Below are 72,089 nucleotides of genomic sequence, written 5' to 3'. Positions count from 1 at the left end.
TGTTATATTTGCCAATAACATGATTTGTATGTTTAGAAAACCAAGGCAAATCAACATATTTAAATAGGCTCTCCTCCAAACAATCTAGGTTACACAAAAACATCAAATTCAATGTAACCCAAAGTATGTAAAGAAGACAACAGTTTGAACTTATAAGTTTTAGTAGCAATATGAATAACATGTTTATTTTCAGCACAAGTGACTAGTTCCAAAACATGTAAAACTAAGGCATCATCAACCAATTCATCTTTATCACAAGGAACTTCAAGCAAATTATTATGGGACGGAGATAAATCAAGAGAGGGTTCCACTAATAATTGCTCTATGATAGCATGGTTGGTGGAAGAATTTAGTACATTAAAATTATTCTCACCTTCTATGAGTGTAGCACCATGGGCATTACCTATGTTCTCAGCAGGAGTAATAGGTGCATTATGAAGTGATGGTTCTGAATTTGCATATGAGGTTGTGAGTTCCTCATTTTCTTCCATGTCATCCTCTCGCTTATGTACATTATCCTATAGAAGGTTAGTCATAGCAAGAAGAATAATAACAGACTCATCCTCTAAATGGTGCACCTTAACATATGAAATCAAAACAGGAGGTGGATTAACAAAGGTTTCTCACATAAGGAGTTTCATATCATTCCAAGTTTGAGGTTTATCAAAAGGATCTAAAGACTCCCACCAAGATAAAGCAGAATGTCATAAAACACTAGCTGCATTTGTTACCTTCCTCCTTGGACACATAAGGCGAGTAGCAAATATGTTATCTATGGCAATTTCCCACTCCATGTACTCATCAGCACCTATACCATCATAAGTCGGTGGATACGAATAACCTATCATTGTTAGAAGACAGCAAAAGACAACACAAAAGTATTATCCCTATCAACTACTTAGGTTGTGGACAAGGAAAAAACAAGACACTCAACTCTCAAGCGTCTTACCACAATCTTACAAGTGTTCTTACCAAAGCAACAGGCGGTGCAATCGGTCGGTGACTGTGATACCGTTGTAACTTGAGTGTGACAGTTGCAAGGTGAACCGGTACTTGGTTAGAAGAAAGTGGAGCTTGGATAGGCATAATATAGTAGCAAGGAATAGCAAAATTCACAACTAAATAGCAAAGCTGAATAAGTATCCCAAGTACTTGTCTTAGTTGCTGGCCTACTCACGTTCCAAGTACCAGATGTATTAAGTGATGTGAACAGTAGGAATATGATTAGGAACAAGGCAAAAATCAGCACATGCAAACACAACTCAAATGGTGCTCTCTATGTGCTCCTCTAGATATTGTTCCACTTTTGCCCCTCTCTTTTTTTTATTTTTGGGCTATCATTGTTTTTTTGGGATTCTTTGACTTTTTCTTTTTATTTTTTTGATATTTTTTCTTCACTTAGGAGCATAAAAGAAGTAACCACAAAAAATATGAGCTTAAACAAGTGAAAGACGTGGTCTGCGGGAATTTCAGAAGACGTGCTCAAAATCGACAAAAAAGCTTGTGACCATGAAAAGAGGATCTTTTGACCAGTTTTTGACCAAAATAAAAATCTTCGACTCCAACAACATAAGGGATGGATGGATCCAAAATTTTTTTGTAATCGATTTTGATATATGGAACGTCGAAATCCGAGTTCGTATGTGAAAACTAGACAAGTTTTACGAACTGACTCCGAATTAGAGGACAAAACAGGAACAATACGCGCAAAATTGGTCACGGCAGCAAGGATTTTATAGAAATAGTGAAGACAAGTATAACAAATTAGATGGCGTGGACTAGGGCTTGATGGATACAAAGGAAACACAGCAAGACTTGAAGGTGTTCATGGATTATGATGAAAAACAAAGGGAAAAACACAAACTAGACTAAAAACGATCTAAAACCAGCAACCAGAGCTTAACCTAGGGCACAAACTCAACCACGCGACACGGAGACGAAATTGCATGGCACAATGAGGCTATAGGACATGGAATATGTGGTGGTGTATATTTTTTTTGGCTTTTTGTGGACTATAGGTAATGCAAAAACAATAATAATCTAAAAGGAAAAACAAAGTTATACCCAACGGGCAACAAGGTCTTTGATACCACTTGATATAGACTAGGCCCGATCTTCCGAAAGGTATGATAGCGTTGATTGGTGGAGACTCGACGTTCATGATCTAGGCTTCAAACCAAGACTAATTTAGACCCCCGCAATCGTTACACCACTGCTCCGTTGGTTATCAACCACGCGGACACGATTGACCTCGCTGAGAAGGCTTTCCAGCAAGCAAATCGAGAATACAAGCAAGAACGGGATGAACACAATCTGAAATTGCAAATAAATATGAGGCTTATGATAACAAGAAGGAGTTCAAGTCTTTATTCGAAAGAACTAATCACCATAGGCGAACAAGATCAATAACTGGGGCCCTGGTTCACAGCAAGCAGCCTTGGCGGCACAGTTGCAGCAAAACATAGTCTGTTTCACGAGGAAATCAAGAACTAAACAAAACCCAAACCCTAAGGAGAGTGATGGCTGCTATTTATAGAGTCTTGGGCATCACCCCCTGGACGTGCCCCCTAATGGGCCCAAACACGATACACGGTCAAACGGATCAAAAGACAGTGTTGTAGCACCCTGGCAGATTCTGGACACTGACTTGTTTCAATGATTCCTATTGATTCCGAAGGTATTTTGATGTGAGACCACTTCGATTGGCTTCCTTATCAAATTATCTTTCCAACCATATGTGGATTGTTGAAAACGGAGTCCGGATACGTCCTGGGTGACCAGTTTAAGGCAAACTGGTCCTGGAGGCCGAGACAGACTCGAACTTGAGTTGCTTTGGGCCTCCACCTCGGGGACTCGAACCGAATTAGCCTCGGGCCTCCTTCTTGACTTGGACACCCTTGCTGGCCTCCTACCCCTCCATACCATGCACCAAATATGGTCATATGCATGGGTGTCATGTCCTCATCACAAGTCTCTAGTGGAAGGAGTGAACAGGTGCTGAGAGCTCGATTATCGCTCAGCCATGTGCTCATGTCATGCTCTTGTGTTTAGATGTCCCCTTCTTTAGCATGGGGAGCCCTGCTTCCCCTTTTATAGGAGAAGGGAAAGCACGGGTTATAGAGGAGAAAAGGAGAAGAACGAGAGAGAGAGAGAGTGAAGAAGGCTTCCAGGGTTGTCGGGTCCTTCTTCTCCTTCATACAGGTCAAGCTAATCATGTAGATGTCAATAGGGACGGCTCCATGTCGTGGCCCTATTCAACACTGGTGCCATGTGTAGGTGTCATCTACCGGTCATGGCGTTGCACTCTGTCTCGATGGACGTTGTGGTGAACTGACGCGTCTGTCAGCGTTCATACGAGGGTTAGGCAGAATAGCACCGGCACGTCCAACACTGTTCTTGATGTGAATCTCTAGGTATGGCCTATCATGGCCACAGGTTACATCAAGGCATGTCAACCTCTTCCCTAGCATTAGAGTTTTGGCCTAGGCCCATACGCTTGGACCTGGAATGGTTGGCGGTGGTATGGGTCCCCGTCAGACAAGACAAAACCTACGTCCTCGAGGTCGGGCGAGACGGAGCCCGTGACCTTAGGCGAGACAGAGCCTACACCCAAGATGTCGAGCGAGGTGGATCCTACGTCCTTGGGGTGGGGTGAGATGGATCCCACACCCAAGGGGTTGAGCGAGACGTAGGCGCCAAAAGCTTCACAATCTCCTCATTGTTGACCCTATGTTTCTCCTCATTGAAGCAACGCAAGCGCTGCTTCACCGGCTAGGAGCCTAGCCTGATCTTCAAGGCGTGCTCAATGACTTCTCTCAGAATGCCTCGCATGTCTGATGGTCTCCATGCAAAGATGTCTCTATTGGCATAGAGAAAGTCGGCGAGTGCGCTTTCCTATTCAGAGGACAACATGGTGCCGATGCGCACCACTTTGCCCTCAGAGCCGCTAGGGTCTATGAGGACCTCCTTGGCGCCCTCTATAGGCTCGAAAGACTCAGCGGACCACTTAGGGTTGGGCGCTTCTTTGATGACCTAATCCCTGATGGCCACAAGCTCTTTGGAGGTGACAATTGCCGTGACGTGTTCACAGCACTCGACCTCACACTCATAGGCGCGCTGGAAGGAGGTGCCGATGGTGATGACCCCGCATGGACCCGACATCTTCAACTTCAGATAGGTGTAGTTGGGAATGGCCATGAACTTTGCATAGCATGGATGTCCCAGGATGGCATGGTAGGTCCCGTGGAACTTGACCACCTCGAAGGTAAGGGTCTCCGTCCTATAATTGATTGGATTACCCAAGGTGATGGGCAGATCGATCTGCCCAAGTGGTATAGCCTGCTTTCTAGGCACGATGTCGTGGAAAGGTGCCCTGATCGGCCGGATGCATGATCGGTTGATGCCCATGGTGATGAGGATATCACTCCTTTAGATGTACCCGCTGATCCTCCATCCATCATGCAAGGTCCGATGACCCAAGCTCGAATGCGTCAACTCAATTTAGAGGTGAGCTCGTTCTTAAGCGATCTTTTTCATACTTTTGAGAATAGACTACTACCTAATGATGTTATCTTGCTTAGGAACATTGGAGAATGTCATGAGGGACTTAGAGGAAGTGGTGGAGGCGATGATGACCAGCAAGGACGTCCAACAGAAACCGGAGGCCCGGTCCAACATGATTTCAAGTCTACCTAGGCCTCTAGGACCAGTCTGCCTTAAACTGGTCACCCAGGACGCATCCGGACTCTGTTTTCAACGATCCACATATGGTTGGAAAGCTAATTTGATAAGGAAGCCAATACAAGTGGTCTCACATCAAAATCTCTTTGGAATCCATAGGAATTGTCAAAACAATTTATCATCCAGAATCTGTCTAGGTGCTGCGTCACCGTATTTGGTCCAATGGGCCGTGTATCGTCTTTGAGCCCGTTAGGGGGGCGCATCTAGGGTAGGCGATGACCCTAAGACCTTTATAATCATACACCACTGCCATCATTAGGTTTAGGGTTTTATTTAGATTAATCTGTCAAGAACAATTTCGTCATTCATCGGTTTGTGAGACCCCAACATCGTGAGATTAATCATTCATCTACAATTTGGTTGTTTTTCTTTCTTGTTCTTACTTGTGTTCATCATTGCACAGGCAGGGATTAGCCTTCTTGGTGAGGTCAACTAGATCCATGTCTCAATTGATAACCAAAGGAGTTGTGGTGCTAAGATTGCAGGGTTCGATCTTTCGATCTGAAGCCGGATCGGTGTGTCATTCTCCGCCACAACAATAGTTACCTCTACCTGATGAAAGATCGGGATCCCCGTTCCCATTAAGTGGTAATCAGAGCTAAGGTATACCATTAGGTTCACATTTATCCCCTAGTTTTGAGTGTTTCACATTCGTCCCATAGTCCAGTGCCATACTCATTTTATTCCTATCCTACAACCTTCCGCGCCATAGCCTTTGCATATTTCAGTTTCAGAGTCCGTCGTGTTGAGTTTGTATCCTGGTCAAGGTCTTGTTGCTAGTTAGGTTGTGTTAGAGTCTAGTTCGTGTGTTTTTTCCATCGTTTCCATCAAATCCTTGCTGCCGTGACCAATTTTGCGCGCATTGTTTACGTTTTGTCCTCTAATTCGGAGTCAGTTCGTAAAACTGGTCTAGTTTTCGCATACGAACTCGGATTTCAATGTTCCATATATCAAAATCAATTAGAAATTTTTTTTGGATCCATCTATCCCCTGCTTTGTTGGGTTTGGAAAATTTTATTTTGGCCAAAAACTGGTCACAAGATCCTCTTTTCATAGTCACAAGCTTTTTGTCAATTTTGAGCACGTCTTTTGAATTTTCCACAGGCCACACCTTTCACTTGTTTAAGCTCATATTTTTCGTGGTTACTTCCTTTGTGCTCCTAAGTGAAGAAAAAATAAAAAAAAAATAAAAAAAAGTCTCCCCAAAAAACAACGACAACCCAAAAATAAAGAAAAAAGAGGGGCAAAAGTGGAACAATATTTAGAGAAGGCCAAAGTGAGTTGTGTTAGCGTGTGATGTCTGGTTTCCTATTTGTGTTGCTCTTGCTATCCACCATACATGTTTTTCACACATCTGGCACCCTGCTATCCACCATACTTGTTTGTCACACACCTAGCACTTGGAACATTTTAGACCAGCAACGAGAACAAGTACTTTGGACTATAATTCAGCATTACTTTCTGTTACTGACTTGTGTGCCAAATATACATATTATTCTTTATGTGCCTTCCAAGCTCCACAAACTCTTTAGATTAGTACAGAAAAAGGGCCTTGCAATCTTGGTACCACTGCCTCATAGGTGTCATGAACCAGCCGCCGGTTGTACCGCCCACTACTTGTGTTGGTAAGAACTTTGTAAGAGCTTGGTAAGATGATTCCACTTACTGTGAAAAGTGACACCACTGCAACCACGTAGTCATTTGGTAGGAATAACTTTCACCATTTGTTCCTATTTTTGTGTTTACAATGGTAGGAGGTTGAAAGGATCAAGATGCCCAAGAGGGGGAGGTAAATTGGACTAATTCTAAATTTCTTTGCAATAATTAAGTCCTATGGTTAGCCTAATTAACCCCTTGTGCCTAGAAAATGTATCTATTGATCTACCGTACAAAAGTTTAGCAACCTATGTTCCAATCCTACTCTAGCATGGTAATTCTATGAATGTAAATGACAAGAATTGAATTGCTCAAAGTAAATAGAGAAGGAGAAATGCGGCGATGTTTTGCCGAGGTATTGGAGAGTCGCCACTCCCCACTAGTCCTCGTTGGAGCACCCGCGCAAGGGTGTAGCTCCCCCTTGATCCGCGCAAGGATCAAGTGCTCTCTACGGGTTGATTCTTTGACACTCTGTCGCGGTGAATAGCCACAACCGCTCACAACTTGAGTTGGGTCATCCACAAGCTCCGTTGGATGATCACCAAACTCCCAATCACGACCAAGACATTTAGGTGATGGTGATCACCAAGAGTAACAAGCATGAACTCTCACTTGACCATGACAAGCCTAATGAGAAGGGTGGATGCACACTTTGCTACTCTTGATCTCACTAATGAGGGCTCTCTTTGGGATTCTCAAATCTTAATCACCTCACTAGGACCTTGCTCTTCTTGGCACACACAAAGGTGTTTCTCAGCTGTTGGAATGACCAAAAGTACCCCCACACATGAATGGAGGAAGTATTTATAACCATGGCTGAAAAATGAACCGTTATGTGCTTCTACGGGGTGACCGGACGCTCCGGTCAGTTCTCCCCGAACTCGAGTGTTTAAAATGTGATCGGACGTTGGACAGCGTCCAATCAACACTGACCGGACGCATCCGGTCTTGATTTTCCCTCTCTAGAACCTTACTAGAGTTGACCGGACGCTGGGACTCAGCATCCGGTCAACACTAACCGGACGCATCCGGTCGTAATTTTCCCTCTCTGGAACCTTATTGTAGTTGACTGGACGTTGGGACTCAGCGTTCGGTCACTTCACCTCTCAGCGTCCGGTCGCACCAGACGATTTCACCTTGATCAAATGAACTGATCGGACTCTGCGCCAGTGTCCGATCACCCCGGAGCCAGCGTCCGGTCAGCATTTGACCCTCCATTCACTTCCAACTCTCGATCATACATGAATGAAGTTTGCTCCAATGGATCTAAGGGCTTTTTAGGAGCTACCTAGTGCTAGATTTAGCAAGTGTGCACCACACCTAACCCACTAGACCCACCTAGGTCAAGCTACCCATCCATACCCCCCCTTAATAGTATGGCCAAAGGAAAAACAAAGTCCTAAACTACTCTAAGTGTCTCTTCAACTCCAATCGACACTTAGAACTAGTCCATCCTTAACTTTGTCGTCCATCCTTTGAAAACCGAAATGATTTCCATCATAGGGGCATGACCACCATGATAGCCTAATCAATCTCCACTACCATAACCTAACTTAATTGCCTCTACAAAACACGCATTAGTCATAGTAATCATGTATTGTCATTAATCACCGAAATCCAACTAGGGGCTAGATGCTTTCAGAGGTGATCAGACTGAAGATAACAGTCTCAAGGATTTCAACGAGTGTGTCAGCCAAGAGCAACTACAAGCTGCTGTAGAGAATGCCCAAAAAAGGATGAATGAGGCCATTAGGAAGGCCGTCACTAACGTACTCATTGAACTCAACATTGGCAACGGCATGGAGAGATTGAACAAACGAATTTCCATGTTAACCGACATGGTTACTAAGTTGGAAACCTTGGTGGCAGTCAACAACGATGTCTCCAGTAGCAACACTGATGGTCTCTTGCTAGAAGACATGGTACATGATGCCACTGGGAACATAGATCAAGTAGCCTTCCGATAAGCAAGATTACGACGACGCCTTCGCCGCAACACGACAGGTATGGGTGGTGTCCACCACCATCAAGGTAATAATCATCGTGTGCCCGATGATCCTTATGCTAAGATTAAGTTCACAATACCATCTTTTTCAGGTCATTATGATGCTGAGGGATATCTTGATTGGGAGATGACGATAGAACAAAAGTTTAGTGCCCACCTTATGCCTGAGCATCATAGAGTTCGATAAGCTACTAGTGAGTTTAAGGATTTTGCCATTATTTGGTGGAATGGGCTAGCTACACAGGATGCTTTACCTGGTACGTGGGAACAACTTAAGATAGCTATGCGTGATCATTTTGTTCCCCCTTCCTATCATAGAGACTTGCATAAGAAATTGATGCGTTTAGAATAAGGAGAGAAATTTGTATAGGATTACTATGGTGAGCTTCAAAAGGGATTGATGTATTGTAGTGTTGTGGAGGGGAACAAAGATTCCATTTGTCATTTTTATTCGGGTTTGAGACGCGAGATTCAGGACATTGTTGATTATAAAGAATTTAACACTGTCAACTAGTTGTTTCAGTTCGCTATGCTTGCAGAAAAGGAATTGCAGGGGCATGAATAGCAGAGCAAGAGCAAGGTCAGCACCACATACACACCACGCTCGGCTCCATCTTTGGGGCTAGCCAAGCCAACCACTTTTCGGGTGCCTCCACCAGTGAGCAAGCGACCAACAGTCTCTGGAGTTACCGCTACACCTAAGGCACCTCTCGCACAACCTTCAGATTCAGGTAAAACTTCTTTGCAGGTGCCTGCCAAGAGTGTCTCATCCATTGCATTGACAGGACACACTTCGGACATTCAGTGCCACCGCTGCCATGGCATTGGCCATGTGCAGAAGGACTGCCCATGTCAGCGGGCATACATTGCTACAGAATATGGTTACATCAGCACCTCTGACTTTGAAGATGATGAAGACCAAGATATAGATGAGGAGGATGGTGAAGTCCTTGGTGACAAGGCCACAATGGCCTATAGGAGCATCATTGTACATCGGGTGCTTAGCTCGCAAGTATAGCAATATGAGAAGCTACAACGCCATAACTTGTTCTAGATTTTCTTCGTCATCAACAACCGTCGAGCACGTGCCATTATTGTGGAGGTAGCTGCAATAATTTGGTGAGTTCTGATTTGGTCAAGAAGCTTGGCTTGACCACACGGCCGCACCCATGTCCATACCATATTCAGTGGCTAAATGATTCTAGAAAAGCAAAGGTAACACAAACTTGCAGAGTTTCATTTTTCATTGGTTCTTATACTGATTCTATTGATTGTGATGTGGTACCTATGCAAGCCTATTCACTCTTATTGGGTCATCCTTGGGAACATGACAATGATGCTATACACCATGGTAGAAGTAATAAATACACTTTTGTGCATAAAGGAAAGAAAATTACTTTGGTACCTTTAACCCCTGCTCAAATTGTACAAGCTGATAGAGAACGCGCTGCTAGTTTCAATGATGTTCAATCTAAAAATTAGCAAGTTGCTAATTCTATTCTCCCACCTAAAAAGGATAAGTCTACATCTATTTCTAAGGCCAAGGGGATTAAATTGAAGGGTGGTGTTATGCTTGCAACAAAATGTGACTTTGCTGAAATTTCTAATGATGATATTTGCTATGCTTTGGTATGCAAACGAGCTATGTTTTTGCTTGATGATATTTTTAGCTCAGTGCCTCCTGCTGTCACTAACCTTTTGCAGGAGTACGAGAAAATTTTTCTAGCTGAGATGCCCTCGGGGCTGCCACCTATGAGAGGGATAGAGCATCCAATCGATTTGATTTCGGGAGCAACCTTGCCCAACCGTGCTGCCTATCGAACCAATCCTGAGGAGACTAAGGAAATTCAGCAGCAAGTACAAGACCTTTTAGACCGTGGGTATGTACATGAAAGCCTTAGTCCCTGTGTCATTCCTATACTTTTGGTTCCTAAGAAAGATGGAACTTGGTGTTTGTGTGTTGATTGTAGAGCCATCAATAATATTACTATTCGGTATCGTCATCCTATTCCTAGGCTAGACAACATGCTTGATGAGTTGTGTGGCTCTATAATTTTCACCAATATTGACTTGTGAAGTGGCTACCACCAAATTAGAATGAAACTTGGAGATGAATGAAAAACCACGTTTAAAACCAAATTCGGGTTGTATGAGTGGTTAATAATACCTTTTGGTTTAACAAATGCACCTAGCACTTTCATGTGCTTAATGAATGAGGTTTTAAGAGCTTTTATTGGTCATTTTGTGGTAGTTTACTTTGATGATATATTGATTTACAACAAGTCTTTTGTTGAACATATGGATCACTTACGTGTTATTTTGAATGCTTTACGTGATGCACGTTTATTTGGTAACCTTGAGAAGTGCATCTTTTGCATGAATCGAGTTTCTTTTCTTGGCTATGTTGTAACTCCACAGGAAATTGAGGTGGACGAGATGAAAATTGAAGCCATAAAAAGCTAGCCGATTCCCCAAATCATCACACGGGTGAGGAGTTTTCTTGGTCTTGTAGGATTCTACCGTCGCTTCGTCAAAGATTTCAGCACCATTGCTGCCCCGTTGCATGAGTTGACGAAGAAAGGGGTGGTGTTTCATTGGGAAAAGGCACATGAGGAGTCCTTTGACACTTTGAAGGACAAGCTCACACACGCACCATTGCTGTAACTTCCAAACTTTGGTAAGACTTTTGAGCTAGAATATGATGCTAGTGGAGTTGGCATTGGGGGTGTTTTGATGCAAGATAGTAAACCCATTACTTACTTTAGTGAAAAGTTGCATGGCCCTATTCTAAATTATTCCACAAATGATAAGGAATTATATGCACGTGTCCGTTCTTTAGAGACATGGCGTCATTATTTGTGGCCTAAAGAATTTATCATTCATTCTGATCATGAATCGCTTAAGTATCTTCGCTCTCAACATAATCTGAATCGTACGCATACTAAATGGGTTGAATTTATTGAATTTTTTCCTTATATTATCAAACACAGGAAAGGGAAGGATAATGTGATTGCTGATGCTTTGTCTAGACGATATACATTGCTGTCCCAACTTGATTGTCAGATTTTTGGGCTTGAATCAGTAAAAGAACAATATGTGCTTGATCCTAATTTTAAGGACGTGTTGCTGAATTGTAGAGAGGGACATACATGTAATAAGTTTATGATCAATGATGGGTTTTTGTTTAGAGCTAACCGTCTATGCATTCAAGTTGGCTCCGTTCGTCTTTTATTGTTGCAGGAGGCACATGGAGGCGGATTGATGGGATATTTTGGAGCCAAGAAGATGAAGGAGGTGCTGTCCACACATTTCTTTTGGCCTAGGATGAGGCGAGATGTAGAATGGTACATGGCTCGGTGCACCACATGTCAAAAAGCTAAGTCACAGTTGAACCCACATTGTTTGTATATGTCTCTTCCTGTTCCTTCTACTCCTTGGGCTGATATATCTATGGATTTTGTGTTGGGTTTGCCAAGGACTTAGAGGGGGAGGGATAGTATTTTTGTGGTGGTTGATCATTTTTCTAAGATGGCACATTTTATTCCTTGTCATAAAAGCGACGATGTTTTGCTGACCTTTTCTTTCAAAAAATCGTTCGCTTGCATGGTATGCCTTCTACTACTGTTTCAGATCGTAATACAAAATTCTTGAGTCATTTTTGGCGCACTTTGTGGAATAAATTGGGGACCAAGCTATTGTTTTCTACAACATATCATCCCCAAACTGATGGGCAAACTGAGGTAGTGAATCAAACATTGTCCACCATGTTGAGAGCAATTTTGAAGCACAATTTAAAGATGTGGGAAGAGTGTTTGCCGCTTGTGGAGTTTGCATATAACAGGGCAGAACATTCCACCACCAAGGTAAGTCCTTTTCAGGTAGTGTATGGTTTTAACCCCCGCGCTCCTATTGATCTTTTGCCTTTACCTACCACTAAGAGAACACATAATGATGCTAGAGAGCATGCTGATTTCATTCGTAAGTTGCATGAAATAACTAAAGCAAATATTGAAAGAATGAATGAAAAGTATAGAATTGCTGGTAGTAAAGGTAGGAAAGAAATTAAACTTAAACTGGGTGATTTGGTTTGGTTACATTTGAGAAAAGCTAGATTTCCTGAGCTACGTAAGTCTAAATTAATACCAAGAGCAGCTGGTCCTTATAAGATAATTGAGAAAATAAATGATAATGCCTACAAACTTGAGTTGCCACCCAAGTTCGGGGTTAGTCCCACCTTTAACATTGTAGATTTGAAGCCTTATTTGGGAGAAGAAGATGAGCTTGAGTCAAGGATGACTTAGTTTCAAGAGGGGGAGGATGACGAGGACATCACTCCTTCAGATGTACCCACTAATCCTCCAACCGTCATGCAAGGTCCGATGACCCGAGCTCAAATGCGTCAACTCAATTTAGAGGTGAGCTCGTTCTTAAGCGATCCTTTTCATACTTTTGAGAATAGACTACTACCTAATGATGTTATCTTGCTTAGGAACATTGGAGAGGGTCATGAGAGACTTAGAGGAAGTGGTGGAGGCGATGATGACCAGCAAGGACGCCCAACAAAAACCAGAGGCCCGGTTCAACATGATTTCGAGTTTACCTCAGCCTCTAGGACTAGTCTACCTTAAACTGGTCACCCAGGACGCATCCTGACTCCATTTTCAACGATCCACATATGGTTGGAAAGCTAAGTTGATAAGGAATCTAATACAAGTGGTCTTACATAAAAAGCTCTTTGGAATCCACAGGAATTGTCAAAACAAGTCAGCGTCTAGAATCTATCTAGGTGCTGCATCACCGTATTTGGTCCAATGGGCCGTGTATCATCTTTGAGCCCGTTAGGGGGGTGTGTCTAGGGTAGGCGACGATCCTAAGACCTTTATAATCATACGCCGCCACAATCATTAGGTTTTGGGTTTTTGCTTAGATTAATCTATCAATAATAGTTTCGCTGTTCATCGGTTTATGAGACCCCAATATCATGAGATTAATCATTCATCTGTAATTTGGTTGTTTTTCTTTCTTGTTCTTGCTTGTGTTCTTCGTTGCACAGGTAGGGATTAGCCTTCTTGGCGAGGTCAACTGGATCTGTGTCTCAGTTTATAACCAGAGGAGTTGTGGTGCTAAGATTGTAGGGTTCAATCTTTTGATCTGAAGCCGGATCGGTGTGTCATTCTCCGCCACAACAATAGTTACCTCTACCCGATGGAAGATCAGGATCCCCGTTCCCATTACATGGTGTCGAGCATTTTAGCATACATGATGTTGAGGCTACTACCTCCATCCATCAGCACCTTGGTGAGCCGCTTTGTGCTAATGATCGGGTTGACCACGAGCGGGTAACTTCCCGGCTGCAAGACGCTTTCTAGGTGGTCGGTCCGATCAAAGGTTATGATGGACTTCGACCATCGAAGGAAGAAAGGCATGGTCGGCTTGGCCGTATAAACCTCGTGACGTGCAAGCTTCTGGCAGCACTTAGAGTCATAGGCCGCCGACCCTCTGAAGATCATGAGGCAGCCATCCAGCGCTGGAAATCCGCCATCCTTCCCCTCGACGTCGTCTGTGTTGTGCTTGGGCTCCTTCCTATGCTCCCCCTTGTTGGAGCCTCCAAACAAGAACCGCTTCATGAGGACACAGTCCTTGTATAGGTGCTTGACGGGGAAAGCATGGTTCGGGCATGGCCCTTCGAGCAGCTTCTCGAAGTGGTCCCGGGTACCCTCGGTGGGCTTCCGACCCCCTTGTGGTCGGTAGTGGCCATGAGTGAGCCCTCACGCCATTGCTTGTTCTTCTTCTTGTTGGGATGGTTGGAGGCACCTTTGCCGACGTCCTCGCCCTGCTTTGCCTTGCCTTTAGGGCGGTCAAAAATTGCCCCGACCGCCTCCTCGCCCAAGGCGTAGCTGGTGGCAATGTCGAGGAGCTCCTTGGTGATTCACGGGCCCTTATGTCCTAGCTTGTGAACCAGGGACTCGCAGGTGGTCCTAGACAGGAAAGCTCCTATGACATCGGCGTCGGTGACATTGGGCAGCTCGTTGCACTATCGACAAAAGCACTGGATGTACCCACGAAGAGTTTCACTAGACTTTAGTCGGCAGGTTTTGAGATCCCATGGGTTCCTAGGACGCGCATATGTGCCCTAGAAGTTTCCCACGAAGATCTCTTTTAATTTCGCCCAACTTTGGATTCGGTTGGGTGGAGATGTTCCAACCATGTTCACACCGAATCGACCAGGAACAATGAAAGATTGTGGATAATGAAATTGTCACTATCCGCTCCACCGGCTTGGCAAGCAAGCCGATGATCCTTGAGCCATAGTCCGAGGTTTGTTTCTCTGAAGTTTTTTGGGATGTTGGTCAGCGGTCGGTACCACGGTGGGAAGAAGACGTTGAGGATGTGTCGGCCAAAGGCCTGAGGTCCTGGCAAGTTGGGGCTTGGGCTTTGGTCCTCGTCGCTGTCATAGTGTCTGCCATGACGAGGGTAGTAGCCATGGCTAGCCTCCTCCCTCTCATCGCTGCTGGCACGCCTATGGGCATCCAGGGTGTTGCACGCATCACGGTGGAGTCCAAGACGCTCATGAACTGGGGCCATGGCATGTGGCCTGCCGCCTTGCTATGCCTGGTGGACTAACACGTCCCTGTCGGGTCACTCTAAGGGCATGTGCTGGCTAGCATTGAGCTCGTGTCGTCGGGACAACAAGCTTTTGGCCTACTACACCGCCGCACGCTCGAGTAGCGTGCGAATCTCGCAATGGGCCCAACGATCCTCTGGTGTCATGGGCTCTAGAAGCCCTCGGAGCAAGGCCACTGTGGCAGCGACATTCTAGCTTGCCCTGGTGAAGTGTGGGAGGGCTTCGTCATCCTCGATGATCCTTCAGTTCACGTCATGGGCCACGATGCACGCACGCCCACTGTCTCTATGGCGCTTGATCTCTCGCTTGAGCTCTGTGCGTTCCTACTCGAGCTGGAGTCATGCTTCTTCGAGCTCTTGGTGTCACGCCCTCAGCTGCTCTACCCATAGGTGAGGTGGGGCCCCTACATCCCCTTCGACCTCATCGTCAAGGTCATCTGTTGGGGTAGCCCCTCCCTTATGGATGCTTTCGATGTATCCCTTGGGGGTACTTGACATGAAACATTCTCGTGAGGGGTGATGGCTCCCCCTATTGGAGTCAAAGTCAGAGGGTGACTCCGATTCTATTACGAGAAGGTCATGGAAAGATTTCGTGACGTATTCAGTCATCCCCACTAACTCGTCATTCATAGGGAATGGGGGCGTGCGTTGCGCCACAAGGTGGCCAATGGTCTCTGTGGTGTTGCGCAGACCGAATGGGAGCGCTATTGGGGCGCTCCAGATGAGGTATTCTAGGGAGAGCGGCTCTCCTCCGGCAAGCTACGTCATGACATTGGTGAACAAGAAGGTGAGGCGGCGTAGGTCCTCCCTTGACGGTCAGGGTCCTAGGAAGGCACCGAGCTAGTGCTCTAGCCTCCCGTAATCAAAGCCGAGGAGCTAGTCGCTCCTAGGGGCATGGGCCTCCAGTGTGTGCAGCTGTAGCTCCCCAAGCATCTCGGCGATTGCGTCGAGGCCGGTGGAGTGGAGAGGTTGGACGATGGCAGGAACCTGTGCCAGCTCTCCCTCTGTCATAACGATGAAGTCTAGGTTCTCGAAGCGCATGTGCATGCCTAGGACCCAGCTGACATCGTGACTAGCCATCTAAGGCCTGATGTGGACGTCAAGACACACAAAAAGCCCCTACCGAGCATGCCAACTATCAGTGTTTTTGGACCACTGATGAGTAAATTTGTATTTGCGTGTCTGTCTTGGATGGTGTGCTCGGAGGACACAAGGTGTCGGTGCAGAAAGTGACCAACTAATGAATATTTATAGTTTTGCCGTGCGTTGTGATTGGAGGTGGCCTAGCACTCAATGACACATGGTTTATACTGGTTCAGGCAATGTGCCCTATGTCTAGTTTGGGTCGGTTAGTGACTTTATTCCTGAGCCTAGGTGCTCGAAGTTTGCTATAGGGTAACAAACGAGAAGGAGGAAGAAGGGGTGTACATGAGGTTTTGTCGGCTTCAGTCAGACGGGCTAGGAGCGACAGGAGCTATGCTATGAGTAAGTGTTCAAGCGTGTGCTTAGAGTCTGAACTTAGCGGTTCTGTGGTCGTGAGCTAGTGAACTTGATCGGTGCTTGTTATCTTCAAGAAGGGCTCTCCTTTGTTGGAGGGGGCGCGTCCCCTTTTATAGATAAAGGGGATGGCCTTACAAGCGAGAGGGTGAGGGTACATATGCTATCGAGCCTTGTTGCCCACTCCTACCGACCCTTGTTGCCCACGCCGGCGGATATAAGATAATGGTAGGCGCCTACAACACTGTTGATGTCACTGTAGAATGTTAGGGAGGTCGTGCTGCCTTTTTCAGGGATGGTAGATGTCGGTACCTATAAATACTATTTGATGTCTAGAGGCATGTGAGGAGTCTCGCTATGTTCACCTGGTATGGTAAATCCTGGCAGCCATACCGCTATCGATGCCCAGAGGCACGTGGGGGCCTTATCGTATGGGAGTTTTAGCGGCTCCTACAATACTGTAGAGGGAGATGTCGGTGCCTACAATATTATTTGTGTCAGGGTGGCTACAGAGTACTATTCTATGCAAGGTATGGTCCTTGGTATAGTGGTTTTGACTTGTGAGCCTTGCCTTGCTTTTCTTCGCACGTCTTCTAGTTCCCACCGAGCAGGCGTCCTTGGTCGAATGGCTCCAGTCGGCTCTGAGTGTGCCAGTCGGAGAAGAGCGATGAGCAGGATTCCTATGAACCTGGGTCGGAGACGCGGGGTCAGAGTCAAAAGTAGTGTTTTGGGCTAGGCCTTTTGATCAGAGAGGCCATCCGGAGGTGGCTAGAGTAGAAGCAAACGCTCCTATCGAAGAGGTGGGCCAAAGTAGCCGACGAGTGGGCGTTGTTCCTCTTCGGCCAGACCTTTCGGTCGGTGACTAGGTCGCCCTTCCGGCCTATTGTTTTAGACTCTTGGGCCAAGCCTTGGCGTGGAAGCCGGTCCCCGAGGGACCCTGGGTTTTATGAACCCGACAGGAGCCCCCGAGCCCCTGGGTGATTCGAGTAGAATTATCTGGGGGATTTTTGTCTTGCCGACAGGTGCGCGCGAGCGCACCCGCAGGTGTAGCCCTTGAGCCCCCGGGCGGTTTGGGCAGAACCATCTGGGGAGTTTCCTATGTTGTTAGTGGGGAGTTTTTTCTTTTGAGATGGAGTTTTGTCGACCAAGGCCTCGTTGTGCAGCCGAGGTGGTTTTTTAGTCGTTTTGAGAGATTGGGTGAGAGGGAGCTCATGGATCCTGGCGTCGATGAGCGCCGTGGATCGGGTGAGGCAATTAGACTTGGATGAGACAGAGCTCACTGATCCTAGTGTCGATGTGCACTGTGGGATCAGGTGAGGTAGTTAGTTTTGGACGAGACAGAGCTCACTGATCCTGGCGTCGATGCGTGCCATGGGATCGGGTGAGGCAGTTAGACTTGGACGAGATAGAGCTCACTGATCCTGGTGTCGATGCATGCCATGGGATCGGGTGAGGCATTAGTTTGGATGAGACAGAGCTCACTAATCCTGGCATCGATGCGCGCCGTGGGATCCGGTGAGGCAGTTAGTTTTGGACGAGACAGGGCTCACTGATCCTGGCATCGATGCACGACGTGGGATTGGGTGAGGCAGTTAGTTTTGGACGAGACAGGGCTCATTGATCCTGGTGTCAATATGTGCTGTGGGATCGAACGAGGGAGTCAGTCAAGGGATTTGGACGAGATAGAACTCACTGATCCTAGCGTCGATGCGCGCCATGGGATCGAGCGAGGGAGTCAGTCATGGGATTTGGATAAGACAGAACTCACTGATCCTAGCATTGATGCGTGCCATGGGATCGAGCGAGGGAGTCAGTCTTGGATGAGATAGAGCTCACTGATCCTAGCGTCGATGCACATCGTGGGATCAGGTGAGTCAGAGTCGTGGGGCGAGATCAGGGTCGTAGACCCGGGTTTTTGGAGCGCAGTCGGAAGCGTAGCCAGATGGGGCGAGATCGGGGTCGCAAACCTAGGTTTTTGGAGCATAGTTGGAAGCGTAGCCGGATGGGGCGAGATCAGGGTGGCAAACCTCGGTTTTGGAGCATAGTCGGAAGCGTAGTCGGATGGGGCAAGATCAGGGTCGCAAACCTAGGTTTTTAGAGCATAGTCGGAAGCATAGCCGGATGGGGTGAGATTGGGGTCGCAAACCTAGATTTTTGGAGCGCAGTCGGAAGGGGCGAGTTCGGGGTCACAGTCCCAAACTTTTTGTCTTGAGCCCCCGAGCCCTATTGGGCCTTAGTAGGGGTCGATGTGAGTTGTGTGCGTTACCCCATCCTCGGTTCCTCACAACTGGAGGGGCTAAGTTTTATTGCTTGTCCCGATCGCTCGGGCTCAAGTGATGCACTCGGTGAGTTCGCTAACAGGTGTGATCGAGTGGAATCCGGGTCCGTTGTTTGTGATAGGGTCGGCATAGCCCTCTTGTGACATTCTACTACTCCTTTACCTACAACCCAGCAGATGCCTAGGTTGTTCTAGAGATCAACCCGGGTGGCCTAATGGCCTCTCCTTGATGGAGATTCTATGGGTTTGGCGAGATGTTCAGGATTGAATGAGAAGTTTGAGATGACCCGGTCTGCCAGACCGGGCGAGGGCCGCACGGGGCTCATCCACGTTTTTCTCCCCTAGCTCTGTTGGTTGCTCATGTTGAATGAGGCAACCTCCGCTTCATGACGCAACACAAAACATTGTGATGCATTTCGCTGCACATGTGATGCTTAGTTCCCGAGCCCTCGGGCGGTTTAGGGCCCAAATCGTCTAGGAGGTTCAGGCGTATAGAATGAATGCACGTATGGATGTATGAAATGATTGTAAGGAAATAGAGGGGGTTGGTAGTGCTCACCTTGATGTCTTGAGTGACGGGGTTCGGAGAGCTTCAGTCAAAAATGTCTGACTGGGACCTATGCTCGTCGTTCGTGGGTGAGCCCTTGTGTGAACAGTTTTGTATTAATGAACACATGCTCACCTTGATGGCTTGAGTGACGAGGTTCAGAGAGCTTCAATTGGAAATGTTCGACCGGGACCCATGCTCGTCGTTCGTGGGTGAGACTCTTGACGACCTGAGTGACAGGGTTCAGAGGGCTTCAGTCGAAAATGTCTGACTGGGGCCCGCGCTCGTCATTCGTGACGGAGTCGACATGGCCTACATGGGGTGCCCTTCACTTCCTTACCTGTCTCTTGGTGTCTATCCCGAGTGATTCGATCGACTTAGGGGGGGGCCAGTGATCTCCCCCGGTGGAGATCTTGTTTGGGTTTCTCGAGGCCTGGCCTGGGGAAGCGGGGTGCCACCCGCGTGCGGTGGCACTTTGGTTTTCGTGTTTGGTGTGCGGTAGTGGTGGGCCTGGTCCAAGCCACATCCTATTTGATTATGAGCCATTCCATTGGGCAGGGCTCATCTCATCAGTCAGGGTGCGTCTTATCTGCATTAAATGGGAAAGAGAGAGAGTTCCTCGCTCCGCAATTTTGCCTTCTCCTGATCGACACGCCCTTCCCTAACTACTGTTCCCTTTTCCTTAAGTAGGAGAGGGAAAGGGTTTTTGACCCATTCTTTTACCTGTTCCTCATTTGCCGCCGTCTTTCCTCTTCCTTCTTATTGTGAGCGTTCCTGAGAGCCATGGTGGTTTCTAGGAAAGAAAGGGGCGAGAGCGAGGGAGAAGAAGAAGAACTCACCGATCCTTCTGCTATCCCAGAGCAAAATGTCGGACTAGAAGTCATCCACCATGAGGGACTCGGTGTTAAAGGCCTTTGTTGCAAAGGGATTTCTGCCACCAAAGGAGGTGGCGCACTAGAGGGTTCCCGAGCGGGAGGAGTTCCCACAACCTCGGCCCGATGAGGTGGTTTCCTTCCTTGCCTTCCACGAGCGTGGGCTGGGATACCCCACGCACTGGTTCCTACATGGCCTCCTCAACGAGTGGGGTCTAGAGCTACAGCATCTTAATCCGACGAGGGTGCTGCACATCGCCGGTTTCATCACCGTTTGCGAGGCTTTCCTTGGGATGGAGCCACACATGGATTTCTTCCGGTGACTCTTCTCCCTGAGAGCCTTGATGGTGGGGGACCTGGCCGAGGTCACGCCGGTGGGGGGTTTCGCCCTATAGAGAAAATCGGGCGTGGGAGATTCGTATCCTGCATACCTCCCCTGTGACTCCAACCGGGGGTGGCATGGGGAGTGGTTCTACATTAGGAATTTGGCGGCGGTGCCGTTCCCGACGTTCATCGGTGGGAGGCCAGAGAAGTAGGATAGTTGGACGTGGGGTTGTGCCAAAAAGGAGAAGCATAAGGTGGGGGTCATCGAGGAGGAGCTCTGGAAGCTCATTAAGCATGGCCTTAATGGGGTGCGGGTGTTCCATACCCTGTACCATCACCGGGTTGCGCCGTTGGCGGATAGGACGCGGCCAATGTGGTTGTACAGCGGCCCATTGGACCCAGACCGCGCGTCACCAGAGGATCTGCCGGACAACAAGGTCTGGAGTCTCCTTGGCTGGGTGCTATAGCTGAAGCCCAGAGAGAGGGTCGAAGGGAGGCCCATGTCTTTTAACTCCTCAATCGTGTCCACCCTGGTATGCCCCCTTCTCTTTAGCCCACATGTCTTCCTCTGCTTTTCCTATGTGTATTTTTCATTTTTGATTGGGAGTCACACGTTCCACAGGGGCTTGGAAATTACAAGTCCCGACCGCACCTTCCCAAGGGTCCAGAGGGCATGGCCAAGCAGGCCATTCAGAAGGAGGCAGCGGATGCTAGGAAGAAGAAGAAGGCCGAGGTCGCCCACCAAAAGCACAAGAAGGAGAAGGAGGTTGCCCAGCACGTGAAGGCCGAGGAGAGGAAGAGCGACGTCGAGGCCGAGCTCGAGTCGGAGGACCCCATGGATATGGACGACATGGTTTTCTCCGAGGAGGGAAGTCGGGAGGTCATTGTGATCTCGGCGGAGCGTCGTGACCCTACGGCGACATCTGCCGGTGATGAGTAGGAGGCCGCGCGGTGCATGGCAGCTTCCATGCCAAGGAAGCATGTGACCAGCGTGGACGCTGTTAGTGAATGGGTGGTAAAGCGGACATGGTCACTGCGCCCTTTGGTGGCGTCGTTGGTCCCATCGCCGCCTGTGGCGGACGCGGCCGAGCAAGCTGGGCGGTCCACAGAGTGGACTGGCACTTGTGTGTCGCCGGGACCGACGACGGCACATGACTCACAGCCGGGGGTGGCCCCGCCTATTGTGGACACGGTCGAGCAAGCCAAGACGCCTGAGGAGCAGACTGGCACCCGCGCGTCGCGTGACTCGTGGCCAGAGGATGCCCCGCCCCTTGCTCTAGTCGGGGAGTCCTGAGCGTAGGGCCGGGGTGACCTACAGGTCGGGAAGGAGCCGGTTGGGACGACTCCACCCTCGGCCGAAAAGCGAGGGGGCGCGGGTCACAGCCCGGGAGTGGCCCATGCCCTACAGGCATGTCGATGCCGGGTCTTGCCTTCAGAGTCATACCGCTCACCACCCGGTATGTTCTCTTTTGTTTCTTTCCAATCTTACGCCATTGAGTTTTTCTCTGGAGTGTGATTTACCTGCGCCCTCCGTGATGACGGGGTTGAGCATCGCCCCAACTCCCGTGCAAGAGGCATAGAGGCCCACCCTGCAGCATGTTGTGACGAGCGGTGGGGGGAGCAGGATGGCAGCGGCGTTGGAATGTCTGGTGGCGGTCCATGCAACCGAGGTGGTGGATATCCCGTCCAATGATGAAGCGGATGATACGGTAGAGCCACCGGTGTCGTCGTGGAAGCTGGCAGTGGCCCGGTCGGAGGCTGGGCCCTTCAGTGTGCTACCGGAGGGTGACCTAGAGTGGCCCTGCCCTAAGGACCTAGCGAAGGTGTGGTTTGTCCTCCGTGATTCTCAAAAGTGTCAGCTCTAGGACATCCTCGGGGAGCAGGGGGACGCCGCGGTGTCTAAACTCACCAATCTGTCCACGAAGCTTGGAGACGCCCAGGAGTAGGTTAAGTCCGCTTAGCAATTGATTGAGGTTGACCTACAGCTTGTTGTGGAGGTGAGTTTTGGGGACTTGTTTTTGACCTCTGAATCTTTTGTTGGTTGCCTTAGCATATTTGTTTTTTGTAGAGACTAAAGGGGACATTGTCCCGCAAGTCTCGCTTTCTCTAAATGGAGCACGCCCGGATGGCCAAGCTCGAGCATCAGCTAGCGTCCACCCATCGCGAGTCCTAGGACCAGGCGGCCGAGGTGACCACGACGCAAGCGGAGGGGCAGCGTGCAGTCGAGCGGGCGACTACCGCCGAGCAAGGGCTCGAGGTGGCGAAGGCCCATCAGACGGAGACCGAGGCAGGGTTGCGGACATCCCTGGTGAACACAGAGGTGGCGTTGCGAGAGTCCTTGGCGGCCCTTGAGCTAGAGTGAGCCACTTTGGTGTTGGCGCAAAACGCCTTAGAGTCGGCATGGAAGGCCCTAGAGGCGGAGCGGAAGGCCCAGTCGGAGGCGGACCAGGAGGTGCTCGTGCTCCAAGGCCAGGTGATGGGGATGGAGGACGCGAGTGCCTGGCTATGCGAGCAGGCAGCCCGGCAGGTAGAGGATCTCTCCATCCTTGAGAACTTCCGCGTCGGTACGTGCCTTTTCTGTTCTTCGTCGTTGGTTTTTTCCTTCAGCCTATTTCTGAGCTTGTCGCTCCTCTCTCAGAGCTGGGTGGAAAGGTGAAGACGCTGGAGTGGGACCTAGAGATGATCAAGGTGACCCTTAGCCAAAATGCAGAGGAATTAGCCAAGTCCCATGAAGAGGGACGTGCTCTCGAGGGGATCTTGACCAAATCCACAACGTTGCACAGCTTGTCATCTCAGACGTCTTTGGGTCGGCGCCCAACACTAGCGCGCCTGTGGTCCAGCTAGCAGAGGTCCCAGATGTGGTTTGGGACCTTATCAGGAGCGGGCTGTTCTATGAAGCGTCGGGGGTGCTAACTTCGGTGGCGATGCACCATCCAAACCTAGACTTTGTAGCCATCTACAGTGTATGCTGAAGGCTTGAGCATGGAGGACATCCAATCGATCGAGGAGAGCTTGCTGCCGCACGCAAGGTTGGTGGCGGAGCAAGTCTCTGCCTAGTGGATGATGGACGTTCGTCATGAAGACATGGCCAAAAGCATGCATGGGGAGGACGCTGCCTAGTCTATAGACGGCGCGGAGCCTAGGTCGGAGGTGAACGTCGCCCTAGCCCCAACCGAGCTGAATGTCGTGCCGCCGAGGAGTGAGCAGCTTGCGCCCTCGTCGGTCGCTCTGGTAGCAGATGCCACTGGGCCGGTCCAATAGCTTGCAAAATATAAGTAATTTAGTGAAGGTAGAAGTTTAAGTTTGTGGGGGAGCCCCCGTGTAAATATTACTATGTGCTTAATGACTACCATCGGTTTTATTTTTTGTGATGGAATTGCTCCGTTCAGGGGAGCATGTTCCCTTTCGTTCCTCAGTTTTCCCTTAGCATAATTTTGTTTTTTATTCTTTCTTTCTCGTACCTGCCCATTTATCCCATAGGCTGCGATCTTGGGAGCCCGGGGCATGGCCAATGAGGCTCGGCTGCTTGTAACCGTAGGGAAAGGCGGGGTGCGATTGGTTGGAATGTTTTTAAAGCAAAGCTACGTAAAGCAAAACTAAGGAACAAACTATCCCATTGGTTGGGTAGGAAGGAATTTCACCATATGTAAACAAAACAAGGAGGTAGTCATTAAGTATAATGATAGTAGTGTACCCTAGTGGAGCCCTCGAGCGCCTCGGGCTGAAAAGTGTTTGGGTCGGGGTGCTTTTACAGGAGCATATACTAAGTAAACAATGGTAAGATTGAAGCTTTAGGAAAAAAACAACATAGCTGTTCTAGTCATTCAGAGAGATCAGCGTCGTTGTCGTCCTTCGGTCGGTACGCATCTGGTCGGATCACTTTGTCCTTCAGTCGTCCGGATCTTGGCCTGCTACGCCCCCTTTCTTGGTTGCTGCTTTCTTGCCTTTTTCTTCCTTTGGCCTACCGGTCTACCGTAGAAGGTGCTTGAGGAGCTAGTAGTCCTTGTAGAGGTGTTTTATGGGGTAGTCATGGTTGGTGCATGGGCTCTCCGTGAGCTCGTGGAAGTGGCTGAAAGGGCCCTGCTGGGGCTACGTGCCCACATGATCAGCCATGGCGATCAACGCGGAGTTGGCCGATCGACGGTGATTCTTTCTGTTCTTTTTCCCCCTCTACGTGGAGGGGCCTTCGTCTTGATCCTGGCGCTTGGCCTTGCCCTTGCCCTGGCCTCCGTCGGAGCGCGGTGGGTGCGGCGTTTGTTGGGGGGTTTTGGACAAAGGTCCGTGGTCTCGGGCCATCAGGGCTAGGACTCCGGTCACTACTGCGTGTGTCTCGGTTTGGTCTGAGCCGCGTGAATACAGGCGGTCGGTGCGGAGCGGTTGCTGAGTCAAGACGAGGTGCCAGTGTGGCCTCCTATGCCGCACTCGGCAATTGTAGCGGCGATCGGGTGGAGCGACCCATCTGCCGCGTCCTCGTTCCCCTGGCGGAGAGCGAGGACATGAGTCAGCGTTGTGATATGGAGCACTCCACTTGTTGAACGGTGGTGGTCTCCACTAGTGCCCAGAGGTTCCGGTGGTTCGCCTGTTCACGAGGGTCGTTTAGCTCGGACAGGCCGCACAGAAGCATTGCCGCGGCAGCGATGTTCTGACAGGCTCGAGCAAACTATGGGGGATCAGTCCCCCCTGTCCATGGTGTTGTGCTGGACCTAATGGGTGCGCCCCCGGGCGCCGCTCGCTGGTCTATGCGTGTGGGGCGCAGTGTGGTGCGCCAGGCGTGCCGACGCAGTTGGTGGCTGGTGCAGCCACTGTTGTCGTAGTGCCTCGCCGTGCTCCCGTGTGAGCTCAGGGTCTCCGTACGAGAGCACGGTGAGGTGCGAGTCTGTGAGGACTCTGCTTCCACCAGCGAGTGTCCCAGAGCGTCCACCATGGCACACTCTTGGGACGGACGATGGCTAGGCGCCATGTCACCGATGCTGGAGCCGTCACTCTCGCCATCGTCATCCATGAGGTCGAGGAAACATGTGGGAGCATAGCTCACCATTCCCATGAATTCGGATGCGAGAGGGGGTGGTGCTGGCATCCTTCGGAGCCCCTGGGCATATGTGTCCGTGGAAGACGCGAGGCCGTAGGGGTACCGGTCGTACGACGGTTGCATCGAGGACAACGGGGTTCCTTCAGGTAATCGGCGGAAGATAGAGAATAGTAAGTAAATAACAACATGTACATTACTCACAACAGGGTTTGACAGAGAGTTTGATCGAAAAGAAGCGCAGATGCCACGTCGTCGAAGCCATATGTCCCGGAGTTGATGGAGGGCGCTCCTCCAACGAGTGCCGGGACGCGAGCCTCCTTGCGGAGGTGTAGCACGCCAAGCCAGTCAGCGACAAAGTCTAGGCTTCTGAAGAGGAAGGCCTAGGATGGCTCAAAGACGGGTGGAACCCGCATCTCAGCGGGTGAGAGTGCGGGAAACTCCAGCGAGCCGAAGCGAATCGTATCGCCTGAGCCCGCCACAGCGAGGGTGGCAGAAAAGTGGGTCATCCAATGACCAAAAAGTGTTGAACGTACAGCGTCTTCCCCACGGACGGCGCTAACTGTCGGTGCTGAAAGTGACCAACTAGTGAATATTTGTAGTTTTGCCATATGTTATTATCGGAGGTGGCCTAGCACTCAATGACACAAGGTTTATACTAGTTTAGGCAACGTGCCCTATGTCTAGTTTGGGTCGATTAGTGACTTTATTCCTGAGCCCAGGTGCTCAAAGTTTGCTGTGGGTTACAAACGAGAAGGAGGAAGAAGGGGTGTATAGGAGGTCCGGTTGGCTCCGGTCAGAAGGGCCGGGAGTGACGGGAGCTGTGCTATGAGTAAGTGTTCAAGCGTGTGCTTGGAGTCTGAACCCGGCGGTTCTGTGGTCGTGAGCTAGTGAACTTGATCGGTACTTGTTATCTTCAAGAAGGGCTCTCCTTTGTTGGAGGGGGTGTGTCCCCTTTTATAGATAAAGGGGATGGCCTTACAAGTGAGAGGGTATGGGTACATATGCTACCGAGCCTTGTTTCCCGGGGATTTTTCACTTTTACCATTATTACGGATGGCGCTTTCCGGTTTGGCACTCTTAGGGCTGGTCTTTCAAGTTCATCACTCTTAAGATTGGCCTCTTGCCGTTTTACCACTTTTTCCGACGTGGCAGTCCAGACCGCCCTGACACGCTGGATCCGTGGCCGGGCCCACACAGGAAAAGACGACGCTGCCCCTGCCCTGGTTTCACTTGGCCTAGAACGGGCCGGCCAGGCTGCTCGGCCCACTCATTCTCTCCTCGCCTCGCCCCTTCTCCCCCAGCGCGTGAGCCGCCGCCGCCGCCATCGTCTTCTTCCTCCGCCCGCTGCCGGCTGCCTCGCTTCCCAGCAACGGCGACCTGGTACCATTGTCCTTGGTGGCCTCCGGTTCAACCCGCCCCGACGGATCAAGGTATGTGCCCTTACTCTTCTTTGCCACCCCGGCACCGCGTGGTTAAGGTCGCTGACCTCGTCTTCCTCGTAGGCCTTTGATGTAGTACGTCGTCATCTCCCCCCGTCCGCAATGGCCGATTCTGACTGCCCTCCTTGGTATGCACTGGCACTCCCGTCCCCGTCCATCGTAGGCCTTTGAATGTATTTGCTTATCTGTTTTGATTGTTTATCATGATGCTAGGATCGATCCTGGCAGTGCGTTTAGGCTAGTTGTTAAGGTTTCTCGATATGTTGCTGATGGCGAATATGGGCTAGTGGACATGTCAGAGCAGCACCATCACATCTGGTTTGATAGGGACAGTTCTTACTCTCTGGCTCAGTTCCATGAGGATTTAAGCTCAAAGATCATTTGGGGGCCTCTTCAAACACTTTCAGTGTGGGTTGTAGATCAGGATACTGGCTCTGAGTGGCGACTTAGGAGGGATGAGCATGTGCAGCAAATGGTCAAGGATAGATGGGCTGACAGATTGGCTTTTCTTAATGTGGAAGTTGTGAACAAAAATCTGTGCAATGACAATGATAGCTCTGCTGCATCTAAGGGAGGTAGGTGTGTCTCTGGTGTGACTAGTGGCAATGAACCAAACACAGAACCTGTAGATGTTGAGGGTTTTGGTGATACCTGCAGCACCCCAACTCCTCCTCCTGAAGTGCCAGTAGCAATTGATTGGACTACTCTAGTCATACAAGAGAAGCCTGATGATGATGGTACTGCTACACAGCTTGTTGATGAGGAACAGATATATGAGGCTATGGGGTTCCAGCAGGCTGAGGCAACACAAGAACAAGGTGGTACAGAAGAGGTACCAATTCCAGCAATCCCTCCTGAAGTGCAGCAAGAAATGAATGAAGCTGCTGTGGATGTTGATGATACAGCTGATGAGGAGCCTTTGTATGAATGGGACAGGGACAATCCTGATATGAGTGTTGGCATTTGCTATCCTAATATTGATGAATTGAGGCTAGCTGTTAGGCAACATGCTATAAAAAAAGAGTTTGAGCTGCAAACTGAACACTCAGATAGAGATAGATACAGGGTTAGATGTGGTGCTCGTGGCTGTCCATGGAGACTTGTGGGTAAAACCCAGCATGATGGAAGTTGCAGGGTACATTTTCTGCAGTGACTTGCTTACTGATATGGTTATTATTGCTGGTTTCTTACTGATCTTAGTTCATTATGGTCTGTCCAACAGTTCCTAACTATAATGTACCATGTTTTCTGTTTTTTGCAGATTCAAATAAATACTGGGGGGCACAAGTGTGCATCTACAACAAGGGTTGAGGACATAACAATGGCCAATATCAAATGGGTAGCAGAAAGGGCAGTTCAATTCTTGAAGAAGAAGCCAGGAATGGGGGCTACAGAAATGAAGAAAGAGTTGAAGTTCAAGTATGGGATTGATGTCAACTACCACACAGTGTACAAAGGGACAAAGAGAGCATCTGACAAGTTATTTGGTAAGATCAGTGATTCTTTTGATTGGTTGTATAGGTTTAAGGCTGAAATTGAATTGAGATCACCTGGTAGTGTGGTAGAGATAGACACTACAACTGATGAAGAAGGCAAAGTTAGGTTCAGTAGATTTTTCTGTGCATTCAAAGCATGTATAGATGGATTTGTGAATGGCTGCAGGCCTTATATTAGTATGGACTCAACAGCCTTGAATGGCATGTGGAATGGCCACATGCCAGCAGCCTTAGCTTTAGATGGACACAATTGGATGTTTCCTCTTGCATTTGGGTTCTTTGAATCAGAAACAAAGGACAATTGGGTTTGGTTCATGCAACAACTTAGAAAAGCAATTGGACCAATGGATCCTCTAGCCATCTGTACAGATGCATGCAAGGGGTTAGAGTCTGCTGTAAAGCTGGTTTTTCCTCAAGCAGAGATGAGAGAGTGTTTCAGGCATTTAATGGAGAACATGAAGAAGTACTATAGTGGTGATGTATATGGCAAGAACATGTGGCCTGCAGCTAGAGCATACTCTCCACACAAGCACAAGTATTTTTTTGACAAGGTGTTGGCAGCAAGCCAAGGAGTGCAGAAGTGGTTGGATGAGCACCATCCATTTCTTTGGGCAAGAAGTAAGTTTTCACCTGACATCAAGTGTGACTACATAAACAACAATCTAGCTGAAAGTTGGAATTCTTGGATCAAGGAGCATAAGGACCTGCCTCTGCATTGCATGGCAGATGCTATAAGGGAGAAGATAATGGTGTTGTTTGGCAAAAGAAGGAAGATTTCTCTAGCCTTGCCTCAGGGTATATTACCTGCTGTCATTCTTCAGCTGAATGCTGCCTCTAGGGGACTGGGACACATGAACATTACAAAAGGTCACCCAACTGAAGCTGAAGTGACAGAGGTTTACAAAGATGAAGATGTAAGGAGACATGTTGTATACTTACCTCAGAAAATTTGCACTTGTAGGCAGTGGCAGCTAACTGGTAAACCATGTCCACATGCACTGACTGTAATTACAAGCATGAGGCAGCCTGACATGGGCTCATATGTGGACAATTGCTACTCAGTGGCTAAGTTCCAAGCAGCTTATGCTGGAATAATACCAAGCATAACTGATAGGAATCAGTGGCCTGAAGATAAGAAGGGCTACAAAGTGCATGCTCCAGTACAGAAAGAGAAGAAGAAAAAGCCTGGAAGGTTGAGGATAAATAGGATTAAACCAGCAAGTGAGACAGGAGGCAGAGCTACTAGGCAAGTGCAGTGCCCAAACTGTAAGGAGTATGGTCACAGGGCTACTAGCTCCAAGTGTCCCCTCAATGGGACTAAGAAAAGGTGCCCTCTCACTGTAAGATGTAACATGCATTAACCTTTTATTTTCTGTCTAAACTAACAAGTGCTTATTAACTTATGCAGGAAAAGAACTAAGAAGAAGATTGCCAAGGTTGGGAGGAAGAAGACCAAGACAAGTGCAGATGGTGATGATGCACCCACTCCAAGGACAAGGGGAGCACTGGCTAGGGAGGCAGCAGAAAGAGCAAGGAGGGATGCAGAAGAAGCTGAACTACTTGCAGCAGCAACAAGGGAAAAGGCAGAAGCAGCAGCTAGGGAATTAGCTGAGGCTACTACAAATGAATATGAAGCAGCATTTGAAGAAGAAGCAGGGCTGTCACTGATCCCTTTAGCCACTGTTGCCCCAGATCCATCTATAGCTGCAGCAACAGCAAGAAGGTGATCATGCAATCTTGTTTAGGCTACTGGATTGGAACTATTCCTGACCATAAATCTTACTGTGAGTTTTGTTCCATGACAGGGCACTTTTCCTAGAAGAAGAGCTACATGCTGGACCTGTGAAGAAAATGACACCCAAGAAGAAGAAGTTGGCAACCAAAGCTGAAGAAAACTCTACCAGCTAAGAAGAAAGGAGGCAATTGGAATGGCAAGGGCAAGGGCAGGGCCAAGTGACCAATCCTGTTATTTTGAACTTTGTGTGAAGTACTTTGTCATGTAATCTGTGTTATGGGCACAAAATTGATAGCATTTGGCCCTATTTGGATGTGAAAAACATCAAAATCATGAACTTATGTAATGGCTCTTAGTTAGCCACTATCTAATGCCAGGATCATGAACTTATGTAATGCCTATGTGCATTATTGCTCTAGTCTGTTTATTTGTTGTTGTTTCAATGATCCTTGACTGTCATTCATAATATGCTAATTTTGCCATCTCCAAATTGTTGCTGTCATTAACCAAGAACAATCACAAAATGATAAAGGACTGCAACTGATCATTCACATATTATGAATGAGTGGGCCGAGCAGCCTGGCCGGCCCGTTCTGGCCAAGTGAAACCAGGGCAGGGGCAGCGTCGTCTTTTCCTGTGTGGGCCCGGCCACGGATCCAGCGTGTCAGGGCGGTCTGGACTGCCACGTCGGAAAAAGTGGTAAAACGGCAAGAGGCCAATCTTAAGAGTGATGAACTTGAAAGACCAGCCCTAAGAGTGCCAAACCGGAAAGCGCCATCCGTAATAATGGTAAAAGTGAAAAATCCCCTTGTTTCCCACGCCTAACGAGCCTTGTTGTCCACACCGACGGGTACAAGATAATGGTAGGCGCCTACAACACTGTTGATGTCACTGTAGAATGTCAGGGAGGTCATGCTGCCTTTTTTAGGAATGGTAGACGTTGGTACCTGTAAATACTGTTTGATGCCTAGAGAAATGTGAGGAGTCTCGCTATGTTCACCCGGTATGGTAAATCCTAGCGCCCATACCGCTATCGATGCCCAGAGGTACGTGGGGGGCCTTACCGTATGGGAGTTTTAACGGCCCCTACAATACTATAGAGGGAGATGTCGATGCCTACAATATTGTTTGTGTCAGGGTGGCTGTAGAGTACTGTTTCGTGTAGGGTATGGTCCCTGGTATAGTGGTTTTGACTTATGAGCCTTGCCTTGCTTTTCTCTGCACATCTTCTAGTTCCCACTGAGCGGGCATCCCCGGTTGGATGGCTCCAGTCGGCTCTGAGTGTGCTGATCGGAGAAGAGCGGTGAGCAGGGTTCCTGCGAACCCGGGTTGGAGTCGGAAGTAGTGTTTTGGGCTAGGCCTTCTGATCGAAGAGGCCGTCCGGAGGTGGCTGGAGTCGAAGCAAATGCTCCGGACGGAGAGGTGGGCCGAAGTAGTCGACGAGCGGGCGCTGTCCTCTTTGGCTAGACCTTCTAGTCAGTGACTGGACCGCCCTTCTAGCCTATCATTTTAGACTCTTGGGCCAAGCCTTGGCGTGGAAGCCAGTCCCCGAGGGACCCCGGGTTTTATGAACCCGACACAAGGGTTTATACTGGTTCGGGCGGAATGTCCCTAAGTCTAGTTCGCTGCTGCTCGTGTTACCAGCACTTGGTTTGCAGTAGGGGTTATAAACAGGTGAGAGAGGAAAAGGATCCCAAGTCTCTAGTGGAAGGAGTGAACGGGTGTTGAGAGCTCGATTGCCGTTCAGCCGTGTGCTCATGTCGTGCTCTTGTGTTTAGATGTTCCCCACTTTAGCATGGGGCGCCCTGCTTCCCCTTTTATAGGCGAAGGGAAAGCGTGGGTTATAGAGGAGAAAAAGGAGAAGAACCAGAGAGAGAGAAGAAGGCTTCTAGGGTTGCCAGGTCCTTCTTCTCCTTTATGCGGGTCCCACTGATCCTGTAGATGTCAACAGGGATGGCTCCATGTCGTGGCCCTGTTCAACACTGGAGCCATTCGTAGACGTCATCTGTCGGTCATGGCGTTCCACTCTGTCTCGGCGGATGTCGTGGTGAACTGACGCGCCTATCAGCGTTTGTACGAGGGTTAGACAGAACAGCACTGTCACGTCCGACATTGTTCTTGATGTGAATCTCCAGGTATGGCCCGTCATGGCCACGGGTTACATCAAGGCATGCCAGCCTCTTCCTTGGCGTTAGAGTTTTGACCTAGGCCCATACACTTGGACCTATAGTGGTTGGCGGCGGTTTGGGTCCCCGTCGGACAAGACGGAACCCGCGTCCTCGAGGTTGGGCGAGACGAAGCCTGCGACCTTGGACGAGACGGAGCCCGCTCCCAAGGTGTCAGGCGAGACGGAACCTGCATCCTTGGGGTTGGGCGAGACGGAGCCCGCACCCAAGGGGTCCGGCGATACGGAGCCCGCGGCCTTGAGGTCGGGCGAGACGGAGCCCGCATCCTCGAGGTCGGGCGAGACAGAACCCGCATCCTTGGGGTCAGACGAGACGGAGACCGCACCCAAGGGGTCGGGTGAGACGGAGCCCGTGACCTTAAGGTCGGGCAAGACGGAGACCATGTCCTTAGGATCGGGCGAGACGGAGCCCGCACCCAAGGGTCGAGCGAGATGGAGGCCGCGACCTTGAGGTCGGACGAGACGGAGCCCACGGCCTTGGGGTCGGGCGAGACATTTTAATACGTCTTGAGCCATCCGGGAAAGTCAGCGTGGGCGCTAACTTCCTTGCTTTGGGTATCCCTAATATCGATACCCGACAGGAGGAGACGGTGGAGAAAGAGAGGAGAGAGCGCAGCTCCCTTACTGGCCGCCGCCGCCGATGTGAAGGAGGCCAAGGTGGCGCGGCGGTGGCGGCCGGGCTAGCGAGGAGGAGCGCCGAACTTCTACAACCCGCCGGGGGCCCTCGAGTCGCCCCCGCCAGGAGACGATGCGAGGGAGAGCTATCTAAGCCGTCCAATACTTGTAGATTGGGACGTATTACTAGGTAGCATATTCCTAGTCAAACAAAAAGGCCAAACACACCATGGATTTTCAATTTTAAGAGATTCATGCACGTCCTATGTGTTCCATGCATTTCCAATTTTCCATCCTTATTCCTGAGTGCTGAGTGACTGTGCACATAACCTACATCATACAGCGGATTATTTACATATTTACCATCATTATAATGTGAGTGGTATAAAAAGTACCATGTCAATGACACAGTGTAAGATATCATCCATTAATGGTAAATATGTAAATGCCCCTGACAGGTGGGACCTGCTTATCAGATCAGATTCAAACATCCTCCTCGTCGGAGCCGTCTCGGCGGCGGCGGAACAAGCCGGGGAACCTATCGAAAGGGGCGCCACCGATGCTAAAACCGCAGACGTCGTGGGCAGCTTCCCTCCCTCTCCTCCTCGTCCGCCGCTGCTCGAGATCCGCGGCCAGCCCATCTCCTGCCGGTGACCGGCGGTTCTCCTTTCTCCCGTGAGAGCATTCCCGCCCCTAAGCCTGCCCCTTCTTTCCTCTCTTGCGGTCTTGCCCTCTTCGTTCTAACGTTTCCAGCGGATCCGCAAAATTAGGGTTTGCAAGCGGCGGATGAGCACGCTGGCGCAGCCGAGGTTCGCCCCTCTCCCTACGGAGCAAATTGAATCCCAAACAGATGCCGGTCAGTCCTCGTCAGCCCTGAAATCTTAAAGATGTAATCACTGACACTTGCAACTGTGGAATTCCTGTGCGATCGATGCTAATATTCATTTCGGGTTTTGGCTTCCAGTGGCTGCAGGGTACCAGTTCCGGCTGGTCTCTTACAACATCTTGGCCCAGGTGTGTCTGTTTTTGCTTAGCTTTCTGGCATAGGTGGATGATGGTGGGTTGCCAACCGTGCCTAATAGTCTGCTCTGTGTTGCAGGTTTATGTTAAGAGTACGTTTTTTCCTCATTCTCCATCTGCAGTGCCTCAAGTAAGCCCTTCATTGACCAGCTGTTTGTGCTATTTATTGGATTTTCATTACAGTCATGGTACTTATGGTTCTAATGCTGTATAGTCATGGTGTCTGAAAGGAAGAAATCTATGGCATTTCCTTATCTAACTATTTGCATGTGGCTTACTTGAACTAGGCTTCATAAGTCGAACAAAGTGATATTGAAATATACAAATTTGGTTCCATGAAGGGTTACCCAGCAGATCTTTATCAAACTGGACGACGTGTTTGCTAAGCAATACAACATTTAGACTTTGCTCATAAACATATATATACTCCCTCTGTTCTAGATTGTAGCTTTTCTAGGTGCGTAGTCTTTTGCTATGTACCTAGATATATGCTTATGTCTAGATGCATTGTAAAATCTATGTGTCTAAGAAAGCCAAAATGACTTACAATTTTGAATGAAGGGAGTACTATTATACTATTAATTGTCACAACAGATATTGACAACATGACCCCTAACTTATGTTCCTCTTTCTTGTTTGCAAAATAGGTGGAAATCTCGATCGAAAGCTATTCTTACAGAACTGAAGAGCTTTGATGCTGACCTCATGTGCATACAGGTTGTCTTTCATATGTGAAGTTTTAACATATAATAACACCCTTTATGTATGTCATCATTGTGTGGTCATACAAAGTTCTGCAGTGTTTACTGTTACTTTGGTTACTTTGCACAATATGTTGGCTTTTCAGTTCAAAGTTGTACTAATTACCGGGGAATTAAGTTGATGAGACATACTATGAAGCTATGAGAGAGAGTTATCGAGCATCGCTTGAGAGCAATAACGCGGGTCTCTATGAACCAATTTGGTTTCATGTCCTGGAAGGTCAACCATGGAAGCCATTTTCTTAATAAGACAAGTTATGGAGCGGTATAGGGAGAAGAAGAAGGATCTACACATGGTTTTTATTGACTTGGAGAAAGGCTTATGATAAAATACCAAGGAATATTATGTGGTGGGCTTTGGACAAACATAAAGTCCCAACGAAATACGTCGGGCTCATTAAGGACATGTACAACAATGTTGTGACTAGAGTTCGAACAAGTGAATGGAGACACTGGATGACTTCCCGATTAGGATTGGACTACATCAAGGATCAGCTTTGAGCCCTTATTTGTTTGCCTTAGTGATGGATGAGGTCACAAGAGACATACAGGAGGACTTCCCTTGGTGTATGCTTTTCGCTGGACGATGTAGTGCTAGTTGATGAAAGCCGGACAAGAGTGAATCAGAAACTAGAGTTATGGCAGGGAGACTTTGGAGTCCAAAGGTTTTAGACTCAGTAGAACTAAAACTGAGTATATGAGATGTGACTTCAGCACTACTACTCGAGAGGAGGAAGATATTAGTTTGCAAGGTCAAGTAGTGTCCTAAGAAGGATACCTTTCGATATTTAGGATCAATGCTACAGAGAGACGGAGATATTGATGAAGGTGTTAGCCATAGAACCAAAACAGGGTGGATGAAGTGGCGGCAAGCATCTGGTGTCCTATGTGATAAAAGGGTACTACAGAAGCTAAAAGGCAAGTTTTATAGGACGACGATTAGATCTTGCTATGTTGTATGGTGTAGAATGTTGGCCTACGAAAAGACGACATGTTCAACAGATAAGTGTCGCGAAAATGCGGATGTTGCGTTGGATTTGCGGTCATACAAAAAGCGATCGAGTTCGGAACGATGATATACGTGATAGATTAAGGGTAGCACTAATTGAAGAAAAGCTTGTCCAATACCGGTTCAGATGATTGGGACATGTCCAACGGAGACCTCCAGAGGCACTGGTGCGTAGTGGAATCCTAAGCTAGGATAGTAACGTGAAGAGAGGCAGAGGAAGACCGAAGTTGACTTGGGTAGAGGCAATAAAATGAGACTTGAAAGGATGGAATATACCAAAAAACTTAGTCTTAAATAGGAGTGCTTGGAAGACTAGCTATTCACGTGCCTGAACCTTGATTGCTTCTGCTGGGTTTCAACTCTAGCCTATCCCAACTTGTTTGGGACTTAAAGACTTTGTTGTTGTTGTTGATGATTATCTAGGGTTTTGTTTTACCCCAAAATTTTGCCAATGAATATGAAGAATTCCAACAGATTGTGCTGTTGTGGCATTGTTGGCCAAGTATAGAGGAAGTCAGCATCCTACCTTGTGTGTGCCATCTTGTCCAAAAAAAAAAGGAGAATCCGCTTCTTTTCTTCCTGTCCTCTGAGTCCTCTCTATATTCCTGGCTTTCCTGTCTTTGTCGTCTGTCCACAGCTGCTCCTTCTGTTCCTTGGCACCCTAGGACCAGTAGCAAACTTCATTTGCTTATGATACGATACCTGTGCTTATGCTGAGAATGAGGCAAGGGGTTGCAAGATGTAGTAATGGTGTTTATTTCTTTTTCTTATGAATTGGTGTTTATTTCTTTTTCTTATGAAACAATTCCACCCTCTCACTAGATGGCATCAATGACATGGCCCAGTAGGGTTTGTAATGTAATGTTAGGCTAGCATGTCTTAATTTTACTTTCCTCTCAGAAACTGAATTTGGGTTTTGCCCAACTAGATTCCAGCTATCACATGTGGTTCAAAATTATCCTTGTCCTATTTGTTCACAAATAAGTTTTTTGGGATGCTGGCATTCCTACTATCAATGTTCAGTCTCTTTTGTGTGGAATGATTCTCTTCTGGTTCATACTTGTAAGCAATATATAATTCATGTGACTTGCGCAGGAGTTGGATGAGTATGATACCTTCTACAAGAAAAATATGGAAAACTCTGGATATTCAAGTATTTACATTCAGCGATCTGGAGACAAAAGAGATGGCTGTGGTATATTCTATAAACCTAAAAGGTATTAATATTTTTCCTTAAACATGTCACAACAGCTACTGATCCGAGGGAAAAAAAAGTAACATTTAACCTCACCCATCAAAATATGTGTTCTCTTGCATCCAATTTACTATGGACGATTTCATGGAAACTGATCACTAATAGCTACGTGTCTTCAGTTTGGGAACAATTTCTTCTAAATAAATGATCAGTGATCTAGAAAGTTGAACATGGAACATGTTGGGTCTTCTGGGACTTAACGTCTTTATGTGCATTGCAAAAGTATTTTAACCTCATCATTTTTCTTTGACTCTCTCTTACCTTTGCAGTGCAGAACTGGTGCAGAAAGAAGGAATACATTACAATGATTTAGTGGAAAAATACGTTCCTAGTGATCATGTAAATAGTGCCCTGGAAAATAATTCTTCAACGGAAGAAGGTAATTGGACTTGTATCCTACTATAATAATCTCATGTGAATCACAGTAGGGTGCTCCGCCATGAATCTTTAAAGTTGTAATCTGAGCTAATAATGCTACTTACAAGTTACAAGCTATATATTAGAACGGGCTGTTTTTTGTTCTGTTCTTAACGCTTAATAAATCTGTCATTGGAGATGCATTATATATCAGTGTCTAACAAGTTAACAGACTCCTCTAACCTCATACTGTAGCTATTTCCTGTACTTTGGATTTATCTCTTGCCTGGTCTGATGCTTGACGTTAATACTCCATGATGTTTTTCTCTCTCTTTTTCCAGACAAGAATGCAAAACCAGATAATAGCAAGCGCGGAGATCCAAATGATCCACGCGTAAGATTGAAGCGTGACTGTGTTGGTCTGCTCGCAGCTTTCAAGCTTAGTGATCCTTGTGATCACATTTTAATTGTGGCAAACACACATATTTATTGGCAAGTGAAACAGAAAATTTTACTCTCTTTCGAATATGCTTTCACAAACTGGATATTTTTGTTGTGTTTGGTCTAGCTATATTGGTTGACAGCCGTCCAGCAAATGTATAAGTTTCTGGTTGATGCATAATTCTGTAGGGACCCAGAATGGATCGATGTAAAGTTAGCTCAGGCAAAATATCTTCTTTCGAGAGTATCTCAGTTTGAGCAACTCATCTCAAATAAATATGATTGTAAACCTTCAGTGATCATCGCTGGTGACTTCAATTCGACCCCTGGTGACAAGGTATGCCTTGCATTTATTTCATTGCTTCCTGAAGCTGATTGTAAAAACGTCATGTCGTGCTTTTGCTATTATTTCTATCTAGTGTAATACGAAGTATAATTAGAACATCATAGATGTGATTCTGAGAGGTCCTTTTTTATATATAAAAAATCCCATTGGGTGTCTTACGTTTTCTTGGACATGTATGGACCACGTGGGACGCAAAAATATCTTATAATGAATGGACTTATGGACATAATTGTAGATCCATGCTCAATTGGACTATATTAGAAAGGGAACTTTGTGCACAGCAACTCACATATTGGTTTCATGATATAACATAATCTGTTAACCAGTGTTGATTTTGGGTTCAATACAACTTTGTCCCACCCCATCTGATTAAATACTACAATTTTCAGGTATACAATTACCTTGTATCTGCCAACCTAGAATCTACAGATGAAGCTCCAATCAAGCTACGCAGCCTTTATGCTGCGAATGGAGGGGAGCCAGAGTACACAAATTACACTCCTGGTTTTACTGGAACACTGGACTACATATTCTTGTCGGATGGTAGTTCAATAAAACCTACTAGCCTACTTTGTTTGCCGCGAGAGGATTCTGACGATGTGAAAGGAGGCTTGCCTAACTTTCAACATCCTAGCGATCATCTACCAATTGGTGCTGATTTTCTTGTAGTTAACAGCTAGTGCAGGTGTTGATTGCATTTTCAACAGAAATAGTAAATGCCATTGAATAATTTGTGTTGTTAGTTCAAGTTTCAGAGTTTAAATGTAATATCGCAAGGAACAGGCGTTTCTTTTCTTGTAGAGCCAATAGCAATGAACAATGTGAATTTTATTCATCAATATTAATATGATAGTTTGTATGGGCATTGCGGATTTTGTTCTTCCTTAATTTTTAAAATGATTCTTCTTCCTTCCATTTTCTCGTACTGAGTATAGAGGGATTGGCAGAGCTCGGCGTGCAGCAAAAATTCAGTTAGGTAGGTATATGATGTCAGCTGGAGTAGCATCATCTTCAGTTTTAAGTTTTAGGGTTGAACGCAGTCCAACTTGTTAACTGAATAAGTTCAACGCTAGGAAATGAACCTCGTGGAGTCGTGGTGTTATCCCTGGATTTGAAGCACGTGTATTCAATATTTTTATAAATGTGCTGATGCTGTTGTCTCAGATTTTGAAGAACGTGTATACAATATTTTATACTCCCTCCGTTCCAATCGGAGGGAGTATAAGATAAAGAAAATCGACTGCTTCAACCTGTTATGTGACATTTATAATCGATTAATACACTTGTATACCATTGATTAGCAAAAATAATGGAGACTGAATACCCCCGGGCCTGCCCCTGGTATTATGCTAAGTGAGCTTTAGAAAGAACATATGTGCTGATCATTCTTTCTTCAAAGTACCAAAAAAGTCAGCATACCTCGAATGACATTTTACAATGGCTACAGAAATAACGCAGCAAGCTGATAAGATCATTGCAGTCGAATCTGGCCTTTTTCCTTCGCATATCTACCCTACGCCCTACGATCTCCATGATACTTACGATGTGTAAAACCCACCTCTGTGATGTTATTTCAGGCTACATTGTAGGCATGACAATGGTTCGATATACATCATCAAACAGTATGCCACTATAATACGTAGTACATTTTTTGGGGGAAGAGAGGTAAGCATTGGCAATGAGGCAACATAAGCAAATTGAACTGTTCATATAAAACACATGTAACAGGCAAACCATTACATAAAACGACGTAACTAGTTACATAAAGTAATACTAAATCTGTAGAAGAATGGTAGTGGCACGGATGTATGTACATATATGCTCGTTGTTTGACGACAGTTCTTGAGAAGCCTTACAGGTGTTAACACCAGATGTCATGTGCATGGCTGCATGTAGGGGTGCTCCCAAGGCAGCGCATGGCCTGGCACAGCCCGGGGAGGTTGGTGGCTGAAAGGGCCAATGTCATTAAGGCTATTAATAGCAATTAAGGAGCAGCTGAAGAGGCCTCAAGTATGAAAGGGTCAGAGTGTGTGCGCCTAGCAGGGAGCTTAGCTCCTATATATTGTAACCAGCATCATTGGAATGAAAGAAATGAAGAAACAAGTTATCTCCTACCTCTCATCTACTTTGTCTTCAATCTCACCTTTGCTACGGTAGCCAGGCAAAAACCCTGGCACCATTTCCTGGCCTTGGGAAACCCCCAAATACTCTAGTCTCCCTCCACGCCGACTTTGCCCGGCCTTCCTCTTGGCAATGATTATCCACCCTATCCCTCGTATGAACTAAGGTTCACAACATCTGGTATCAGATAGCTTTGGTTTCGATCCATATCCATGGCTTCTGCTGTCAACGATGCCATCGGTGCCCTTGCTGATGGGATGCGCCGTCTCACAGAGGACATGGATCGCTTCGTCGTGATGTGCAACCGCTACGTGGAGAAGTTAGAGCGTGAACGCCTTGCTGCGGTGCTGCTTCAGGCGGCAGCACGAGGGCTCCTGGCACGCCGGTGGGTGCGGTCTCTCCGTGAGGAGGCTGTAGTCCGCCTACAAGCGGTGGCGCGAGGATTCATGGTGAGGCTCACCACAAGGAAGATGCGGGCAGCGATCAGAACTGTACTTTCAATAGGGTGTCCCTCCTCTGTTCATACGCCACCACCTGCCACCATCACACCTCCCACCGCTGTTCCATCCTCGCCACCACTCTTTGCTGCCTCCATCTCGTCACCCTTGCTGCTCCCAATCTCATCACCAAGGGCAAAATCCACCACGGCTGATTTGGCCAAGCTCATCCACTTCCTCACCACCTCCTCCAGTGTCTTGCAAGGGCGGGCCGCTGCCCTACAGCAAGAGCATCCAGCGGCGGCATCCTTCCCTGGTTCACGGGGATCAGGCCAGGGTGAACTCCAGGGCGACCGGCCTCCCCGTTTCCAGAAGCTAGTTGCTGGGCTCCTTCCATGGGATCTAGGAGGACGCCATCGGGTTCGACGATAGCTCTCCATGCTTCCAACTCGAGGACGAGCTGGTCTTCAAGGGCAGGGGAGATGTCATGTGCATGGCTGCATGCAGGGGTGCTCCCAAGGCAGCGCATGGCCTGGCACAGCCCGGGGAGGCTGGTGGCTGAAAGGGCCAATGTCATTAAGGCTATTAATAGCAATTAAGGAGCAGCTGAAGGGGCCTCAAGTATGAAAGGGCCAGAGTCTGTGCGCCTAGCAGGGAGCTTAGCTCCTATATATTGTAACCAGCATCATTGGAATGAAAGAAATGAAGAAACAAGTTATCTCCTACCTCTCATCTACTTTGTCTTCAATCTCACCTTTGCTGCGGTAGCCAGGCAAAAACCCTGGCACCATTTCCTGGCCTTGGGAAACCCCCAAATACTCTAGTCTCCCTCCACGCCGACTTTGCCTGGCCTTCCTCTTGGCAATGGTTATCCACCCTATCCCTCGTATGAACTAAGGTTCACAACAATGTTCTTGTAGTTTCCATCCTTATATCTCATTATGTACAGAAGCGTATGAAAACCACAATCATCACTGCAGAAATAAGAACGTGAGCACGAATTGAGGTATGAAATTAGCAAATAACTTGATAAAGTATGACATTAGGAAATAGCTGAAAATTTATAGGTTCTTTTGCTTCCAAACACTTGGTGTTGAAGATAAGAAGTCAGTACAATTTAGGCCTATTGAAGAAAGAAAGCGTCCCAGTGCGATTATCTGCAAGAGTGCAATGGATCAGTTGCGACAGCTTAGGGTGTAACGAAACAGTATCATATATTTTCTTTGCAAGGCGTTTGGTTGAAAATATCTAACCAGTCCTTCATGACGTTTTGTGGATCCCTCCAAGTCACTCAAGGAATCAAGTACAGTTATAAGAGTTAAATCCGGTTCCACCACAACCAAGGACCAGTGATCTGATGAAAGGAATGGGACAAAAATCTGCAAAAAAAAGAATCAATCAAATTATTGATGGTTATGGCATAACGGGCCAATTGGGTCCAACTAGCCCACATCATAAGATCCATATACAATTCCTAAAAAGCTACTGCCATATCTACAATTCCTAAACAGCTACTGCCATATCATGCAGGTAAAAGCCTAGGTTCTAGACAAGAAAAATCCTAGGTTATAGGCAGGTAAAATGTAAGGTTCAAGGCAGGTAAAAGCCAAGCTTTCGTTGGTAAACTCCTAGGTTTCAGCCTCAAGGTGTGGGTGTGTGTGACATAGCCTGGAACCTAGATTTTACCACCCCTAACTTGACATTTTACCAGCCTGGGACCTGCCTGCCTGCCTCAAGGTGTGGGTGTGTGTGTGAGAGAGAGAGTTGAGAGTTCAATGAATCCTAAGCTAACAACTATTACATCAAAGAGCCAAATTTAAGAATACAAATAGAATTAAATAGAATTGGAAAAGGTACAAACCGTTTTTATTTCCGATATGTCATAGTCTTTTCAATTCTATTTAATTCTATTTAATTTTATTACATCAAAGACTATGACATATCGGAAATAAAAACGGTTTGTACCTTTTCCAATTCTATTTAATTCTATTTGTATTCTTAAATTTGGCTCTTTGATGTAATAGTTGTTAGCTTAGGATTCATTGAACTCTCAACTCTCTCTCTCACACACACACCCACACCTTGAGGCAGGCAGGCAGGTCCCAGGCTGGTAAAATGTCAAGTTAGGGGTGGTAAAATCTAGGTTCCAGGCTATGTCACACACACCCACACCTTGAGGCTAAAACCTAGAAGTTTACCAACGAAAGCTTGGCTTTTACCTGCCTTGAACCTTACATTTTACCTGCCTATAACCTAGGATTTTTCTTGTCTAGAACCTGGGCTTTTACCTGCATGATATGGCAGTAGCTGTTTACGAATTGTAAATATGGCAGTAGCTTTTTAGGAATTGTATATGGATCTTATGATGTGGGCTAGTTGGACCCAATTGGCCCGTTATGCCATAACCATCAATAATTTGATTGATTCTTTTTTTTGCAGATTTTTGTCCCATTCCTTTCATCAGATCACTGGTCCTTGGTTGTGGTGGAACCGGATTTAACTCTTATAACTGTACTTGATTCCTTGAGTGACTTGGAGGGATCCACAAAACGTCATGAAGGACTGGTTAGATATTTTCAACCAAACGCCTTGCAAAGAAAATATATGATACTGTTTCGTTACACCCTAAGCTGCCGCAACTGATCCATTGCACTCTTGCAGATAATCGCACTGGGACGCTTTCTTTCTTCAATAGGCCTAAATTGTACTGACTTCTTATCTTCAACACCAAGTGTTTGGAAGCAAAAGAACCTGTAAATTTTCAGCTATTTCCTAATGTCATACTTTATCAAGTTATTTGCTAATTTCATACCTCAATTCGTGCTCACGTTCTTATTTCTGCAGTGATGATTGTGGTTTTCATACGCTTCTGTACATAATGAGATATAAGGATGGAAACTACAAGAACATTGTTGTGAACCTTAGTTCATACGAGGGATAGGGTGGATAACCATTGCCAAGAGGAAGGCCAGGCAAAGTCGGCGTGGAGGGAGACTAGAGTATTTGGGGGTTTCCCAAGGCCAGGAAATGGTGCCAGGGTTTTTGCCTGGCTACCGCAGCAAAGGTGAGATTGAAGACAAAGTAGATGAGAGGTAGGAGATAACTTGTTTCTTCATTTCTTTCATTCCAATGATGCTGGTTACAATATATAGGAGCTAAGCTCCCTGCTAGGCGCACAGACTCTGGCCCTTTCATACTTGAGGCCCCTTCAGCTGCTCCTTAATTGCTATTAATAGCCTTAATGACATTGGCCCTTTCAGCCACCAGCCTCCCCGGGCTGTGCCAGGCCATGCGCTGCCTTGGGAGCACCCCTGCATGCAGCCATGCACATGACACCAGACAAATCTAATCTTCTCCTATTTTGTTTCTGCAGGCTATGATCACATAATGAAACTGAAACGAGACCAAAAGGATGAGGGTAAAGCCCAACAATGAGCGTTACATCATCTCCAGATAATATTTATGTATTCTACTCTTCTTTCTTCTCCTTTTCTCTTCTCTCTTTGATCAAAGACGGGCAACATAGTGGCAGAATTGTGCACGCGGCCTCAATCAACAGGCAAGCTGGCAGTGCTGAGAAATCATCTCCAGATACTCCCATGAAGGCAGCAAGAGCAACTCGAAGATAGCCACTGACAATAGTGGCAAGGGCAAGTGCAGACATGAGAAAGGCCATTACCGATCCCTCACAACCAGCAGGGCAAAGTTTTGCAACATGAACACTGAAGGGCAGGACCTTGAAAATATATAAGACCCTCGAGCAACCCAGAGAAGACAATCGTGTATATGGAGTCTGGTATTCCAACCTTCCTGTATATTCCCTGAACGAATAACACATCTGACAACATTATGAGTGCTGTGACAAACTGCAGAACTGATAGGACCTTCCGGGCGGACATTGTTTTGAAGTACTTGTTGTATGACATGATCCAAGCCAAGAGAGCCACTTGCCCAAACACCTTTGATAAGCCGATAACTGATGAGTCTAGTCTTAACACTTCAGTCTGATAGAAGAACATGGTCCCAAGTAGAAAAGGTATGATGGCGTAAGACACTGTAAACCATACGATTGACCAAAACATTTCAGGCATAGATAGGGCACATGACAGCTCTTTGACTTGCTCACGGATGCTGGTGAGTGCTGATACATTGGTAGGAGTAGCTGCCTTTGGGAGTTTGAGAGAGCTCTCAGGTATAGCCACGGTTGTGAAGAACTGGAGCAGGAGAAGGATTGCGAAAAACAGAAACATGATTTTGGGAGAAAAATAGCTGAGAGCAATGCCTCCAAGGAGGTTTCCTAAAGCACCAGCAGAAGAGCCGAACATCCAAGCAAACGATTGAAGCTGACCCGATCCCGAGGAAGATGTCACTATCTTCCCAGCCTCCGCCACAATGGCATCATTGGCAACCTCACATATGGAAGCACCAAAGTTGCTCAAGAGGAGAAAAATGGTAAGAACCCGAAGAGAGATATCTTGCCAAAGTGCAATTGGCGTACCCAGTGCAGAGAGCTCCCGCTCTGTGCGGGGTCTGGAGAAGGGTGTTAGTGGCAAGCCTTACCCTCGCCTGTGCAATGCGAGGAGACCGCGACTCGAAAGGCAATTGCTAGCCATGAAATTGCCTGCAAGAGAGCTGGAACCACAACAATCAAAAGGCAAGTTAGCATGGTAAATGCAAAATTTCAGTAAGAGTAGTGGCATAAGCCTTTGCAAAGACATTAGTACAATGCTGACGTGATTTCTATGCCCATTCCAAACAAGACATGAAAATACAGCACCGACATTTCCAATGGTAGTCAAGTTCACTGGAATCAAGGATTTATAATTATACATGCTAAAAGTAGCCCTGGTGTGGAACCTAGGTCCCTGGGTTCACTTGACTTCGTCTTTTGGGTACTTCAGGCCATATTTTCTGTTAACTGATGTGATTGACGGATTCAGCAAATTATTTATCGTTGCCAGAACAAGTAGCTAACTATTAAATGCTTCAAGATAAATTGGAATACAAAGATTCAAGTGATGCTAGCCAATTGTTTGGATGGTGTTTATAAATTGAGATGCAGAGTAAAACATATATTTTCTCTGCAGCCACAGTTTGAATCATGGGACATTGGAATAAGTTGGTTCACCATCCTTGAATTTCATCAAGGCACTTGTGTTGGGCAAGAAAGAATATTTTAAAGTGGACAGCTAGGGCCACATCAAGAGTTGATAGCTCATTCATGCGTGACCTAGTTGGATTGGGAGCTTTCTAGCTTGTTGATTTGTGAATGTGTAAACATCAACAAGAGAGCTAATTTGATGGAGGACCATATAAAAGTTGTTGCCTGGGGCCTTGTTTAGATTGCAAATTTTTGCAATCTGGACACTTTAGCACGTTTCGTTTGTATTTGACAAACTTTGTCCGATCATGGACTAACTAGGCTCAAAAGATTCGTCTCGTGATTTACAACCAAATTGTGCAATTAGTTATTTTTTTTACCTACATTTAATGCTCCATACATGCGTCCAAAAATTAATGTGATGGAGAGAGAGTGAAAAAACTTAGAATTTGGAGGTGATCTAAACAAGGCCTGAAAAAAAGGAAGACAAAGACGAATGGTAATTAGAAGAAAAGAAAAGGTTAAAGAGAACAGACGGGACCGGTGAGGTAAGGCAAGAGGACAGGCGGTGCGTGAGCATATTCTTTTCGGTGCTGTCATTTGCCATGGGACACACATGTACCGACAACACGGGAGAAAAGAATGTGAAAGATCCATGGGTGTTTTATTCTGTCACTGGGAAGACAACGCGAAAGCAGAGAAATGCTACGCATATTCACAGGCTTCACTGATAACTACTCTGTTCATGTTTAAGAGCTAGATTAAGGACATATATATTGAATAGCACATGCAGGTTTTAACAGGTAAATTAAAGTAAAGAGATATATATATTTATATTTTGGATAACAAAAATGAGTAAAATTCCATCCTGGTGGTATACAATTCCCAAAAACAAGCAATAAACAAGATTCGGGAGCAATGTGTTAGATTAAGTCCTGGAAAGGTACGATGAGAATAATGACGACGTGAATTGGTAACTGCAGATGTGGGTTCGGGATCTAGGCAGCAAATACTAAATACAACAGGATAGTAAAAGAGAGTGGCCAAGAGGGCGTACCGCCGATGGCGACGTAGGGCAGGCGGCGAAGCCCGCGTATGGGGACTGCATCGGAGAGGAGGCCAAGGAGCGGCTTGGCGACCATGGGCAGGTTGGCGGAGGCCTGGAGGATCTGCAGCGAGGAGGCGGCGACGCCCATGCCGTCGTTGAGGAAGAAATTGACGCCCAGCCACGGGAAGAGCAGGAAGCCCTGCACCCAGAACCCCACCCCGATCACCAGCCGCCGCCTCGCCGCCGCCGCCGCGGCACCCTCCAGATCCTGCTTCTCCTCCTTCTCCATGACTGGGCCTCCTCCTCCCGTCGTCCGGGTTCAAATCCAAATCTTGATCCCGTCACTTCGGCTCTTCTCCTCCCGATCCAAGAGAACAGACTGTGAGCTGGCTCCTAGTGGGTTCTCGCACCCACGCGTACGAGGACACGTAGAAAGGACATACTCCTAGATTTGATTTATTTTACCGGAATTGATTATTGGTGCAGCGGATCCACGATGCGAGGAGGAGGTGAGAACGCGTCGGGAGGTCGAGGAAGGTGGAGCGCGCGGCCGCGGGGTGTTCGGCTGATCTGTTGTCGGATTGTTTGCGCTTGTTTTAGTCAGAATAATATTAAATTATTCAAAATCAGCTACGCTACAGTGTCGAGTATACCAGCCGACAACTCGACTTCGGCACCAAAATCCAAAATAAACAATAGGAAACTCGCAATTTCGAAATCGGTCTTTAATAGAGTATTTATACGGAAGATCTATTTTAAATTGTTTGAAAGACATAAATATGAGTATCCTCTCTCCTGAAAATCTATTTTTAGAAAAGATTTTTTTTTGAGTCATATTGTTAGAGAGAATGTTTAATGGACATTAAACTTTTTGACTGTAGCGTTACTCAGATGTTGAATAGGTGTTGTATTTTAGATAATTTTGTTGGAGATTGTCTTACCGACGCTCGGGTGGGCTTGATGTGAGCTGAATGTGGGCGGCTAGGCGAGCAAGTGCATGTTGGGTTTTCACCGGGCCCGCCGACCATGTGGGCCACCATTAACAATCCATTGCTTGCCGCCCTCGTCACTTCTTTCTCTAAAAAGAAATTCCCTGTCACTGTCAGGCAGTGGTGCTGCTAGAAAGCTACTCTCGCCTTTCCAAACATACTAAGGGCCTTTCTGGTTTCTATGTGAGCTCCTAAAATTCTCGTCACATTAAATATTTAGATACATATATAGAGTATTAAATACAAATTAATTATAAAATTAATTACACAACTTGTGACTAATTTACGAGATGAATCTTTTAAGTCTAATTAGTCCACGATTTGACAACGTGTTGCTACAGCAAACATGTGCTAATGATGGATTAATTAGGCTTAAAAAATTCGTCTCGCAAATTAGCCTCCATCTATATAATTGGTTTTGTAATTAATCTATATTTAATGCTCCTTATTAGTATCTAAACATTCGATGTGATATGAATTTTAGGAGCGACTAAAGAACCAAACACCCCCTAAATAAAAATATTCGCATTAGGCATGAAAATAATTTTGATTGCATATTTATTTTAGAGTCATAAATATGGTAATATTTTTTTATAAATTTTATTAAATTGAAGATAGACTTTGACCAGGTTAAGAATTACATAGGATGAGGGTAGTACAACATTTGTTTCATATATTTATAGATTTATGTATAATTTGATTATATGGTAATAGTTCGATATATGTGTCATACTTTTCTTTCGGAACGACCAATTCAATGGTACCTGCTATCTGTATGGTATAGATATGGCTGAAAGCATTTAGGTCCCTAGTTGGGTTTCGGTGATTAATGCAATACGTGATTATTGTGACTAACATGTGTTTTACAAAGGCAATTAAGTTAGGTCACGGTAATGGAGATCAATTGGACTATCATGGTGGTTATGCCCCTACGATGGAAATCGTTTCGGTTTTCAAAGGATGGACGACAAGGTTAAGGATGGACTAGTTCTAAGTGCTGTTTGGTGTTGAGGAGACACTTAGAGTAGTTTAGGACTTTATTTTTTCTTTGGCCATACTATTAAGGGGGTATAGACGGGTAGCTTGATCTAGGTGAGTCTAGTGAGTTAGGTGTGGTGCACACTTGCTAAATCTAGCACTAGGTAGCTCCTAAAAAGTCCTTAGATCCATTGAAGCAAACTTCATTCACGTATGATTGAGAGTTGAAAGTGAATGGAGGGTCAAATACTGACCGGACGCTGGTTCCGATGTGACCAGACGCTGACGCAGAGTCTGGTCAGTTCATTTGTTCAAGGTGATTTCGTCTGGTGCAACCGAACGCTGAGAGGTGAGCGACCGAACGCTGGGTGCCAGCGTCCGGTCGACTCTAGTAAGGTTCTAGAGAGGAAAAATCGTGACCGGACGTGTCCGGTCACAACTTAAACACTAGAGTTCAGGGAGAACTGACCGGAGCGTCCGGTCAACATGACCGGAGCATCCGGTCACCTCACAGAGGCACATAACGGTTCGTTTTGAACACGGGTGTATAAATACTTCCTCCATTCGTGTGAGGGGGTACTTTTGCTTATTCCAACAGCTGAGAAACACCGTTGAGAGTGCTAAGAAGAGCAATGTTCTAGTGAGGTGATTGAGATTTGAGAATCCAAGAATAAGACCTCATTAGTGAAAGCAAGAGTATCAAAGTGTGCATCCACCCTTCTCATTAGGCTTATCATGGTCAAGTGAGAGTTCATGCTTGTTACTCTTGGAGATCGCCATCATCTAGACGGCTTGGTGGTGATTGGAAGCTTGGTGATCATCCGACGGAGCTTATGGATGACCCAACTCAAGTTGTGAGCGGTTGTGGGTGATTCACCGTGACGGAGTATCAAAGAATCAACCCATAGAGAGCACTTGATCCTTGCGCGGATCAAGGAAGAGCTACACCCTTGCATGGGTGCTCCAATGAGGACTAGTGGGGAGTGGCGACTCTCCGATACCACGATAAAACATCGCCGTGTTCCTCCTTCTCTCTCTACTTTGAGCATTTACTTTGAGCAATTCAATTCTTGTCTTTACATTCATAGAATTGCCATGCTAGAGTAGGATTGTAACTTAGGTTGCAAGTCTTTTTGTGCGGTAGAACATTAGAAACACTTTCTAGGCACAAGGGGTGAAGTTGGGCTAACCGTAGGGCTTAATTATTGCAAAAAAATTTAGAATTAGCCTAATTCACCCCCCCCTCTTGGGCATCTTGATCCTTTCAATTGGTATCAGAGCCTTGTGCTCATGTTTTTAGACTTAACTGTCTAGAGAAAGATGTCTCACGGGGATGGTCCTCCTCCTATCTTTGAGGGGAATAATTTTCCTTATTGGAAAATCTGCATGGAGATGTATTTAGAAGCTCTAGATGTTAGAATACTTAGAGCCGCCTCACAAGGCTTCCCAAAACCTTGGGATGCTACACACCTACAAGGCGATGAGATAAATTACGAGAAATAGAATGCAAAGGCTCGAAACACCGTCTTTAGAGGCCTTTGCAAAGATATGTTTAACCGGATGAGGAACCACAAAGACACTCATGCAATATGGTCGGATATTTGTGCACTCCATGAGGAAACAAAGAGCGAGCATGAGGAACGCTATCATCTTGTCATGAAAAAGCTAAATTCATTTGAGATGCTTCCCAAAGAGAGTGCTAATGAAATGTACTCACGCTTAAATGTTCTTGTAGAGAAAGTCAATGGGCTTAGACTTACTCAAATACAACCATCCGACGTTGTAAGAAAGATTTTGAGTGTCCTCCCCATTGACAAATATGTGCATATTGTGACCGTGCTTCATCAAGGTGATCTTTCCACCACTACACCAACACAAATCTTGGGAAAGATCAATACTCATGAGATGTACATGCACATCACACCTTAAGATGGCTCATCCTCTACAAAGAATAAAGAAAAAAGACTTAGCATTCAAAGCTAGCCAAGAGAAGGGCAAAGCAAGGCTTGAGTATGAGAGCTCAAATGATGATGAAGTTGATGATGCTAGTCTTGCTCTCATGGTAAGAAGAACCTCCAAGATGCTAAAGAAGCTCAACAAGAGTGGCATCAAGTTTGATGGGAAAAAAGAAGTTCTTCACTAGCTCTCGAAGGAAGCCAATCTTGGAGATGGATTGCTACAATTATGAAGAACTTGGTCATCTAGCACACCAATGCACAAAGCCCAAGAAAGACAAGTACAAGAACAAGTACAAGGGCAAGAAAGATGACTCAAGTAATGAAGAAGAAGATGAGAAGAAGAAAAACAAGCCATACAAGAAGAAAGATGGTAAGAAGGACTTCCACAAGAAGAAGAAGAATGGGAAGCCTACATCGTCGGTGTCGACGAAATATGGTCGGCAGTCTACCTAGGGGTATGTCTAAGGTAGTAGATTGTCGGCAGATAGATGCGCAAGCTATAAACAAGATGGTGACGCAAGATAAATACGAGGTTTTATCCAGGTTTGGCCACCGTGAAGGCGTAATACCTACGTCCTGCGTCTGATTGTATTGCTGTATGTCAATGAGAGATATTTTTTAGAGGGGTCCTCTGCCCGCCTTATATAGTCCAGGGGCAGGGTTACAGATCTGGAAACTAATCCTAGCCAGTTATAATTGTCATAGGTGGCCGGATAAGGATTCCTATTCTAACCGACCAGGATCTTGCTTGACCTCCAAATCTGCCTTGATTCCTTGCGCGGGATTCCAAACGGATTTGCCGGGCCGCGCGTCGTCTTCTAGTGGGCCAGACCCCCTGATCCGGGCTAGCCCAAGCCTAGCCGTAAGGGTATAGGGGTTAATACCCCCATAGCTAGCCCCCGAGCACCATGTATTATGCTGCAACACGCCATTCGATCTCCTTCAACTAATGCGATCCGTCATCATGTCATCTCCAACTGGTTGAAATATTGACCAATCAAATGTGCCAACATTCTAGTCATAACAGAGAGCAGTGGACCACGATTATAGCCGAAGATTCCGGTTGTCCAAAGAATGCATGGTGCTCTAAAGAAAAAAGAAAAAGATTTCTTTCCTTATCAAGTGTGCCCACTTGTATTTCTTAAAAGAAATATAAGTGACCCTTGGAAAATAGTAGTTCTGGCGAACAGTCAGAGCGTAGGGGTCGATAAAATAAACATATTCACCGCAAGGTGAAGTGTGCCCACTTAGTCCCCGAGCCTAGTAGTAGGTGACGTAGGCACGTGGTGCCAGGGTCTAAAAAGAACTTCCACTGAATCATCGTACAAGCAATACGAGATGCACCGACAGGTGCATCGTACCGATGTAGTCCCCGTGCTTGCTGGAAGGTGAAGTATAAGCCTTGTAGCAAGGTCTAAATAAATGCCTCTCGACTGTATGTGAGTACAAATCACATGTAGCCGAGGAGAGCAGTCTCTGAGCAGTGGTCGGAACAGTTCCTGAGCACGATAGTGGTCGGAACAGTCCCCGAGCACGGTAGTGGTCAGAACAGTCCTTGAGCATGGTAGTGGTTTGGATAGTCCCCAAGCATGATGTTAGGCTGGACAGTTCCTGATCACAATGGTGGGCTGGACAGTCCCCGAGCATGAGAGGTGCGGCAAAAAACCAAATGCCACTTATACTATTATTTTGTGTATTTATTTATTTACTTGCTCTGTCAAGTCCAATCTGACACGTTTGGTCAAAAAAGTAGACGGGTATAGCATGTCATACTGCCCTCTTGTCCTTTCAAGCAAACAATTACGTGGCACCTATAAGTAGGTGCGTCAGCATGGGCCCTCTCACACTAGTAACGAAGAGGTGCATACACTGATAACGAAGAGGCGCATATATTGGTATAGATCTCGAGGTTGTGAAAACAACTGTCTACGGCGTGTGCACACGTCTCTCAAGAATCTCGGGCAGACGAAACGGTAGAACTCTTGGTTAAATACAGTATAGAATTGGTAAGTTACTTTTTACCGAACCCCATTACCATTCGCAGCCGCAGCCTTCTTCTTCCTCTTGCCAACCCTAGTACCTCCGTAATCACCACCAATCAATCCTCCACCATTTCCTCATTCATCAACAAGGCCAGATCTGTGGCGAAAAGTGACGCACAGAAGAAAGCAGGAGTCATGGCGAAGGAGTGGTGGAAATCGAGAAGCAACGAGCAGACCATTGAAGACCTCATCATCATGGGAGTACTCCACAACAAGGAGCTCGCAGGATGGCGTGCACCGGAGGGTGGAGGGTACCACAATCCACAACCAGGTGAGATCGTGGTGTTCGAAGACTTCTTTAAGCGGGTTTTGGGGTTCCAGTACATCCTTTCCTTCAGGGTCTCTGTCTGTACTACGAGATTGGGATTTGCAATCTACATCCCAACTCGATTCTCCTTGTCTCCACCTTCATTCATCTTTGTGAAGCATATGGCGGCTTTCAGCCCCATTTTGACTTCTTTCGCCATCTTTTCTGTCTGTGGAAGAAAGGAAGCGGCGACTTGAAGATAGCCGGAGGTGTGTACCTCAACCTCCATGACGGGATGAAGGCCCAGTACTTGCACTGCCCTTGGAACACGCCACTTGACGACTGGTACAAGAAATGGTTCTACATCCATGAAGAGCCAAACACGATCACACTGTGCGACGTGGGGTTCATTCTAGAGAAGAGGACCAGCTGGTCAGAGAAGCCCGAGCTCCTAGAATAGATTTCAGAAATACTTGGGATGATCCCGTGGAAGAAACTAGATGGTCCGAGCGTGGTCAGGAGCTTCATCAGCTGACGGATCTAGCCCTGCTAGAGGAGGGTACATCCTAGCTACGAGTACCAAGGTAGCGCAGACCCAACAAGGACGAGGCAGGAGGCGCTTGACAAGATCAAAGTCAGGGCCAGAATTGGAGAGCTATTTAACTTAGCTGATCTAAATTATGTCAGATTGAGCGACATCGAGCATGCTTTCAAGCTCACCCGACCTCCCCCAAAGGTAACTCATCTTGCCTTGTACCCGTAGTCTTATATTGTAATAGGAACTTACTGTGTTATCTCCTATTTGTTTCCTAGATTAATGGTTGGGATAGAGCAACAGTGTTTGTGTCGCCACCCCCTAGTGTAGATTGGCCGCAAGTTACCAACCCAACCACCCAGACCAGCACCGGGGTCGAAGACGTCGACTAGGCCGTGCTTGGAGTTGGAGAGGAGGCAGCGGCCAAAGCTGCTGGTAAGCGGCCGGCGGCCAGCAAGCGTCGTCAGGCGATCTTTACTCTATCGGACGATGACACAGAGGAGGGAGAGGATGTAGACATCTTTCGACTCATCCCTCAAAAGAGGAGGAGGCAACTGGAGTCGACAGAGCAAGGTGGCTCCTCCGTGCTGATGGGACCCACATCGTCGACCACTGCAGTGCGAAGGACAAGCGGCGGAGGGGTCGAGCACCAAGCCCTAGCGTCGGTGCTAGATGTAGAAGGAGACCAGGTGTCACCCGCACAGCACATGGAGCAAGCACGGCCGAAGAGATGTGCCTTTGCCACATCATTCCGTGCTTCCAACATGTAAGTATTTGTAACTTTGATGTAAGCTTGCAATTTGTATTCATGATGGTTGCCTTCTGAACTTATCTCGGATGTACTAGTTCGGCGTCCACCGAAAATCTAGACCAACTAGCCAGGAGTGGCGTGGCCCCGCCAGCAATTTCAGAGAAGACTGCCCAATAGCTAGCCATGGAGGAACCCATAGCAGAAGGTCCGCCGGAGCCTTAGAACATAGGTAGTCAGACAACAGTCCTCGAGCAGGGGGTCAAGGGAAGAGCCGAGCCAAGCACAAGTGCTCCGAGCATTAACCCTGCTGAGGGCAACACCTCAGCACCAAGGGTAACGGAACAGACCAAGGAGCAGCAGCCGAAGGTGATAGCACAGAGCACGTTTGTCGATGCTACAGCATGTGGGAAGGCCATAGTGATCGCAGAAGCTGCTAACTCTGGACCAGCACCGATACCCAAAGAAGAGGCCAAAGAGGATGAAGTAGAGGAGGTCCTGGGCCGTCCATAGGACAAGCGATAACATGTATATGTGTCGCGCTGGCGGAACGACCAATGGGTTGTTCATGAGGAAATCCTAGAGGTCGAAGAGACCATGAAAGTTGAACGAGCGGTGAAACAACTGGTGACGGAGGTCCAGGTATGCTTTGCTTTACCACCTGATCTTGCTGTCTAGTCAAACTTTCTTACTTAGCTTTTTGCACATAGGACTTAATGAAGACCGCAAGGTACCGTAAGAAATGCTTCGACCAGATTGAGGGGATCACTGCAAGCAATAAAGAGCTAGCGGCCGAAGTGGAACGCTTGCACCACCAACTTGAAGCCGCCAACCATGAGAGGATGGAGCAAGAGTCCCAGAACCAGAACCTGGTCGTCCAACTCAGTAACAAAGAGCAGGAAAGAACAAGTAAGTAGTCACTTTATCACAACGAGTGCATGACAAGTGTTGTTGCGTTGTTGGTAGTAACAGCTGTAGTGCAGGCTTAGAAGCTGAAGTGGTCCATCTCCGAGAGGAGACTAGTTGTGCGGTCGTAGAGTGTGATCGCCTGAAGGAGGACAACCGAAAACTGGCGTACGACCAGTCGCAGCTCTGGGACCACACGACCAAGATGAAGGAGGAACTAAAAAGTAAGTTTTCCAAACCCCTTTGCTCACTTTTGTTGCCTGCCTTATCTTGTCGTGGTATGATGTTTTAATAGCTTGTGCGGTTTGCAGTTTTAAAAGTCAATGCCAAGAAGCATCTAGAGACCGTGATAAAAGACCGTGACGGCTGGAAGGCGCAGTGCCAAGAGATCACCAAGGATCGGGACACATGGAAAAACTGGTGCCAAGAAGTGGCAACGGGCATTTTGCTGGTCCTCAACCTTATCGATCCAGCGCTTACAGAGGACGTGCCAAGGATGCCATAGCTCGGACTGGTCAATAGATGCCAAAAGGCATGGGGATAGTTCTAGGAGTTTGTAAAGGAGGCGGGTGAGTACACTGGCGCACATGTGCTAAGCATAGTGCGTGCTCACTACCCCTTGATTGATCTCAAGCGCCTGGAGGCTAGATACCCGAAGGAGGTAGATCTAGACAAGACTGAGGAGCTTCGGATGACCTAGCTAGACTTGTCGGCAAAAATAATTGGCGACATTAACCTGTGTGGAGGTGGGATAGCACCTGTATAGGGTACGCCATCAACAAGTCAGCTAGAAGCGCCGTCAGTTTTAAGCCAACCAGCGAAGCCTATGGTCTCGACCAGCCAGGCATCGGTGGGGCCATCTTCTTCAGCTCGACCAGTACAAGAGTCGCCGAGACTCGAGCACGATGTCATGCCTAGTGAGCAGCAGGTGCCGTATGCCCCGACGAGCTAGTAGGATAGGCTATAGCTATAGAAGAAGATGTAGTTGTGTTATTGTAAACTTAGACCTTTTTAGGCAAGCTTGTAATAACGTAACTGTATATCAGCATAAGCTTGTTTGTTTTGTAGAAAATGTATTTAAGCTTAGATCTCGTGTTGGTGTAACTAAGTGAGAACATGTTAGCATTCTGTTTAGTTGTACCAGTTTAATCGACACGTCATCCTGATAGGTTTGTATGGCCCTGGTTTGTCCTGTGGTCGGAGTGTGAGGTGCGTAGCCTGTGCACACATAGACGCACACAAGTCAAACCAGAGGGGGCCTGCCGATCACCCATAGCGTAGAGAGCAGATCCCATGCATGTGTTGGGAGGAAACGGAGACAGGGCCTATTCTGAAAACCCAGGAAGGAATGGTGGTCGGTTTTGACTGGTTGAGTTAGAATAACAATAGACTTCAAAGTGACACATTAGAGTGGTCGGAGAAATCATAATAGCTTTATTGAATTAAATCGAAAGTACAAGAGGAGTACATATCTTAGTAGTTAAGCATAGAAATGCCTAAGCTTGTCGATGTGCTATGAATTGGGTACATCCGTACCGTCCAGGTGAGCTAACCTGTAAGACGTTGGTCGTGTAACTTCCTTGATCATGAAGGGCCCTTCCCATGGAGTTGCGAGTTTGTGGACACCAGCCTAATTCGTCTTCCACTTCAGGACCAGGTCCCCAACCATGAAGAACCACTCCTTAACGTTCTTGTTGTAGTACCTATGCAAAACAGCAAGGTATTTGGCTGTACGTACGCAAGAATCAAGCCGCTTCTCTTCTGCACTATTCACTTCTAGCTCCCGCACTTCATTGACCTTGTCTTCATCGAAGTTCTCTACCCATGCTGATCTGAAGGTTATATCTGCTAGGAGCACTGCCTCAGCACTATAAACCATAAAGTATGGTGATACGCCGGTATTGCGACTGGGCTAGGTTTTGAGGCCCCAGACCACGGCTGGTAACTCTTTGAGCCATCTTCCGAGAGCTTTGTCATGTTCTCTATACATCCTCTTCTTAAGTGCATCCAAGATCATACCATTTGCCCGCTCGACCTGTCCATTAGCTCTAGGGTGCGCCACCGAGACGTATTTTACTACTATGCTCTTTTCATTGCAGAAGTCCCAAAAAGTGTTCCCGGTGAACTGAGTACCCAGATCAGTGATGCTGCTGTTGGGTATGCTGAAGCGGTGGATGACTTGGTTGATGAACGTGATAGCCTTTTCTGAAGATGCCTGTACCAGGGGCATGTACTCTATCCACTTAGAAAATTTATCGATCAGCACAAAGACACATGTAAATTTCGTAGAAGTTGGTTTGAAGGGCCCGATCATATCTAGTCCCTAGCATGCGAAGGGCCAAGAGGCTGGTATTGTCTGGATCTCGTGTGCTGGTATGTGGATTCTCTTGGTGAAGAACTGACAACCCTCACAATGGCGGACTAGCTTTTCTGCATCAGCTACAGCTGACGGCCAATAGAACCCTGCTCAGAAAGCCTTGCCGACCAGCATTCTTGAGGCCACGTGGTTGCCGTAGGAGCTAGAGTGGATTTGGTCCAGGAGGTGTTCACCATCCTCCTGGGTTATACACTTCATCAAGATTTCCTCCTTTGCGTTCTTGCGCCATAATTTGCCATCGACGAGCAGATACTGCTTACTGCGACGCATCAGGCGTTCATTTTTTGTCCGATCGGTGTAACCGCTACCATCTATCAGGTACTTGATGAAAGGTACTCTCTAGTCAGGCTCATTAGTGGTCGGAGGTGGCTCGATGGTGTTTGACACTAGAACCGTAGCCACCAATAGCTGGTCTGGAGGCTTGTCGACCATGGGATCTTCCTCTTCGATGGAAGGCGTGAGCAGGTCTTGAACGAATATGCCATGTGGGACTTTAGCTCAAGATGATCCTAACTTTGACAGCGCATCTACTGCTTGATTTTTGTCTCGGACCACGTGTGTGTACTCGATGCCATAGAACTTGCCTTCTAGCTTTCTGATTGATTTGCAGTATGCATCCATCTTTTCGTTGGTTGTGTCCTAGTCCTTATTGAGTTAGTTGATGACCAGAGCCGAGTCTCCATAGACATAGAGACATTTGACACTGAGCTCGACTGCAATGCACAAACCATGTAGGCATGCTTCGTACTCGGTGGCGTTATTAGACGTTGGGAAATAAATCCAGAGGACGTACCAGAGCTGCTCCTTGGATGGTGACACGAAAAGGACCCCTGCTCTTGTGTCGTCGATGTTGAGGGAGCCGTTGAAGTACATCTTACAATACTCATCGGGCCCCTGAGAGGCAGGTGTGCTTAAGTCTGTCCACTTGACGATGAAATCGACTAGTGCCTAAGACTTGATTGTAGTATGGCTTGCAAATTCCAAGGAGAAAGGGCATAACTCCATTGCCCATTTGACGATGCACCCATTTGCATCCTTATTGCAAATGATGTCTCCCAGAGGGTACTCGGTCATGACCACCACACGATATCCATCGAAGTAATGTTTCAACTTTCGAGATGTTATCAGTATGGCGTAGATCAGTTTCTGAATCTGTGGGTACCTGGTCTTGGATTCATTGAGTACCTCACTGATGAAATAGATTGGTCACTATACCTTATAGTCATGGCCAGGCTCATCGTGTTCGACCACCATGGTAGTGGAGACCACTCGATTAGTTGCCACAATGTAAAGCAGAAGGGTTTTGTATTCTCTGGGAGTAGTGAGAACCGGAGGTGATGTAAGGAATTGTTTCAACTGTGTGAAGGCAGTGTCTGCTTCCTCCACCACTCAAACTTCTCGGATGCTTTGAGCAGCTTGAAAAACGGTAATCCTTTTTTGCCTAATCTTGATATGAAACGACTGCGAGCAGTCATGCATCCGGTAAGCTTCTAAACATCCTTCACCATTTTGGGCGGCTTCGTGTCTAAGATAGCTTTGACTTTCTCCAGGTTAGGGCGTATGCCATCGTGACTGACGACGTTGCCAAGCAGTATACCAGAAGGAACACCAAAGATGCACTTCTTTGGGTTTAATTTCCATTGGAATGTATTAAGGGCTGCAAAGGTGTGTTCCAGGTTGTCAACAAGGGTATGTGCTTCCTTGGTTTTGACGACTACATCATCAACATAAGCCCCGACGAGGTCATCTTTTATCTTGTCTTTGAGGCAGGCCTGTATGGCGCGTTGGTAGGTAGCCCTGGTGTTCTTGAGCCCGAATGACATGGTCATGTAGCAGTAGGCGCCGAAAGGCGTGATGAAGGATGTCTTGATCTGGTCATCCTTTTTGAGAGCGATCTGGTGATAACCAGAGTAGCAATCGAGAAAGGAAAGCAGCTCACAACCGGCAGTTGAATCTACGACCTCGTCTATGTGAGGTAAGCCAAAGGGGTCTTTAGGGCAGTGTTTGTTGAGATCAGTGTAATCAACGCACATTCTCCATTCATTATTCTTTTTGCATACAAAAACTGGGTTGGCTAACCGCTCCGAATGATACACTTCTTTGATAAATCCGGCTACCAAAAGCCATGTAACTTCTACCCTAATCGCCTCCTTCTTATCGCGAGCGAACTGTCGTAGCTTCTGCTTGATAGGTTTGGCCTTGCCGTTTACATTCAAGGAGTGCTTGATCAAGTTTCGAGGTACACTAGGCATGTTAGTAGGTTTCCATGCAAACACACTCACATTGCTCCTCAAGAACCTAACGAGCGCTTCTTCCTATTTAGGATCCAGGGTGGCCCCGATAAGGCCTGTTTTGCTAGGATCACCGTCGACCAGTTGGATCACCTTGTGCTCCTTGGACTTGATGTTCTTGCGTGGAGCCTCAAGCTCTGGGATCTCTAGGTGGTCAGCTGAGGTCTTCTTGGCATCGAGCATGGTCTCAACCATGCGAATAGAGAGGTCATGAGCCTCTGCTATTTTGAAGCTGTCGTCCTCGCAGGTATAAGCTGCATATACGTTGCCCCTGAGAGTTAGAACCCCTTTCTCGGTAGGCATCTTGAGCACCAAATACCTATAGTGAGGTATGGCCATGAATTTGGTGAGCGATGGTCGACCAAGGATAGCATGGTAGGTGCCATCGAAGTCAGCGACCACGAAGTTGACGTAGTCGGTGCGGAAGTGGTTCGGGGTACCAAATTGCACAGGTAGCGTGATCTGCCCGAGAGGTGTAGAGCGTTGTCTGGGGAGAACACCCCAGAACTATGCCTCGTATGGCTTGAGATCTGCTTGGGTTATCTCCAGGGCTGACAGACTGTTCTTGAATAGTATATCGATGGAACTGCCGTCGTCAATCAGCACTCTGTCGAACTGAACCTTATTGATACAAGGATCGATGACCAGAGGAAAATGTCCTGACTTGGGTATTGTAGCCCATTGGTCCTTTTTGCTGAAGGAGATCTCACGGTGAGACCAAGGGGGGAGCCACGGATCGGTGATGAGGTTGTCGGTGTTGGCCACGTTCAAGCAGGCACGGGCGAGTAGCTTGCGTTCTCATTTGGTCTCGATGGATACTTTGCCTCCAGTGATGGTGTGGACGCAATCGGTTGGCTTGATGTACTCGTAATGGGGATCTACGTCTTCATCGTCGTTGTCCTCATTGCGCTGTTCCCCTACGTCGTTAGGCTTGTCGGACGTATCCAGAGCCTGTTGACACGTGTAGATAGACTTGAGAATGCAACAATTCTCCATGGTATGGTTTGACTTGGGATGGAGCTGGTAGGGCCCTTTCAATGCTTTGGCATAGTCTTCTTTGTAGTTACGACGCCTGCCACCTTTTTTAACAATGTTGACCTCGCCGTCATCTTCCCAAGCACGCTTGCCCCTGTAATCGTCACGGCGATTACGCCGCTGATTACGCTGGTCACGGTGGTCGCGAGAGTCGTTGCGCTGGTTGCAGCGATCAAAATTGTCGTTCCGACCACGGTTGCCACGGTAGTCATCACAGTGTGGGGGTGGTCGGAGCATGGAACCCTTGCTGCTTCTTCGATGATTATCTTTTTAGTATCGTCGGCGTCCGCATATTTCTTAGCAGTGGCCAGGAGCGCTGTGACTGATTTAGGTCTCTTGTGGAGGAGCTTGTCCCTTAGGGCATCATGGAAGCGGAGGCCAGTGATGAAAGCCTCGATTGCCTCATTGTTAGAGATTGACGAGACCTTGATGCGCATCTCTAAGAAACACCGGACGTACTCGTGAAGTGGCTCAGCTTTCCGATCTTGAATCCGCTGCAGATCATATTTGTTGCTGGGTTGCTCACAAGTAGCAATGAAGTTGTCGATGAAAGCTTGCTTGAGCTCCTGCCAAGAATCGAAGTAGTTCGCCGATAAGCTGACCAGCCATTGGTGGCCTGCATGGCCGACGGCGACTGGGAAGTAATTAGACATGATGTGCTTGTCAGCCATGATTGATCTGCATGCGGTTTCGTAGAGCATAACCCATAATTCGGGGTTCTCCTTGCCGTCGTACTTCTGAAGTTTCTCGAGCTTGAAGTTCTTGGGCCATATGACTTGGCGAAGGTGAGAAGTAAACTGCTTCAAACCCGAAGGGCCATGGGTAGTATTGTATTCCATACGGCGATGGCTTTCGTGGGATGCACGATCGTGGGCTCTCTGGTTAATGCGATCGCGCATATCGCGTTCTCCGAGGTAATGACGGAGATCGTTATTACCATTGCGGCGATCTTGGTTGCCACTCTGGTTAACCCTACGACCACGGTTATCATGACGATTGTCACAGTTGTCTCGGTGGTTGTCGTCCCAGTAGTTGCGGCGGTTGTCATCCCGACCACCATCATGGCCACCGTTTCTGCCTTGACGGTTGTCTAAGGGGTCATCATTGTGCGAGCCACGTTGGTTGGGTGGCTATGAGCGACTTGAGTACTAGCGGCTGTGGCTTGACTTGACTGAGATAGATGGAGCCCGGGCCTGATTTACAATCTTGCAGTCTAGGCCATAGCAGACATTAGGTAAGCTTGTATATCATTACGAACTGCCTGGGTTTCCGGGGTATTGGGTAGTCGTTGCATTGTTGCCATAGCAACAGCTACGTTGGCACTTGGAGTCTAGAAGACCTGTTTGTCCCCCACCCTGTCGAAGGCATTGTTAAGGTTGCGTGGCTGGACCCTTATGCGCCGTGCCTCCTCTTCTGCCTCGACTTCGATTTGTCAGTGATTAAACTAGTCAATATTGCGTGCTTCGCGTGCCAACCTTTCTTGTTCTGTTTTGCCAACTGCCAGTGGTTTGTCATTACTAACAACATTGATCAAGTCCCCTCGCCTTGGTGGGAAAGATGGGAATCGTGGGAACCTCGGGGCGTGGTCTGGGATATCCAGATTGTATTCAATGCCTTTGTCGTCATGATGCTGGAGCTCGGTGTGGATGGAGGCATTAGATGCGATGCCAGACGAGGAGCTGGAGCCACCCTCTTGAACTGTGTGGACGGATCCTTCTTGATAATCCTCAATTCAGACCATGTTGACGAAGTTGCGCAGGCCGTAGGGCTAGGCCTGGTAGTTCTCCATTGAGGCTTCATACTTGGAGAGCCAGAGACCCATCGCGGAGGCTGGCTAGCGATGAGAGGAGCACCCTTCAGGAGTAGATGTGACCACAAGATCCATACCGAGTTGTGCAGGACAACTGGCCCGAGCTGGTCGGGTAGATCTGTTGTGGGTAGTGGTTACCTGCTCATTAGGTTGACTTTGAATTGAACTTACTAGAGCTAGGGTTTCAGCAAGTTTGGTGCTAACCCGATTGATGGAGTCAAGCAGGTCGGTGTTGTCAATCTGCTTCCCTTTGTAGCGAGGAAGCAGATGATAGGTTGTCGGCTTGGCTGAAGATGATGCAGGCGTGGCCAGAGCCAGATCCACCGTGGTTGGAGCCATAGCCGATGCAGGTGAAGCAGTGGTCGACACAGATCGAATCCACGCCTCCTCCATGGTCATGGCAATGAAGTCGTCGGAGCCAGTGGTCTAGGTGATCTGGCCGATGGTGAACGTGAGGCCATTCGACGTAGCCATGGAGCCAGGGATGATGACCATCTTGTTCGCTTGGAGAGCAGTACGCACACCCCCTACCTGGCGCGCCACTGTCGACGAAATATGGTCGGCAGTCTACCTAGGGGTATGCCCAAGGTAGTAGATTATCGGCAGACAGATGTGCAAGCTACAAACAAGATGGTGACGCAAGACAGACATGAGGTTTTATCCAGGTTCGGCCGCCATGAAGGCATAATACATATGTCCTGTGTCTAATTATATTGTTGTATGTTAATGAGAGATGTTTTTTAGAGGGGTCCCCTGCCCGCCTTATATAGTCTGGGGGCAGGGTTACAGATCTGGAAACTAATCCTAGCCAGTTACAATTGCCATAGGTGGCTAGATAAGGATTCCTATTCTAACCGACCAGGATATTGCTTGACCTCCAAATCTGCCTTGATTCCTTACGCGGGATTCCGAACAGATTTGCTGGGCCGCGCGTTGTCTTCTAGTGGGCTAGACCCCCTGATCCGGGCTGGCCCAAGCCTAGCCGTAAGGGTATAGGGGTTAATACCCCCATAGTCGGTGATTGGCTCACGAATATTGATTCATCAAGTTGCTCATCCAATGATGATAGTGATAACGAGAAGGTGGCCGCCATTGTGATTGACTCTTCATCATCTTCACCAACACCACCGCTATCATCCTCTACACACATATGCCTTATGGCCAAGGGTGAACGAAAGGTATCATATGATGATGATAGTAGTAGTGATGATCATGCTAACAATGATGATTGTGATAGTGATAGTGATGATGATAAATTTGAATCACCTTCATATGATAAACTTGTCAAATTGCTAAACAAATATACTAGGATCATAAGAAAGACTAGAGCTAAGAATGATAAGCTAGAAGCTAAGAATGATTCTCTTTTAACTAAATGTGATATAGCTAAAAAGGCTTGTGTTGAGCTTAGAGAAGCAAATGATGCTATAACATCTAAACTCAAGGAGCTCAAATCTTCTAAGAAAGAGCTTAAAAAAACATGATAAACTTGAGAGGATACATAATGAGCTCATCACTAGCCATAACATGCTAAAAGAAGAATATACTACTCTTAAGATTAATCATGATAATCTTGTCACTACTCAAGAATATTTATCTAATGAGCTACATGATGCTACTAACAATGTTGTTAAGATTGATATAGCTACATCATGTGATGATTTGATCATTGAGAGCATTGAGCAAAGTTCTAGTAGAAGGGCAAGCAAGTGGTTGAGACCGATAGTTATGATGAGTATGTCAAGCTCAAGAATGACAATGAAAAGCTCAAGAAAGATCTTAAAGAGATCAAAAGCCACAACACTATTATGCTAGAAACTCTTGATCATGATGGTGATTTGATTCTTGAGAATGAGAAGCTCAAAGAAGAGAACAAGAAACTCAAGGAAGATAAAACAATGATGCACTCAAGGAAGAGAACAAGAAGCTCAAGTTGGAGAAAGAGCATCTTAAGATTGGATTGAGCAAATTTACAAGAGGCAAGCATCTTCAAAGTGAGCTACTAATAAACACCATCCTGAAGATGGATAGAAGTGGTATTGGGTACTTGGCAAACCAAGAGAAGAAGGCTCAAGCTCAACAACAACACAAGTCAAAACCAAAGCCAAAGAGATGTTTTGAGTGTGGACAAGAAGACCACTTTGCCCATGAGTGTCAAACTCCACCACCACAACCTTTGCCCAAGCATGCTAGACCTTTTGCTTTCAATGCTCATTACATGCTTAGAAAGGATTCTAGTGGGAAGATAAAAGTCATGTTCTTAGGACCTCTCAACAAGAATAGGCCTAAGAAAATTTGGGTAGCAAAGTCACTTGTTGAGAACGTGAAGGGTCATCAACAAGTTTGGGTTCCTAAAGCTTGATCTCTTGTGTAGGTGAACTATAAGACCGGTGGAAGTCATTGGGTCATTGATAGTGGTTCCACATAGCATATGACCGGTGATCCTCGTATATTTACCTCACTAGATGAAGTAGATGGACAAGAAAGAATCATATTTGGAGATAATTCAAAGGGCAAGGTTAAAGGATTGGGCAAAGTGGCAATATCAAATGATCATTCTATCTTAAATGTGCTATATGTTGCTTCATTGAGCTTCAACTTGCTATCCGTTGGACAATTGTGTGATCTTGGCTTCCAATGCTTGTTTACCGAGAAGGAGGTTGTTGTATCTAAGAAGGATGATGATCAAGTGATATTCAAAGGATTTAGATACAACAACCTATATCTAGTGGATTTCACCTCCGAAGATGCTAACTTGAAGACTTGTCTATTCACCAAAACAACACTTGGGTGACTATGGCATAGAAGACTTGCTCAAGTTGGGATGAGCTCACTCAAGAAGCTAATGAAGAATGATTTGGCGAGAGGGTTGAAGGATGTGAAGTTTGAAAATGGCAAGCTTTGTAGTGCATGTCAAGCCGACAAGCAAGTTGCAAATACTCATCCAACAAAAGCTTTCATGTCAACCACAAGAGTGCTAGAGCTCCTTTACATAAACTTATTTGGACCAACAACATACAAGAGTTTGGGAGAAAATCTTTATTGTCTTGTGATTGTTGATGACTATTCAAGTTACACATGGGTATTCTTCCTTCATGACAAATCTGAAGTTGCATCATGCTTCAAAAAGTTTGCCAAGAGAGCACAAAATGAATTTGAAGTGAAGCTCAAGAAGATTAGAAGTGACAACAACAAAGAATTTGACAACACAAACATAGAAGCCTATTGTGATGAAGTTAGGATCAAGCATGAGGTATCCACAACATATACTCCTCAACAAATTGGTGTAGTTGAGAGAAAGAACCAGACATTGATCACACTAGCAAGAACAATGCTTGATGAATACAACACTCCCGAAGCACTATGGGCGGAAGCTATCAATACCGCATGTTATGCATCCAACCACCTATTCCTTCAAAAGTTTCTTGGCAAGACACCTTATGAGTTGCTCAATGGGAAGAAGCCAGACGTCTCCTTCTTTAGGGTGTTTGGTTGCAAATGCTACATCTACAAGAAGCGGCAACACCTAGGAAAGTTTCAAAGACGTTATGATATTGGTTTTCTTGTTGGTTACTCATCAAAGTCCAAAGCATATAGAGTATTTAATCATGCCATCGGCTTAGTTGAAGAGACATATGATATGGAATTTGATGAATCTAACGGCTCCCAAGGAGCACATGAGAATCTTGATGATATAGGTGATGAACCATTGAGGGAGGCCATGAAGAATATTCTAGTTGGAGACATCAAGCCTAATGATGTACAAGTGATCAATCCACCTTCTTCATCAAGTATGCCACAAGATGGTGAAAAAGATGGGAGAGTAGAAAATAAAGACACTCATGTCTCCCATGAGCAAATGGTGGTACAAGCACAAGATGTTGATGCTCCACAACCTCCCCCTCAAATGGTTGATAGAAGAAATTCACCTCTACTACAAGCTCATCCACAAGATCTCCTCATAGGGAGTCCATCAAAGAGAGTAATGACTCGATCTCAAAAACTTGTTTTATTTATTGAACATCACTCTTTTATCTCTTACTTTAAGCCTACTATGGTGGAAGAAGCTCTTTAAGATCTGGATTGGATAAATACCATGCATGAAGAGTTGAACAACTTCACCCGCAATGAAGTTTGGACTCTTGAAGAGTGACCACAAGGTGCAAGAGTCATTGGAACAAAGTGGGTGTTCCGCAACAAGCAAGATGATCAAGGCGTTATTGTGAGGAACAAGGCAAGACTAGTTGCAAAGGGGTTCTCTCAAGTTAAAGGTTTGGATTTTGGAGAGACCTTTGCACCGGTCGCAAGACTAGAAGCCATTTGTATCCTCCTTGCATATGCATCACATCATGAAATGAAACTATATCAAATGGATGTGAAAAGTGCATTTTAAATGGCTTTATTAATGAACTAGTCTATGTTGATCAACCTCCTGGGTTTAAAGACCCTAGATATCCTAATCATGTTTATAGGTTGTCCAAGGCATTATATGGGCTTAAGCAAGCCCCAAGAGCTTGGTATGAGCGCCTTCGGGACTTCCTCATTGAGAAGGGCTTCACCATTAGGAAGGTTGACACCACACTATTCACCAAGAAGCTTGATGGACATATCTTCATTTGTCAAGTGTATGTTGATGATATCATCTTTGGATCATCAAATGAATAATCTTGCAAAGAGTTTGGTGAATTGATATCGAAAGAGTTTGAGATGTCAATGATTGGAGAGCTTACATTCTTTCTTGGTTTTCAAGTCAAGCAAATGAGAGAAGGGATTTTCATCTCTCAAGAGAAATATACAAATGATCTTCTCAAGAGATTCAAGATGGATGAATATAAGCCAATCAAGACACCAATGCCAACTAATGGACATCTCGACCTAGATGAGGGAGGTAACACGGTTGATCAAGCTCTCTACCGCTCTATGATTGGTAGCTTGTTATATTTAACCGCATCTAGGCCTGACATCATGTTTAGTGTGTGTATGTGTGCTTGATTTCAAGCTAATCCTAAGGAAACTCATTTGATTGCCATTAAAAGAATCCTTAGGTATCTTAAGCACACACCATGCATTGGCCTTTGGTACCCCAAAGGAGCTATATTTGAATTAGTTGGCTATTCCGATTCGGATTATGCTGGTTGTAAAGTTGATAGAAAAAGCACATCCGGAGGGTGCCATTTGCTTGGTAGATCACTTGTGTCTTGGTCCTCCAAGAAATAAAATAGTGTGGCTTTATCCACCGCCGAAGCAGAATACATTGCCGCGGGTGCTTGTTGTGCACAAATACTTTATATGAAACAAACTTTGCTAGACTATGGTGTAGTTCTAGAAAAAGTACCTCTTTTGTGCGATAATGAAAGTGCGGTAAAACTTGCAAATAATCCGGTTCAACACTCTCGCACCAAGCACATAGATATCTGCCATCACTTTCTTAGAGATCATGTTGCAAAGAATGATATTCCATTAGAAGGTGTAAGGACCGAGGATCAATTGGCAGATATCTTTACTAAACCACTAGATGAGGCGACGTTTTGTCGATTGTGAAATGAGCTCAATGTTCTTGATTTGAGCAACTTCTCTAGAAAATGAGCTTGTGTTGTCCCTTGCATTGCATTGTAATATACAACATGCTTACTTTATGGTAATGTACTTAGGGCTTGTCTAACATGGTTAAGATAACCGTCGTAAAGTGTGTGAAGAAGCTTAACCTTGGGATCAAACTTAACAAGCAACTAGATTTACTTTCAAGTATTGCATTGCATATGCATGAATGTTGTTTTGTCGTTTATCTTCGATTGCCCTCTTATTGTCTATTTTCTTAAAAAGAATTATAGCCTAAGGCAAAATATTTTTGAAAATTTTGAGGGTTTGAGAGAGGTCACTCACATCAGTCCCAATTGGTGTTTATTTGGATCTTATTGAAGTTGGGACTTGATTGGGAACAGGAAGCACGAAGGACTTTGAAGATTTGCTGGAAAGAGTGACCGGACGCTACACCAGACTCTGATGTCCAGCGTCCGATCAATTCATAGGAGGTGAACCTGCTGCGATGGAGTGACCGGACTCTGTTGTTCAGCGTCCGGTCAGATGGTGGTTCAACACCCGATCAAGCGAAGGCGATCAAGGCAGTGAGGACCGGACTCTAGCTGCGTCCAGTCGCGGTTCATCGGACGTGTCCGGTCACCATTCTAGGGGTTTTGGACCTCTCTGGAATCGACCAGACTCTAGGTGACAGCGTCCGGTCATTGCCACCGGAGCATCCGATCATTGCCACCGGAGGATCCGGTCAGTAGAAATCATGCTGGTTTAGGACTCTTTCTTCTTTCCTAATCCAATCCGTCGGGGGACCCCATATAACGCCATCGCCGGTTGACCTAATCTACATCCACCGTGAATCCACTACCCCCGCATTGACTTCGTCGCTCCCAAGCCAAGCCGTCGTGCTGCATTGCGCCTCCCTGCTGCTTCCGCACCGCTGCTCGTCTCCAGCACCGCCGCGCCATGCCTTCCCATGCTCACGCACCACCGCACGCCCCGCGTGTCACCACGCTCGTGCCGTGCTCCAGCGCTGTCGCCGTGCCAAGCAGCAGTGCCGCCGTGCTCGAGCCTCTATGCTAGCAAGAAGCATCGTCGGTGCCCTAGCCACTGCTCACCGCGCGGCTTCACCGCAGTGCACCGTCAATCCACGCCGCATTGCCTCGCTAGAACCCTAGCTTCACAGTGCTTTCCAGTGGTTCCCCAATTGTTGTTCCTCTTCTTTTTGGATTGCTGGTTCATCAGGTAGCAAGCCCCCAATTCTAATTTCGTACCTATTGCTTGCTTCTTAGGATTTCGCATCTCTAGATATATTGTAATTATTTATATATTCGATCTATTCTAACGTGCAGCGAGTCGGTGTTTCTGAGATCACTTTGGCAGTTGACAGTTAACTCGGGGCCAAGCTCACGAGTACGGATCAAGGCCAAGCCTCGGAAGTGATAGTTGGTAGTTGATCTTTGTCAGCAGTAGTTATTCTTTTTAGATCCATTGAATGGCTCGTTTCAAGAATGTCAAAGGAGGTCCTGGTGATGAGAATCTGAGGCCCTCGCCTCGCCAGTTTGCTGATGCAAAAGGCAAGGTGACGAAGAAGCTAGCGATGAAGAAGCGCAAGTACCCTAATGCAGATACAGTGAGAGCAGCCGTAGTTGCAGAGGCTGTAGAGCGCGTAGAGAGAGGAGGTGCTTGGAGTGGTGTTGTTATTGCATATTAGCTTTCACCAACATAGAGGGCTACACTTGAGCAGGTTGAGCGCCGTCATGGTGGTCCAGCTAGGACTGTCATGGTTGGAGGATGGCATGTCGCTATTGATGAGAGTTAGCATCAGGGGGAGTCACAGTAGCAGCCACAGCTAGCAGAGCAGACTTAGGAGGGAGAGCAGGCCAAGGAGACAGAGCCGACACCTCAGCCATAGCTTTGCTGCTCTGGTCATACTCGTGCTCCAGTCACACCGAGGCTAGAGACACAGCGGAGGGATTCTCATCCACCACCTAGACCACAGGGTCCACCTCCAGTGACTCACTTAGATTTAAGGGCCGCCACGGCCAAGCAGGTTCAGCAGCTCAGATTTGTGGACTTTGAGCAGTGGTTCCCGCTGAGGAGAGATGACCAAGCTTTAGAGGGCTTCTACACACCACTGCAGGAAGATTTTATAATGCATATCTTAACAGTGGGGCTATATTCAGATCTCAGAGGGTGTGCAATATTGAGTCCATTGTAGCAGTAGCTGGAGAGCATATTCACCCTTACCTATCTTATCTGCCAGGGCTAACAGACCTACTCGGACGGACATGCTTATATGTTCCTTCTTGGGTCCGTGAGTTCTACGCTACACTTTGGATTGACCCACATCATAGATTCATTCACTTTGCATTCAGAGGTAGAGATTACAGGCTGATGAGCTTTAGGGTTAGAGAGATACTTAGGCTTTAGGAGTAGCCCATCCAGCTACATGAGGTTTGCAATGGGCAGACAACACCTCCTAGACACCCTCACGGCTGTCTTGTGCCCCCTACAGATCTAGTCCGCCATTGCTTCACAGAGCCATTTGGTGAGGGGTCTAGCAGGACACCCAGTGACCTCACTTCTACAACTAGAGTACTTGATGCTATCATAAGGAGGACAATGCTTCTGAGGATGGGGTATCACAAGGGCTTGACTCGCATACAGCTATGGCTACTGAACTCTCTGATGTAGTAGACTGTGTTTGACATTTGGGATCTCCTTCTATCAGAGATGGAGGATACTATTGCAGAGGGGTTCAGGGGTCATGTGTAGCTACCATATGCTCACTGGATTATAATCTTGATCCATAGGGTAGTTACTATGAGGCCACCTAAGATGCTAGCAGAGTATAGTGGTGCTACTATAGAGTTCCCCACATACAACATGACTCAGATGATTCACCATAGTGTAGTGAGGACACCCAGCCAATCGTGCCATTGTCTAGAGGTGCCAAAGACTGCAGCCCAGTAGGATAAGACCATCAGGGGTATAGCAGCTACATAGGAGGAGCAGCTTGATGCTCAGCAGGAGGGGATGGTTGAGAGTGACCCCAGCGACAGCTTAGATGATGACTACCGGGATATTCCTCAGATGCCTTCTCGATGACATGACCATGAGGCCGATAGCTCTAGTTCAGCTCCACCTGCACAACCGATAGATCCCGTTCTACTTGGTATACTTGAGTGGATGAGGTAGGATCAGGCTCTCTAGGCTTAGGAGACTGCTGCTACATTTGCTCAGTTTCATACCAGGCAGGATGAGTTCCAGCAACAGCAGCAGGTGATCCAGCAGCAACAGCAGGCTATACAGCAGCAGCAGCAAGCCATGCATCAGTAGCAGCTTCTCTTGTAGTAGCAGCTACTTGGGTTTATGCAGCATGTTATGATAGCTATTGGGGCTCCACCGCCACAGCCTTCACCCTAGCTTGGTTAGCCTGCCACCACTTCTATGACTCTAGCTTTCTAGCCCAGTGGGCTTTAGAGTCAAGGACCGCCAGCGCCATAGTTTCCTTCACCTACAGAGCAGGTGTCCTAGTGGTTTGCTTCGCTAGTGCTAGCCCCATAGTTCACACCTCTTCATATGGGCTTTACTTCGCCTCAGAGTTCGTCAATGCTCACCCCAGTTTCTAAGAGCCTTGGTGCTTCATTCAGTGAGTTGATAGGGTAGCCTACACCGCCAGAGCTACATGTCCCAAGTC

The 72,089-nt window shown here is 46.9% G+C and overlaps 2 protein-coding genes and 1 pseudogene across 2 annotated transcripts; 2 read left to right on the top strand and 1 right to left on the bottom strand.

The window, feature by feature from the left end:
* The first annotated feature begins 28,245 nt into the window (after positions 1-28,245).
* Positions 28,246-30,372, top strand: LOC136513047 (uncharacterized). The gene has a single exon (XM_066507048.1). The coding sequence runs from the start codon at positions 28,246-28,248 to the stop codon at positions 29,866-29,868; it is 1,623 nt and encodes a 540-aa protein (XP_066363145.1). The 3' UTR covers positions 29,869-30,372.
* Positions 30,373-33,515: 3,143 nt separating this feature from the next.
* Positions 33,516-39,103, top strand: LOC136512902 (carbon catabolite repressor protein 4 homolog 4-like). The gene is given in 11 exon segments (XM_066506913.1): positions 33,516-33,717; positions 33,813-33,898; positions 34,007-34,056; positions 34,142-34,183; positions 34,185-34,192; positions 34,710-34,779; positions 36,928-37,049; positions 37,357-37,466; positions 37,786-37,936; positions 38,075-38,222; positions 38,621-39,103. Coding segments are annotated over 11 exon segments (1,194 nt in total). The 5' UTR covers positions 33,516-33,601; the 3' UTR covers positions 38,912-39,103.
* Positions 39,104-43,884: 4,781 nt separating this feature from the next.
* Positions 43,885-47,505, bottom strand: LOC136513301 (probable folate-biopterin transporter 7; annotated as a pseudogene).
* Between the last annotated feature and the right edge of the window lie 24,584 nt (positions 47,506-72,089).

Source organism: Miscanthus floridulus, chromosome 16 (assembly GCF_019320115.1).
Source record: "Miscanthus floridulus cultivar M001 chromosome 16, ASM1932011v1, whole genome shotgun sequence".
Lineage (NCBI taxonomy): Eukaryota > Viridiplantae > Streptophyta > Magnoliopsida > Poales > Poaceae > Miscanthus > Miscanthus floridulus.
Note: the sequence above shows the minus strand (reverse complement) of the source record. Positions and strands in the feature narration are given on the sequence as shown.

Excerpts from the sequence above, each read along its gene's own strand:
- LOC136513047 (XM_066507048.1), top strand. The coding sequence starts at position 28,246 with ATGTACCATGTTTTCTGTTTTTTGCAGATTCAAATAAATACTGGGGGG.